Consider the following 72,089-nt stretch of genomic DNA (forward strand, 5'->3'; position numbering starts at 1 on the left):
TGGTTCAAAAACCCAGGCATCAAAACCACTGGTGGCATTGCTGGGTTGTGATGCTGGAATCTCATCTGCATGCACTTAACCCCCCTTGGAAGTGACTGTAACGTTGATGAAGGGTATTTATTTCAGATCAGGCTGTGAGGATGGCAAAATGCTTGCTGAGTAAGTCAATAAAATAAATAGTGGTCTCGAGAAGGAACCAGCAATTAGCCAGTAAGAATCCATGGATGACTGACCGAGTCATTTAAGCTCAGCACAGGGTCAGTTCGGATTCAAATATAAGGCAGTGGGTTCAGCAAATTCCTTTCATTATAGAAGCACTTAAAAATATTTAGTTCTGCCCATGCAGGCCAATAGAGGTTTTCCCCATTCAGATTGTCAAAGCATGTCTTCATGGTCCCTGCTTTGTGAACAGGAACAAGAAAGGGCCTTCCCCAAACTGTCCCAAAGTCAGAAGCTTAACATTTCTTTTATATAATTGATTTTATACAACAACAACAACAAAAATCTGACTCCATATTAATATCCATGGTTTTAGAAAAGGATATGGTGGCTCGGTGGATAGCACTTTCACTTCACAGCAAGAAGGTCCTGGGTTCGATCCCCAGGCAGGGTGGTCCGGGTCCTTTCTGTGTGGAGTTTGCATGTTCTCTCCGTGTCTGTGTGGGTTTCCTCCAGGAGCTCCGGTTTCCTCTCACAGTCCAAAAACAAGCAGTCAGGTTAATTGAAGACACTGAATTGCCCTATAGGTGAATAGGTGTGTGTATGTGCATGTGTGTTACTGTGTGCCTTGCACCCATTGAAAAGCTGGGATAGGTTTCAGCACTCCCCCGCGACCCTAATTGGATAAGCGGTTAAGACAGTGAGTGAGTGGTTTTAGAAAAGGATGTCCAACAAGCTCATGGTCAAGTGTCCACATGGCCATATAGTGGACATGTCATTTACATTTGCAGCATTTAGCAGACACTTTTATCCAAAGAGACTTACAATTCTGACTGAATACAGTTTGAGCAATTGAGGGTTAAGTGCCTTGCTCAGGGGTCCAACAGTAGTAACCTGGCAGTAGTAAGGCTTGAACCTGCAATCTTCTGATTACTAGTCCAGTACCTTAACCATTAAGCTATCACTGTCCCCATTTATATGTATATGTACTGTATATGTTTCCATGTTCTCCTCGTGTCCGTGTGGGTTTCCTCCGGGTGCTCCAAAGTGTAGAACATGACGTTAAAATCCTAATAAACAAACAAACAACGATTTTCTGACTGTTTTTCTGATGCTCAGACCTGTAGCTGTGTGTTTGTCGTCCACCTGGTGAAAACGATCATTTATATTTCAGCAGCTCATCCATAACACCTGCAGCAGGACGTTTCATCACCACACGTCAGGGAGGTCGGTTCAGTGTAACGGAATATTAACACTCTTCATCCAGGCTAATCCAGTCATGCTGGGGCGCCACAGGCAGGGGGGAATAATGCTTCAAATTGACTAGCTTTAATTCAGGCGCCGCTTTCTGGAGGTGTTTAGCCTCAAAGCACCCTGGGCGAAAGTTATGGCCATCACAGGGCTCAACTGAGAACACGACTGCTGAGATGGATGCTGAAAATCTATGAGCCATTATTCTGAGATTGTAGGAACACCCCTTCCTTAATAGAAAAACCCCACATGAATGTACAAGACAAAAAACAAGATTGAATGAATGAGGAACACAGTGCAATAATCCCTGTGCTATAATTTGTACAAGCTCAAAATGTGAACTGTGATTAGCGGCAGCTCTCACATGGTGATTAAAGTCCATCCAACAATCAGACGGGGTGGCCACTGAGATCTGGCTTAAATTTCATTCATTAATTACAGAGCGGATTGGATGATTATAGTCATATCTATTAAACTAACAGGATAATGAATAACTATAAAGTGCTAACCAACAAGTTATGCTATTTGGAGGCACTAAACAGCTCATAATAACCGCTACTGGGATTAATTTTGTGGAAACAACTGCAACTGTGAAAGATTAAAGGTTTCTAATAGCTGTAAGAATTGACTACTGATAAAAGGTGATAAATCCCAACAAGTTTCTGCTACGCTGCACAGTGCTGGCAGCTTATTTGCATGTTCAAAAAAGAGAATATCCTTATTAAACCTCAGCAGCTTTCTTACATTTTTACATACAGCTGTAGAAATGTATGTGGACACATAACCATGAGCTTGCTGTATATTTCATTCCAAACCCAGAGATTATGGTGTCCCCTCCCTTAAGTCAAAAGAGAATTTGTGAGGCACTGGTGATAAATGACTGAAAGGCCTGACTTACAATAACGCTACAATTCATCTCAAAGGTGTTTGATACAGTTGAATTGATGGTTTTGTTCTGGCAACTGAAGTTTCTCAACATCATACTTGTCTAACCATGACTTTGCTTAATGCACAGGGTCACAGACATGCTAAAACATAAAAAGGTCTTTCGTGAGTCGGTGAGTGAATAGGTGTGTGATAGATTTGTGTCCCTACCTGGGTATATTTCTGTCCCAGTGAAACCTTGATCAGGATGAAGAAATCAATCAAGCTGAATAAATAAAAAAAAATAATGAATGATGAATTTGCACTGTAACAGCAAGAAGGTCCTGGGTTTGATTCCCAGGTGGAGCCGTCCAGGTCCTTTCTGTGTGGAGTTTGCATGTTCTCCCTGTGTCTGCATTGGTTTCATCTGGGAGATCCAGCTTCCTCTCACAGTCTGTGTGAGTGTGTGTGTATGTGTGTGTTTGCCCTGTGATGGACTGCCGACCTGTCCGGGGTGTTTCCTATCTTTCGCCCAATTAATCAGAACCATGGCGTTCCTGAATAGGATAAAGTGGTAAAACAGACAATGAATGAATCAGTGAATCAATCAATGAACGGTCACTTTTGGTACCTAGGGCTGGATGGCTACAGCTGACCAGGAAAATCCCACCACTTAGCATAACGCTTCATCAATCAGCAATGCATCTATTCCATCTTCCAAAAACATTTCAGGTGCTGGAACTGTTGGTGTTAGAAAACAAGAACTGGAACTAAAACCAGAATGCTGTGTAGTGGAAAATCTGGTTAGCACTTAGGTGTGGGATTCAAACAAGATGAAGTTTAGAGAGAACTGACTGAGGACGTCTCACCATTTGATTAGAAAAGGGAGTTCACTCCATTCTGTCAGGAGCAATTGAACTAACCCGACAGGACACCTCTGTACCTCCTCCAGCAGCGCACCCACCGGTATAAACTACAACTACAGAACCTCTACCATGCTGCCACCTACAGACTGTGGACATAATAACGCCATAATCTTCCATCCTATTGATGCAAATGTTTAGGATAGACCACAACCTTGACAGTTGGAAGTTACAGTCGAAGTCACAATCTGCGCACACTTCTTAGAATCGTATATTTTTGTAGTCACAGTCTTGGTATTTTAATAAGATCTACAAATGTGGTTGATGGGATAGTGGTAGCCTAGTGGGTTGAGCTTTGAGATATTAACTAAAAAGCTGAATGTTTGAATCCCAGCTCTGCCATGCAGCCAGTGTTGGGCCCTTGAGCAAGGCCCTTAATCCTCTATGCTCCAGGGGTGCCGTACAATGACTGGCCCTGCACTTTGACCCCAGCTTCCAAACAAGCTGGGACATGCAAAAGAATTTCATTGTACTGTACATGTGTAGCTGTACAGCTACGTATGTCTCCCAATATAGAGATATGCTTGAAATGTCCCCCCCCCCCCCCCCCCCCCCCCATTATACTGATGTAAAAATACAAACATATTCCACTCAATAGCTTTGCATAGGATCCATCACTGTTCCCATCATTGGTTGATATGACAGGAATGTTCTAGAATGGCAGGAACTCAAGTGGTTAGAAGACACTGCTCCAATCCTTAAAGCTCGACTAAAGGTTATTGCTAAACACATAGAAATAAAATTCTGATGTTACTTTTGGTCACAGTAGCCTCTAATTCTATGGCATTGTAAAACTTGCTTGACTGTGGACAGTGCCACTCATGTTCTAGCAGCATCTAATTACAGAGTGCTGTTTTTCAACAGTTTATGGATAACATCTGATCATCCAGATACATTTCCTCTAATCAGACCACTGTTCCACATATTGATTGCAGTCAAACTATTTCTGTGTATATGCGCACAAACAAGTAACCAGCTTTTGTCAATCATAATCTCTAAGGAGGAATTAGGAGGCCGTGCCAAAAGCCGTCTGTTATTGTATTGATGAGTCAATTAAGCTAACTGAATGCAGCCAGGCTTGATTTTAACAACTTTGTAAATCTCATTTATCTTGCTGAATTGCTATGAATGTTTCTATAGACACACCGTGCCACGGCCCAAGTAAAGAGGAGTTTAGATAAAATGTTGTAGGAATATATCAGCCTAAAAATGTTTACAAAGCCATTTTAAAACGTAAGGACACTGGAAGTAATAGCTTTCACTGTGGTTTGGCAACCAGAGATACCAAGAGGTATCCAAATTTGTGGTACCCAGGAGAAGCCAGCTTGCTACAAGTTCTTCAAGATACTCATAAAGAAAGAAACCAGAAAATAGATGCCAGAAAAACAATTCAGAGACCATTTTGCTGGACTTTTAGCTAGTCTTGATCAGATGACTTGACTCGACTTGACAAATGACTCAATTTGAAAGTGACTCAGTAAAGATGGGATTTATAAAAAGCTATCAAATGGAAAACCACTAAATCAGTGCTTACCTGACATTAACAAAAAAAGTACCTTGATGATCCCAAACCTTTTGGGATCATGTACTATGGACAGGCCAAAAATTGAAATGCTTTAAATAACATGATCATTATTGTCTCTAGTGAAAAGCAAATACAGCACATCATAGTAAGGAACCTGGACCTGATATTTTTGAAGGGACAAATGTTATTCTTTATCAGAAAATTATAAGAATATAATGTAATCTGTTTGAGAGATGCAAAATACAAAAGTAAGTTCACATCTAAATGGATTAACACTCTAAGTGTTTGAGTTGCCTAGTCCAACTTCTCGCCTGGGGTGGCACGATGGCACAGTGGGTAGCACTGCCGCCTCACTGCAAGAAGGTCCTGGGTTCAATCCTTTCTTATCCTTTCTGTGTGGAGTTTGCATGTTCTCCCCATGTCTGCATGGGTTTTCTCTGGGAGCTCCAGTTTCCTCCCACAGTCCAAAGATGTGCAAGTGAGGTGAATTGGAGATACAAAATTGTCCATGACTGTGTTTGATATTAAACTTGTGAACGAATGAATCTTGTGTAATGAGTAACTACCGCTCCTGTCATGAATGTAACCAAAACATGATGTTAAAATCCTAATAAATAAATAAATAAATAAATAAATAAATAAACCTCTGAAAAGCAGCAGCGTATCTGATTTAAAAATCACTGAAATACTGTAGATTAGTTTGACAATAATGCAATAACAAAGGGAATCAAGGCGAGAACAAATACTTTTTCACAGCACAGTAAACAATAAATGCATGAACCTGATGGATGATGGAGCTTCAGGTTCATTCAATTCAGCCTTGCAGTGAGCTTACAAAATCCATTTTCCAAATTTAGTCATGAGAGTCCTTGATGTATCTGAGCTTCTCTGGAGGGGCTCTGGAGTGAATCACACTTTTGGAGAAGAGGTGCAGGTATGGACAGCAGTGATTCACACATCTGATGGGGATGTATGTGACTCACCATTCAGCAGCACAGCAGGAGGATCTCAGCCAATTACACACTTGATAGTACCATTTCAACCAATCAGCAAGTCTACAGAGTCCAGTCTTAATTCATTCATAATTCTGTCTGCTCTTATGTGTCAGGTGCATGTATGAAAAAACGGTGTTTCCAAACCCATGAACATGAATACTGAGTCAAGGGCCACTGACTGCTATTCTAGACTTCAGTCTTTCCTCTACTAAACATATTAGAACATAACTGCTGGGATTCCCTTCAGCTTCATCAACATTCAACATGCAAATTTGAGCACTAACTGTGAGTCAGATCTCATCGGCCAGTATTAGTGCCCGACCTCAATAATGGTTTTGAAGTCAGGGCTCTTTGGAGGACTGTCAACCTAACTACTACTAATCATTGCTCCCTTTGTGCCACCTTTGACTTAGAACATAAATTAGTTATTAATTAGTTCTGTGCTATACACTACTCTAAACAAAGCTTGTTATTGCGTGATTAACTTGGGCTTGTGTCCAGTAAAGCAATAAACAGTTCCTGTGTTGATGTTGCTTCTGGAGTCAGTTTGGAAATTGGTAGCAAGTTTTGTCACCAGGAAAAGATGTTTTGTGCTATACTATACATTCCTCAGCTGTTACTATTAATGGATGGTTTAAGAAGTGACCAAAGGAGCATTTCTGGTGAACTGACTTAAAAAAAGGTGGCATTTTAATAAATGTGCCACATCAAAAATAAACTGCCAATGTTTGTCAATGTAGAGATTAAATAGCTACTGTATATGCTTAATTATATGAACCTGTTGAAAAAACCTTAAATAAATCTCTAATTACTATTCCTATCTATTAATTAAAAGGGAAGGTCGTATACTTTTTACAGCAACATATGAACATATACCAAAAGAAGTGAAAGGACAAACATACTGTACATACACCACATGAAAGTAAAATCAGACAGAGCACCTCAGTGTTTTACATGAATTCTTTTACTCCTCACAGTAACTCCTGTTCCCAGAATTTTAATAGCTGGTGTGCATCACTGGCATGGGTCAATATTGTGGAGGCAGTGGCGCAGATAGCCTTCCACAGCCTGGTGAGTCAGAGATGGTATCAGCCGAACTGACCTGTCCTTTAAAATCTCTTAAACCTGAGCTGAAATTTTACATCACAAAACATTTATACTACAAATTATTGTGCATTTTATTTTTAAATTGATCAGTGTTGTCCTGGTTTAGCATTCTGAAGAATGAGGCAGACAAACAGACCTGGGTCTTTTACCCTTGGCCCCAAAAAATACCTGAATTTGTCTTTGTAGTTTGTAGAAATTGCAATTATGCAAATGTTTGGGCACTGCTGATCAAGTTTTATGTTGATTTAATTGAAGAAAATGTGTAAATACACAATATAGAAGAAACTAATTTTAAATACTGCAAAGCACAATTTTTATTCATTTGCTGAATTCACACTGAAAAGATAAAACACATTAAATGTGACATTTCAGGTTTTATTAAAATCAAACTTTTACATAAGACTGTTTAAATCTTTTTAATAAAAAAATTGAACCGTGTGCTGCAGGCTGGTTTTGTTTGCTCTTTCATGTTAAACATGAGAAGTTAACGATCCTCCTACACAGACCTGAGCTCCTTGTTCCTTGATTAAGACTCTTTGTTTCACTTGTTAAACACATTAACAGAGTTGCTCAATTCCTTCAACAACAAAATAAATAAATAAATAATTACAGGACAAGGTTGGCATAGAAACATGGGTCCTAAGGACATTGGTTAAATCCCTGCCTTTTTTGTCCCCTCAGTGTCCTTGTGCATTTCCTACAGCTACTCCGGTTTCCTCCTACACTCCGAAGCATGCAGTAGATAGGTTGGCAGCTCTAAATTACTTTTAGGTAAATGAACGAGTGAGTGAATGCTACTGTGATGGAACCACACCTTGCCCAGGATGTATTTGGTCTGTGCCAGACACACTGCGACCCTGACCAGGATAAACAGTTAAGAAAAACATGAATGAATACTGCTGCAAATTCGTTCGCAGCCTTTGTACATGTGGGTAATCTATATGATCTACAGTATAATCAATGAGCCACCGTGCCACCCTTTTGGCCTAGTGCCAGTCCTGACTTGATTGCAAACAGAAATTCATAATAGGCATTTAAGAAAATGTGCTGCTCCCTAGTGGCGACACCATGATCTAAGCTGGGCACCAACAACTGTAGCAACATGACAGAAAACTAAATAATGCAATGCATGGAATCACTGGGTACAAAGTCATTTATGCACAGTGGTTACTTTAACCTTTTTGGAAGAAAAAAAGGCACAGAAATGTGTGGTGAGGAAATTCCAAGATTTTCTTTATTGAGACATCCAGAACATTAGATCAAGTACATGGACACCTGCACACTTCCATATTAGTTCTCCTATTAGTTCAATAGCCTCATTCTAAAAACATTTAGAAAATATCATAATCGCATTGGTTTTGATGACCTGCTCTTCATTTTCTTGTTCTCAATTTAAAAAAAATAGTTTTTTACTGCAGGAAAGGTTGAAAAAAATAATCAGACCATGTAATCTCTGGAATGTTTGATGTTTTTCCTCTTAAGAACAATACACTAAAGTGGAAAAAAAATCTAGTAGAAGAGAAAGTGAGGAGACTCACTGCACATACAGAAGGTAAAAAAGGAGAAAACTCACGTTACTATACGGGAATAATAGTTCAGATACAAGGAGAACATGAACGCGGTGTGAAAATAAAAACAAAACAGGACAAAAAAAAAAGCATTTAAAACTAGAAGCAGTTCTGCTCAAACTAAACCAACAAACTAGAAACACTGAAGAAACTGCATTAAAAAAAACCACTGTGTTCATTGTTGAGCTTACAGATTCGACAAATTTGATGCTGCAGATGTGCGAGCTGCTCTGCTCAGCTTCAGTTTGTGCTAAAAATCTGTACTGATACTTATAAAATCACTGATAAAAATATTCTCCGTACCAACACGGAAGGGGGGTGTTTTGGGCAAGTCGACCATGTGAGACTGGAGCGCTTCTGAAGGGACAAGGTACAAGGGAGAGCTGGACAGGAAATATAGGGGCTGGTGAAAAGAAATGGTGCTACTCAGATTTGGCCCCCTCCTTGTCTGCAGAAGCATCATCCACCTAAAGAGGGGAAAACACCCAAACAAATGATTAGATTGGATATAAAGGCTACAGCTACCCGAAATCTTTTCGTTCAACAGTGTCCCCAGGCTCACAAATGCTCTTTTATGCTCAACAGGCACAAATTCTGACAAACACACTCCATAAAATTTGTAAACAAACATTCCCATTAAGTTCCTGGTGGGGTAATGTTGCCACTGAGACTTTAAATCGGTAAATCTGACTGTTTACCTTTTTAGATAAAAAAAAATCACTAAGCTATCACTTAGCTATCACTAAGCTAGTACTGTGTAACCTACCGCATTGCTCTTAGCCTCTCCGTTTTCCGAGTGGTTCTCCTCGTTAGCTTCAGCATCTGTGGACTCCTTGCCCTTTCCTTTGCTCTTTTTCTCCTCCTTCTTGTCTTTTACAGCTTTATCTTTCTGTTGGATGTTCACAGAGAAAAGAATGTTAACAGATCACTTTAAATGATGTGGTTACATAATTTAGGATATTAGGATAAAAGAACTGTTGACTGAAAAGCGTCTTAATGACCAAAGTAAGCCCTGGTACGTTTGCTTGCTATATTGATGCTATAACATTTATCTACTATTAGTCGATACCAACATTTCAATCAATTGAGCCACAACAGGCTGAACAGGGAGCCAGACCAGTCTTGTGGCCAGTGCACATACATGCATGTTGCAGGTCATGGGGTTAAGAACCCAGGGTCTGTTTTTAGAATAGCCAGAATAATGTGTTTTACATGACGAGTTATTTCAAATATGCATCTCTACAGTTTAACAGCAGAATAAAGAAGAGTAAAACTGCAGGGAAACGTCTCTCATTATTAGCAACCCATTATGAATTTACTAGTATCAATGGCAAAAACGTATATTTAAAACTGTACAAAGGTAGTGGTTGCTTGGGGCTTGAAGTACTGCACTAGCAATCAGAAGTTTGTCGGTTCAAACCCCACCTTTGCCATTTTCCGCTGATAATGAACTGCCAGTTGTAATTAGTAACAATTGTAAGATGTTTGGGTTCGACATGGCTGCCTTTTGTTTACAGTAAGTTAAACTTATATAACTAATGTTTTTCACATACTGAACCCTGACTGGAAAAATAATAGCACATCATGCAATTCAGTTAGACACTAGAGCTATTTCCTTTATTTATGCACAATGTGTGTTAATATTCCTCTAGTCTTTTATCAGTGGACACTTTTTGATCACAGGACACTGTTGGGTTATATTTTAGCACTGTTTTCTTCTCAGGATTGACATTGTCATGGCAGGGCTGAGAATGGACCACCACCCAAATAAAAATCTGGTCAATTGATTAATGGTGTACAAAAAGGTGGGCTACAGTCAGTAACTGCTGCACTAAACTATCCTCAGGTGCTTGTGAGTAAGCATGTCGCCCTGTGATGGACTGGCATCTGCCCTGCCTTGCATCCAGTGTTTCTGAATGGTGTCTGACCAGGCTAAAGTGGTTAGAGAAAATAAATGAGTGAATATTTATATTTTATATGCGTGTGTATTTACCTTCGCTGTCTTTTTTGGCTTGGGTTCAGGTTTGGGAGGAGCCGGTCTCTGTAAATCAAACATCATTTAATATAAAAAAACAAAAAAATCTACATAGATTTAATACATCCATAGCAACATACATCTAGATTATATTCAAAAGTAACAAAACATCACATAGAAATCACTTACTGCAGATAACCGTGCAGATCTCCTCTGAGGCTGGGGGGAAAAACAAGAAAATACAAATATAAATGTTATATGAAAACAGAAATAATGCGTTTAAAATGTACATAAGATTTGAGTGTAAATTAGACAAATGAGAAGCAAAAAGGAATAATTACTTCCTCTTTTGCATCACCCTCAGCACTGTGTTGCTGTAAGAGAAAAAAAATAAGTTAATAATCAATAAAAAAGACTTTTCCTTGCTCCTAAAACATCTATTTATAAATTACATGGTTTTACATTACTGTTTTGTTGTTCTTAGTCTGTATTACTTCCAATGCAAATATCCACTTGTCCTTTAATTATAGAAATGATAGACTGTAAACACAATAGCTAGTTTTAGCTAACTTTAGCACAAAGTTGGTTATGTTGTAAAAGTTTGTGTGTGGCACCAGTCTGGAGACGAATAGTGGTTGCATCAACTTTTTGCTTGTAGTTGTTTTACAGGGAACAAATGCTTGCATATTTAATAAGCACGATTATTGCTTATTTGCTGAATATAACATACATGCATGTGCATAAGTTGTGGCACATTTAATATTCTATTTTACTGAGCTATTATTATTTTAGAGTGTGTTTACTTAAGTCTGCATATGCATGAGATTGTAACTGAATGCTTTTTTAAGGTTTTAAGATAAGTTGTATACAAAAGTGTGCAGAGCATCAACAGAACCACTGAAGTGACAAGCAAAAAACACTCAAGTGGCTCCATGTCTGAAAGTCTTCATGGGCCCCCAGTCTGCTTAGGGTCCCTAAGACACCCCGCCCCCCCGACCCCCCCATGTTGATCCTACATCATCAGAAGGAAAAGCTGGGTAAAAGGGGGAGGGGCAGAAAGAACCGAAGCGCCATCTACCGAGCGTTAAGTGTAACTGCAGCCATCTGGCGGTACGAACAAAGAAGAAAAAATAACAATGTTTTTTTTCGGCGCCATTAAAGCAAACACAAGATACTGTACCACAAACTACAGTTCCTCTGGCATTTTTTCGAGGCCAGTTTCGCCCTTACTAGCGCCAAGATTCGATATAATCAGCGTTTGTTTCTGCTCGTTTTTTCCAGTTGAACTAGTTGGAGGTGTAAAAGCATGGCTGCTGTGCTACACAGCATGGAGACCAAACCGAGCAAAGCTGCAGCACAACACACTGAGCAACACCTTCAACACCGAATACCATCAAATCTGAGTTGTTTTGTAATGCATAAAATTCATAAACGCACCAAAAGTATCTAGAAAGGATTTAGGAACAGAAATTGTACAGAAAGCTCAAAGTCTGGTGCAGATAATCAGCTTTACATATAAGACATTTCAGAGTCTTGTCTGATTTTTGTGCTATATTACCAAAACAAACATGTTAAATGACATACCTTTCTCTTGGGCATGTTGGATTGCTGCAGGAGGTCTTTCAGCTGTAACTAAAAAGCAGAGTTTTTGTTTGGGACAGAGCTTTATGTGCTCTTCTCTTTCTCCTGTAAAGACTCAGTAGTAAACACACAGTAACATTACAGCCAGTGGTTCAATGAGGGGGAGGGGAGCAGATACGACGTGATTGATGGCTCGTTCAGCCAATCAGCGTTCAGAATGACGAGTCGCCAACTAAGACCATAAAGAACCGAGTCGGTGTTGTCTTACGCCGTTTGATTCCAGAAATTTGAATCAAATTCGCCTCAGATTGATCATGTTGGAGTCGATTCATTTTTGTTAATTACTTTTCTCAGATCCAAAACTAAAACTAAATATAATAAAGTAAATCTATGTAATCTGTGGATTTGTGCAATATTGTACACATGCGAAAAAGTAATTGCCCCCCACTGATGTTATTGCATCTTTGCCACACAGAAAATCAATAAAAATGAACAAAATAACAATTTAACAAAACATCAATAAATAATATAGTTTAAGTAAAACATTTTGCAAAACTCCATTTGTGTGTTGTATTGTATATTGATGGAGATGAAGAACTAAACTAATAAAGAACTAAACTAATAAAGAGAAACTAAAAAACAACTGTCCAGTTTATCTTAATTGTAGTTTATAATTTATACTTTACAGCTGTTACTTACAATCTATACCAGCCTTACGATGTTGACCGAAATAACACCTCCATATGTGTTGTTGTGATTATACAGATACTTATTAGATTAGATTAGATTAGATTCAACTTTATTGTCATTACACATGTACAAGTACAAGGCAACGAAATGCAGTTTAGCATCTAACGGTATCTACGATATACATTATTTACAGGATATGGGCAGTGGTATGAACAAGATATACAGGTGAATATATTATTGAATGTACCATAAACAAGATATATAGCTTAAGACATAATATACAGATTAAGGTGCAGATTAAGATTAAGGTGCTATGCAGATTAAAGTGATACAGATTAAGGTGCTATGAACATATAGAGGAATGTATATATAAAACATAGTAAACAGATGTATACGGTATAAATGGAAATTATGAACAAGTGAGATATGTACAAATGAGGTATGACAGAGTTAACGGGGGACAGAGTTCAGTATGGAGACAGCTCTGGGGAAAAAGCTGTTCCTCAGTCTGCTGGTCTTGGTCCGGAGGCTCCTGAAGTGCCTTCCAGAGGGCAAAAGGGCAAACAATTTTTAACAAAATGTATTAATTTTTTATTTGTAAACAAAATTAATTTCTTATTTGTATAATGTGAATCTTTGTAGTGTGTATTATTACTTTTGATTTATGTAACTTGCTACTAAGGCCTTAATTTCCTTCAGGATTAATAAAGTCTAATCTACAGTATCTATCTATCTATCTATCTATCTATCTATCTATCTATCTATCTATCTATCTATCTATCTATCTATCTATCTATCTATCTATCTATCTATCTATCTATCTATCTATCTATCTATCTATCTATCTATCTATCTATCTATCTATCTATCTATCCATCCATCCATCCATCCATCCATCCATCCATCCATCCATCCATCCATCCATCCATCCATCCATCCATCCATCCATCCATCCATCCATCCATCCATCCATCCATCCATCCATCCATCCATCTAACATTATTTAACCTCCAAACTTGTTCCATGTATTTTCCTTCTTAATTTAGCAGCAATTATCCTAACTAATTAATTTCAGTAATTTAGTATTCATATTTTACATCACTGTGGAGAGGTGAACTTTACAGAATTTTTTTGGGACTTTGTCTAGACCACAACTTCGCGCCACAAGTCTTGCTCGTCTTAATCCTCCTCCAGAGCTCGAGGGAGACAGGCATTAAGACTATTCTCTGAACAAACTTCCCCTGGCTTTTTTAAATCAATAAAGAAAAACTAAAAAATTCATTCATTTAGTTTTAGATTTCTATATTTACAGCATTGAGCAGAAACTCTTATCCAAGTGTTTCCCTTAGTAAGGAGACATTAATAAGTGTGGGGTTAGTTTCCATTTACGTACCCACTACAGAGGTTGTAATTACTCATCTTTTGCAAGATGAAGATTGCAAGAGGCTCAGCTGTTTAAACATAAATAGTAAGTTCATTTAAACACCTGGTTACTAATACAGAGAAGAAACTTGATGCTGGTCTTTCTTGAGTCCTAAGGGGTGGATCAAGATTAGCCAGTCTTAAGCCTTTAATGGTAAAATGTACAGAACGATTTTTGATTAGTGCTTTAATGTAGACTTTGTTGACTTTGTAGGCAAGCATCATTGTTTTGAATAAAATGTATGCAGCTACAGAGTTCATAACCGTGGCATTGTGGGTCAAAACCAACAAGGGTGCAGAGGAAAGACACATGGCTCCAAACTAACCCGATTCTGCACATGGTCTAAGAGGCGCACATGGTAATTGTACTTCATTTATTGTTGTTTTTGTACTTAATTCTGTGATTGTGTCTTTACATGGACAATGATGTACCTTGTAAGCAACTTTATTTGATTTTCTCACATTTGGTTATGCTAACTAACATGTTGAGAAAGCGTATCAATGGACGCTAATTTAAGAGACTTTAAAGGACTGACAAATGCATGTAGACCTTTTAAGTATTTTATTTATTGTAGTTTTCACAGTGTTTGCTAAAGAAAGAGAGAGAGAGAGTAATAAATCTTCAAAAAACATCTGTACGAAGCGTGGCCATTAGTTCATTAGACCGGTGCAGCTACAGGTTGTCAGGTTGTCATATTGATCTAATATTGGTCATGGATTCGATAGTTATCTGTGCTCACTGTCAGTAAGAAATTCTGAATGTCTGCCTGTGGATTGCCTCCCAAAATACAGGTGGTTTGTCTGCTTGAAATACCCCCTAGGTGTAAGTGAGTGAATGTGTATTGCCCTGTAATGAACTGGTGTTTGGAGTTATTGTTTCTTCTGTCTTGTGCCCAGTGTTTTGTGTGGCAGCAGTGTCTTGTATTTAGTGTTTTTGTAGTATTAATGTAGTATTAATGTTTGTTAATTTTTAAACTTGAACACTTTATGGACTGAACTTCCCATCGTTTGAGTCGACTCTAACTTGTAAATCCCTAGATTCAAAGAATCGACTCGCTTTACGAATCGATTCCCAGCCCTTCTTATACCCTCCAATTGATTGTTGAAGCTAAATGTATCGAATTATGTATTGAATTGGTTTCTGTCTTTCTATATAATAATAAGTAAAGTCTAATTGAATTATTTCCTTGTTTCTATTTTGTACTCAACAGATATTTAAATAAAAATGCACAGTTTCGACAGCAGGGCTTCCGAGAGGTTTATATTTAACTCCAAAATGGCGCCCTGCTCAGCCGGTGTCTTCATGCCGGTGTTTTTATTTAACCACATTCACAGAGCTGAGCCACTCAGTGAAGTGTAGGAGCTGCTGGAGCCTGTAGGTGGCGCTATACACCCTCTTTCTCTCACAAAACACACATCAGTACATGTTGTCTAACAAAAGTTTGGTTTAATACAGTACTTTGTTAGGAGTTCAATAAAAGGTGAGACGTACAAAATGTATGGCGCAGTTAATATTCTTCTTTTACTTCTTTGTCTTTTCCCCAAGCTGTAAATTCAGCAAATTCAGTCTCAACATTCTCATTCATTAACATTCTCATGAAAATGTCATATTTGAGTTCTTATTTAGTTTTTAGTTTATTATTTAGTTTCTTATGAAGAATTCTTGAACCTTAAAAAATCAACACAGCATGAGCTTTGACCAAGGGTGTTTTTATCGTCTTTAAAGAAACACACCAGATAAAAATATTTAAAAAAAAAAATTTATTTAAGAAACAGTTATCTAACACCTATATAACCCCCATCCCACCAAAAAACATTCTGCTTTTACCTTAAAGGGTTATTTGGAAGAACACTATGCCATAGATGATGGTGAGGGGTGCTTTGCTGTTAGGACCTGGACAACTTCTCCTCTCTACCACAAGATTCTTGAGGAAAATACAAGGTCATTTGTCCATTAGGTGAAACTATTGGGTCCATAATCTGCTGCTATATTTTCAAGATTAACTTTATTGTCATTTCACTGTCCACCAAGGTGTATAGAAGAACGAGATTACATGCATTGGGTTCATCCTAAAACACAGCAGATTTAAAGCAGAGAGCATTTATAAAATATGTGAAATAGGACTGAAATAGGTACATCAGTAGTTACATATATTAATATTCACATGCTGAAAAAGTGGCTGAAAGCACACAGTGCTTATTACAGCTATGAGTATTGCACATGCCGAAAAGTTCACATAGTGATTATTACACATAATGATTATTGCACGTTATGCAGCCAACTAAAATACCAAGGCGTTACCTGATGTTTTTCATGGCTAACATCAGGCAAACATATTGACTCTTTAATAGCCACATGAAGGTCAGAATTACCATGATTGGAAGTATTTATTGCATAAAGTCATGCCAATAACCATTTACTATATATGAGAGAATGTATAAGTAGAGTAAAATAGGGTGAGAAAGCAGGGAAAAATGTGGGAGTAAAGCAGTCAGTGTAAAAGGGGTCTGGATGGTGAGGGAATAAGTAGAAAGGTGTAGAAAGGGTAATAAGAGGGCAGGATTGGTGGGTAGGAAGGGTATGAGAATGCACAAGAATCTAAGGCCATCTGTTTATTATGTGAAACCACTGGCTCTATAAACTGCTGCTATATTTTAGAGTTATCCAGCCAACTAAAATACCACAGAGTTACCTGATGTTTTCCATGGCTAACATCAGGCAAACATATTGACTCTTTAATAGCCACATGAAGGTCAGAATGACCATGATTGGAAGTATTTCTTATATAAAGTCATGCCAATAAACATTTGATGTATATGGGAGAAGGTGTAAGTTGGGTAAAATAGGGTGAGAAAGTAGGGAAAAGTGTGGGAGTAAAGCAGTCAGTGTAAAAGGGGTCTGAATGGTGAGGGAATAAGTAGAAAGGGTATTAAGAGGGCAGGATTGGTGGGTAGGAGGGGGATGAGAATGCAAAAAAACGGTAAAAGGAGAGATAGGAGAAAACATAAGTGGGTGAGAGAGTAAAGAAAAGTTTGGGAGTAAGGCAGCCAAGGTAAAACGGGCCCGGATGGTCAGGGAAAGGGTTGAAAGGTGTATAAAGGGTAATAAGAGGGCAGGATTGGTGGGTAGGAAGGGGATGAGAATGCGTAAGAACAATAAAAAAAGAGATGGGAAAATGCATAAGTAGGGTGAGAAGGTAGGGAAAAGTGTCAGTGTAAAGGGGGTCTGGATGGTGAGGGAAGGGTTGAAAGGTGTAGAAAGGGTAATAAGAGGACAGGATTGATGGGTAGGAAGGGGATGAGAATGCATAAGAATGGCAACAGGAGAGACTGGAGAAAGCATAGAGAGGGTAAGAAGGGGTATGAGAGTTGAGAGGATGGGTGGGAAGGAATATGGAGGTTTAGAAGAGGGGTAGAAAGGGTTAAAGAGGGCGGGGAATCCAGACTTGCGCACTTCTCTCTTCGCGAGCGCACTACTTTACTGTTGAAGGGGGGAAGTGCGCACTCCGTCACATTTTCAGCTCAGCAGCCTCCAAATTTTGTCTCTCCTCGCCTCGCCTCTCCTCGGCTCGATTTTCTTCCTCTCGGGAGGAAATTAGGACAACAATGGTGATTAAAGTTTACATCGCGTCTTCATCCGGATCCACGTCGGTGAGTTTGAACACAATAGCGCCTGATTTCCATTGGTGATGTTAATGATTGATGTAGGATCTGATTTCGTTCTGATTTAAATCGAACCGCCTGAATCAAAATGTATTAAATTAAGACACACAGTATGCAGATATTTTCAGATATGCAGTGTCAGTGATGTGCAGTTTGGAACCCTGTGTGCACGGTAACAGGCTGCAGGATTGATTTCTTCATAGGATTGCATTGTGTTTTATGCGTGCACTTGTATGTTTGAAGCGAATGCATGAGGGGATTGCTCCAAAAATAAATGAAATACATTGTTTTTGATTGACTAACCTTTTCTAAGTTGTTGCAGTTCAAACACAGGAAGTAGAGAGAGAGAGAGAGAGAGAGAGAGAGAGAGAGGTCTGAGTAAAAAACTCTAAATATGGCATTGAAGTGGTTGCTGGTTTGCACAAACTGATGTAGCCACTTCCTCTGCTGACTGAGGATCAACTGAAATGTGTAAGAATGCTAGTTCCATGTGTAAAAACGTAAGAGTGTTTTGTGTTACAATGTTTCCATCAAAATAGACATAATGCCATGTGTCATTATGGCAAAAATATTAAAATATTAGATCTACAACATTCAGAATAGGCATAGTTTAGCATCCTAATAGTTTTGTGATTGTGAATAATGATGTTATGTCTACGCCTTACATTCAGATGATATTCAACATTCATTTACCAGTAATCATCTTAATTTGATCAGGGCCACAGTTGTTCTGGTGTCATTCAGAAGCACTGGGCACTAGGCAGGACTCTGGGCATGGTGACAAATCATCACAGGGCACCACACACTCCACACTATACTTATACCTAGGGGCACTTAAGAACAGTCATTCCTCAATTTGGCTTTCCAGAAAAGGATTTCCAAATCTTTTTTTTTTTTTTTAAACAACAGGAGGTTCTTTGCTGTCCCATCAAACAAGAGCGGGAAACCACATCTAAACATGGCTCTATGTGCCAAAGCCAAACACTGTTCTTGGCAAATGAGTATTGCATCAGTTGTAGGAACAGAAGTGATTGCAGTGCAGTTTATTGTTCTCTGTGGAACTGTTGTTCCTGCTGCTTTTGGGTTGCCCTGCAACTGATGACTTTCTCATCTTTCTTATAATCAGTCTGAGAGTGTGCTGTGAACCTTGTGTGGTTTACCTGTCTGGGGAAGATTTGTGGTTCCATGAACATTTCTTTGGTGGATTGTGGAACCAGGGAACTAGCTCTGCCAATGGAGTTCATGTTCATGTTACTGACACGTTCATTGTAATAAACATTTATATTAATTTAATAAAGAGCTGCATGTAACTGCCTCAGTCATAAAGAACTGGTGATATGATATGTGGTATAACTGAACCTGTAATATGACCCCGGTAATCTAGGTTTTTAGATCATATTCAAATCATTTTTTTGTGGTTATGTTTTTGAAAAGCATGTCTGTTTCTCTTTTGTGAGAACACACTATTCTTGTTCTAGGCATTATGCTACATTTCTGAGCCTGAAGTGATAGCAAAATTCCATTGTATTATTTCTATACATTAAGCCAGTGGGTTGGTTGTTAGATGCATATATCCCGTTTTCTTCAGCTTATTATATGCTTTTGATTCCTTGAGCTTCTTAAAAGAACTGTGGTTGGGTTTTTGACCATTCTACTGCACTGTGAAGTATTAAGTAGTAGGTTAAGTAATTTGAACCCTTATTTCTCAGTAAAATATTTAGGGGTTTCACCATTTAACATATATAATGTTGTAAAAAGATTCTGTTTAATCTGGAAAGAATTCAGTCCCTATAGGGAAAAGTCAGAAACCACTGCCAAATTTGTGTGACTTTCGAGCCCACTGGCAGCATTGTAGTAGAAATTGTCATGATACCTTGATAGGTCTAGCCAAATGGGCATAATGGGTGTTTTTTGGAAGGCTGATGTCACATAATGCAGTCTGCTCTGCATTGACAAATGCTAGCTGAACCTCACATAGATCAAAAGACACACTTTAGCTTAAGAAAGCCAACTTCTGTCATGGTATAGTGGTGCATAGGCACCATTAAAGCAAGGGTGTATGTGCAATGTCTTGCCCCGGGATGTCAATGGTTGTTTCAGCAAGACAATCCCAGGCCTCATTCTGCTTGTGCTACAAAAATATTCATAGATCTGTCTTGTATTGGAAATGCTGCACCATAAAGAGGAGAATCAGACAAGGGAAGGGGATGAAACATGTTTATGGTTAACATAAATATAAAATGGGCATTAATACGGAGTTGCATGTCATTGAACTGACTTTATGCACCTGTTAGCAATAATTATGACTGAAACAGCTGAATGCAGTAATTAGCAGAGGTGTCTACATATTTATGGCCCTGTAGTGTATTTCAAAATGTCAAGCTGTTGTGGTTTTGTTATCTTGTTGTACCTGCTTTGGAGTATTTGTTTAATGACTGTTGGTGGAAATTTAACAGTTTATTTGCAACAGATTTGGATACAAACGGTCATGTAGTCACATGATGACAAACACTTCCTGTGTAATAATAAATAAATAATGAGTAAATTCAGAGGAAAATCTGCTCACATTCAGTAAACGTGAGCTTCAGAGCGTGTGTAGAAACCGCTGCATGTTTTGCAGAGAGGAACTAGAACGAGGAACATGAACAGAAAGCAGTGACTTCACACTGAGTCAACAAAATGAGGTGTGTCACTGGGTTGATGTCCAAACCCTTTAGGCTGTGTGTTTTGGCCTCTGCTTTAAAGTAAAACACCCATATTAACTCTGATCTCTCTATAAAGCCCAGACAATAATAGTTTATCTTTTATTTACAATCCCGTATGCAACAAATGAGTTTACATGTGCTCGACATGTATCCTGAGTTTTTTTGTATTTTTGTATATGGATTATTCACACAATGTAGGTTAAATACACCTAAGAAGAATATCGAACAGATCAATATGGGGTCACAGCAAGATTTCTGCATATTTAAATACATTCTTCAAATCTCATATTACAACCCAAGCCCATTTTAATACTTCCATCATTTCAAACCTTAAATCTATCTTTAAAACTTACTAAACAGAATTTGCTTTGCACAGTTTTCTATTTTTCCAACCTTTTCCCCCCAATTTTCTCCCCTAATCTAGTCGTGTCCAATTACCCTGACTGCATCCTCCACTGATTCAACCCTCCTTCTCAACAGTGTCAGTTGAGAAGGATGCTTCTCAACTGACACACGCACCCTCCGACAAGTGCTCAGTACAGACTGCATTTTTCACCTACACGAGTCGAGTTCATATATACCAATCAGCACTGTGCACGGAGGGCCACACCCTGATCAGCATTATTCCTCAGCCCTGTGCAGGAACCATCAATCAGCCAGCAGGGGTCGTAATCGCACCAGTTATGAGGACCCGTGACCCGGCTTATCTAACCCTATGAACGACAGCCAATCGTTGTTCATGCAGTCGACCAGCCGTGTGGCAGAGCTGAGATTCGATATGATGTATTCGAAAACCCAGCTCTGGTGTGCTAGCGTATTTTACCGCTGCGCCACCTGAGCTGCCTGCCTTGCACAGTATTACAAATAATGTAAAGACATTCAGGCTGTCACACATCATCCATACACACACAACCTGACCTTCTCAGAACATGTTGTACATAAAATATCCCAAATCAGATCTCTATAAAATATAAAAGTTCAGTTTACATTTCTTTATCTGACTTAAAAGCCCTGGTGGCTCAGCGGTAAATGACTCAAGCCCACTACCACTTTGAATGGTCCATCTACTTTACAGACAGGCTGTGTCTGAGGGTGTATGGCTGAGGACCCACAATGGATTGGCGTATTTTTATATAGTGTGTTTGAAATGTCTAATGTTCTAATTTATTATTTATTTCACTATTATTGAACTTTATTTAGGATTGATTTTTAGAGTGTATTTAATAGTCAGAAGTCTTAAGTCTTGATCGTATTTGGGTGTTCCAGTGGAACAACGGCCCAAAACAAACATCAAAACTGGTTTTAGAATGGCCTTGCCAAAACCCTGACCTAAAAAAAATATTAAAAGTCATGTCTGTACCAAAAGGAAATCAATGACAGTGGTTGGAAAAGTGGATAAAGCTCTAACTGTGGTACAAGTAGATTGTTGGTGGTAATTGAAAAACAATTGTGGTAAAAACCAAATATTAATTTTAATAAATTAATAAATTAAAAGTTAAAAACAGTTGCATAAATCAATTTAAAATTCTGTATTTTCATACATTTTCTCTGTATGTAAAATTTAGACCACATCTCAACATTTATTGACTCAGATTATTCACTGGGTTTAATTATAAACTGCTATTATTAAACGTTAATGATTTAGTCTTGCGTTTCTAACTCTGACATTGAGACACAGTACTGGAGAGGATCAATACTGAAACCATTAGAGCTGAAGCTCTAACATCTGATCAAGATCCAGCACATGAACCTAAATCACATTATAGCAAAATGTTTCCTGTCATATTACATTTCACAGTTATAGGAAATAAAGGTTCAACCCCTTTAGTTCTTATCATTTAATGATTTCTACTGTGATGTATTGTATTTCAGCTTTGTACTTACACAAAGAAAATATTATTTTAAATATTAAAAATGGATTAAATAATTTGAATGTCTTTTCCTCATATACATTTTTGTTAACACTAACCATCTTCAGGTCCCTGAACTTCCGAGGGTTGTTCTGACTTGCAGTTTCAAGGAATCATTTGGTTTAATATTTTGGGCTCGTTGTCTTGCTGAAACATTAGGATTTAATTTCTTTGTCTGTGACATGAAAGTGGTGCAAGTCTTCTTGCATCACTGTGGGTTTGGTGTTCTCTGGATTTTACATTTACATTTTCAGCATTCAGCAGAGGCTTTTATCCAAAGCGACTTACAGTACTGTGACAGTATACTCTATGTCTAAGCAATTAAGGTTTAAGGGCCTTGCTCAAGGGCCCAACAGTGACAACCTGGCAGTGGAGGTGCTTAAACCAGTGACTTTTTGATTACTAGTCCAGTACCTTAACCACTAGGCTACAACTGCCCATGTTGTCCCATGTTGGGATCAAACACACATGTCTGTTGAGTTTTGTGATGCATGTCACCACTTATTGTTTACAGTGTAACTGTTGTTCCTGCTGCTTTTAGGTCATCCTGTAACTCCTGGCATCTCTCAAATGACTTATTATTAGTCTGTGATGTGCATGTTGTAAAATCTTGTGGTGCATCTCTTCAGTGATGAGCTGGGTTCCCTGAAAATGTTCATTTTTTAATTATACAGGGATGATTGTACTTGCAGGCTTTGTAGTTTTTTCATCTGAAGTTTAAGTGTTTTGTTACTGAGAACTTGAGGATTCTTCCTTATCTTCACCATAATAGGTACTCGTTGTGTAAAAAGATTTGTGTGTATATGTAAAGTGGATATTTCCATTGGAAGTTGATTAAATAAGACTAAAGTGGTTCAACAAACCTCAGTGTAGATAATCACTACAGTGATAATACAATAAACAATGAGGTGCAGTGGCAGTTAGCCATTAAAATGTATTAATTATTAACACACAGGTACAGTATAAAGCTTGTCTTTGTTTATGGATGTTTGGGTATTGCTGCTTATCAAGATTATAAACCTTTAACATCTGGGAACATAATTTTATGTTTTGCATGGATTGTTTCCTGGTTGTATTTTCATATCATATAAAACTTCTGTATGTTGTACTTCCTGCTCTAAAAATGAAGGAGAAGTTATCAACACTGTTTGCTGGAGGAAATAAAAACAAAGAATAACTGTATGGCCGAGTTCAGGTGTTTCAGCCACACCCGTTGCTAACAGTAAGATTATGTCAGTTCTCTAAACTAAATGATATGCTTCCAGCTTTGTTGCCGCAGTGTGGACAACATTTGCTGTTTCAGCATGACTGTGCTTCTGAGTACAAAGCTAAGTCCATAAAGAAAAGGTTTGGGGAATTTGATGTGGAGGAACTTTAGAGGCCTCATAAAACCCTGACCTCATTTAGGATACATAGGAAAGTCGATCGCCATCCAGGACTAAAAGTGCAAAGCCTTTTCTAGAAGAGGCTGTTATTTATTTATGTTTATAAAACGGATAGTTCCGGTCCTAAAATCTGATTGGCTGAGCCGCGTTCGAAGCCGTTGTAAAATCCTCGATAAACGCACACCTATGACCACCTCACGTCATTCCATATTAATACGCCACTGAAAAGAAAAAGTTAATGTTATGTTCGCCCTCATGTTGCCTAGCAACACTTAATCGAACTACCTTGCGTCGCGGAAGAATGCTTTATTGTAAGTTTATACACAATAAATACATTTATGAATTAAACATTGTTGTATTTATTGTTTTTTATGTTGACCGGCGTTTTATAAAAGCAATAAGCCACTCAAGACCGTGCGTTACTGCTATGATTTTAGCACGGGAAAGAAGTTTTAGGCACTCCGCTTCGTGTCGTGCCAAAAACGTCATCCCCGTGCTAAAATCACAGTAACGCAGGGTCTCTCGTGGCTTATTGCTTTAATTACGATTTTAACATCATGTTTTACACATTTTGGTTACAGTTATGACAGGACAGGTAGTTTACTGGTTACACAAGATTCATCAGTTCACAAGTTTAATGTGAAACACAGTCATGGACAATTTTGTATCTCCAATTCACCTCACTTGCACGTCTTTGGACTGTGGGAGGAAACCCACGCAGACACAGGAGATTATGCAAACTCCTCACAGGAAGGACCCAGACCATTCCACATGGGGATCAAACCCGGGACCTTCTTGCTGTGAGGTGACATTGCTACCCACCGAGAGGCTGTTACAGGTGTAAAGCAATGCCAGCTTCATATTAGTGCTTGTAGTTTGTAAGTGGGATGTCCAGCCGGATCAGATAAAGTGTCCATAAACTGACGGTTATAAAACGTACAAGCCTAAAATCGTTTTGCAGCTAATTACTTTATGCCTCCTCCTGCTGTGTTGATAATCACTGGCATGTGTGAAATGAGGAGTTTAGTAAGCTGCCCCGTATTTGAAGAGCGCCAAGATCATGTTACGCTCCTAAAAAGTTTGAAATTACGCAACAACTGTTTAGTTCATGCTGTAACCCATATCCATGCATTCCATCTCCAGCAGAGCGTAACACTGCTGAGCTTAACGCTGCCATCGTGCTGTTTTACATGCATGCTTTCCTCTCCTGACAGGATGTATTTAAACCAGGCGGCTTTGCATAAGCAAATAGACTTTGCATGGATTCAGTGGGACGTGACTGATATTTCGTAAACGTACCTCCTGAACTCTCGGTGACTGTCACAGACTTGTATGCCAGACTTAAACAGTGTTGACGTAGTTCAGTGGGACTCTGTTTTATCCACAAATATCCACAGTGGCTGCAGGTTTTCATGTCATGCAGCAGCTTCACATCATTCCTCTAATGAGCAGTTTAAAATAAAGACTGGGTGATGAAGCCAGTGGAATTAGGCGTGGCTCGTCTGGTTTGTACGACGTGCAGCCACTGAGGGAGTTTTTGGATAGGAGTGAGCACAACTGCTTTGAATCGCCAGTTTACAAACTTGTTCCAGGCACAGACACTACATGGTCAAAAGTATTCGGACACCTAGTGATCTCTCTACATAGACGCATTTTTATCCTATGCACGCTCCCGAGAAGAAGGCATGTCTGAATTCTTAGGTACCTTAAAATACTCCCACTGAGGTGTTTTATTTAATAGCGATAATCTGACTGAATAATGAAGGAGCACTTGATGCTTTCTTAGCGGTGAAGGCGAGCAACCAGTGGAGTTCTTTTCAAATGTAAATAAATTCTCGTTCATTTTTAATTTGCATAAAGGTGAATAAGTGTCATTTATTTGTAAATTTGGGCTCATCTGTGACAAGTTACCCATTTTCAGTACACAGAGAGAGATGTTACCTGCCATGGTAGCGGGTTGTGTTACCTAAGCCCATTGGTTTGAATGGCCTGAAGCTAACTGTGTTAGCTTAGTAAGCTAAAACTGCGGTGACGTAATCGCCGTAATCTCTAAATTGTGCGTCTAAGTAACCTGGCTTAAGAGTTTGATGTCTTATCACAATCTTCTCTACTTCGGCAGTCACCCATGTAGGCAGTAGGCAGCGAGACAGCTCATTAGCTTTTCAGACAGACCCAATGTGCTTGTTGGACACACACATGATGGCACCAGTATTCTCCTTTTAAGGCAATGGCAGCCTTTACTCTTTTGGCCAGGCTTTCCACAAGATTGTGGTGTGTGTCTGTGGGAATTTATGCCTACTCAGTCTGAAGGTCAGGCACCCACGTTGAACTAGAAGAGCTTTGCTTGCAGTCAGCGTTTCCAGTCCTCCCAGTGCTTTTCAACAGGCTGAAGGTCTGGGCTGATCTAGTCTTTTGTCTGTAGGGTACACAGACTTGTTCATCAACATAGGATTAATGTAGCACAGGGGTTTTTAAACCCTGGGTGAGTCGTGAGCCAAAATAGGGGTCCCAGACAAAATAATAACAGGCACATAAAAAATTAACTTGTACATGAATGCCCCCTTGTAGAGGTTTACGTTACATCTTGTAAACCACAGTGGGACCAGATTGCCACCGTTTTGTTGTTGTGATAAATTTGATGTGTTTTACATTTACATTTTCAGCATTTAGCGGACACTGTAATCCAAAGCGACTTACAGTAGTGTGACAGTATATTGTCTAAGCAGTTGAGGGTTAAGGGCCTTGCTTGAGGGCCCAACAGTGGCAACCTGGCAGTGGTGGGGCTTGAACCAGCAACCTTTGGGTTACTAGTCCAGTACCTTAACCGCTAGGCCACAACGGTCCCACACATGTGTTTTCATGTGTTGCGGTAAAAATCATGGACAAAATGTGGGCTGTTTAAATAACCATGATCAAACATGCACAACCTATGCTTTGTGACCCTTTTATTATTTTGTCCCACACCCACCTCATCTCCCAAATTAGTCATATCCAATTCCCAGTGCCTATTGCACCACCCCTCGCAGAATGGCCAGAGACTGTTGAGCACCCCCTCTTGCACATGTGCTGTTATACCCAGCCGAGTCTTATTTACCGGCCACCAGCGAGAGCCCACGCATGGCTTTATTATGTCTCAGCCAGTGAGATGGCAGTACACTGCAGCAGAGAGGAGATGTCCTCATCTGACCTCCCACCCACAGACACGGTCAGTTGTGTCTGCTGGATAAAAATGTGGGATTCCATTTGCAGGCCACTGTAGTTCTTTCATCCAAACTGGTTAAACTGTTTTTTATAAACCTCGGTTTGTACACAGTCAGGCTAGAACAGGGACGTTTCCCAAACATGGATGCACAGAATACATTTATATAATACATTTTAGTGTACATTTTGAGGCATTATTAATGGAGGATTTATAAGAATCCGTTGACTTCAGTGAATCATGTGGTTCATCCCTCCCATCACATCTATCTCTCTGCACACGTTTAGAAGCAGAACTTCCCCAGAGAAGGCCTTATATGGTTTTGGGTGAGATGGAATCCCCCTCCTCCCTTAAGTAAGTCGTAGCAGATCTGCAGGTTTCAGTCTTTCCTTCTAGGGTCAGTCTTCTTCCACTGAGACACCCAGCTCAATCAGATCAGTGGTGGTGTCTTCTGACCTGACTCATTATACCAGTGCTGGTTACTGTGTGTTTGCTGTGTTTTATATCAAAGTTACTTTTGCACTGGTTATTATGCATGGTTCAGGTGGCATTACACCTATTAACAATTATTGTAGCTGAAACACATGAATTCTAAAATTAGAAGGGGTGTTCCAGTACTAGTGTTTGTGTGTTTGGATATTATGACCAAAAATTAATGTTTCAAATCTTTTGTAATTGTTGGACTGTATTTAAATTAGGACTAAAATAAACTAAAAATAGGATCTATTTAACAATGCAGATTAAAAAATGACTAAAATAGTGTTACAAAAGTTCTGGTTTGTTCTTGATGCTTTTAAATAAATTGCTGAGAATTTCATGAAACTGGATTAAGAAAGTGTTCAGACTTTGTGACTTCTTGTTTTTTGTTCAGTTTATTGTGTTGTGGATTTGATTTTGAGTGGATTGTGGAGGAATTTGAGATAAAGGTTTAAGCAATATGAATGCATAAAGTTGGAATTAAAACATATCTAGTAATGTAACAGGCATCACAGGATATAATGACTATTTTTATCTTCAGTCTACACTTAATGTCTCATAATAATACAATTGAAAGATGTTTTTTAGTTTATTACATTTTTGCTATCATCAGATCTTTTAGTCATAAAGGAACAGCATGTTCTTAATATCATGCCACTCAGGTCATTGATTCTTTATTTTAAGGGCATCCATGAATTTCACCACCAAATGTTCTCGTCTTTCTGTAGATAAAGAAGCAGCAGCAGGATGTGATGGGCTTCCTAGCAGCCAATAAAATTGAATTTGAAGAGTGCGACATCGCAGCCGACGAAGAGAACAGGAAATGGATGAGGGAAAATGTACCAGAAGAGTCACGGCCGTCTACAGGTCACCCACTTCCACCTCAGATCTTCAATGAGGAGAAATACTGTGGGGTCAGTCCTGATCTTCTTTCACTTGCACTAATACCGCTTGATATGTTGTTCATTAATTGTTTTATTTTACATGATGAAGGATGGCCTGATTTAAATGCTTAATATTGATTAGTACAGCATGTTTTCACTTATCACCACCTCCTCTGTTTGGATTCTAAAACATTACAAATTACAAAACCGTAACCTCCAAATGTTACAGAAGACCCTGCTCGTTCAAAACCACCTAAATGCTTTCAATCCAGGTTTTTAAATGACCCCCCCTCGCAATTTTCCTCCCAATCTAGTATCTACTTACTCAATTTTGTATGACCGCCTCTACTGCTGATCTCCACTTTTGACCAAGGGGAGCCCTTACAGACGCCCTCTTGAGCAGGTTTGCTGTAGCTGACCGCTTCTTTTCACCTGCATGAGGCGGATTCATATGGAGATCTGTATCACGCATGGAGAGTCACACACCGATCTTTATAATCCCCGTCTCATTGTGCAGGCACCATCGAGCAGCCAGCAGAGGTCGTAATTGCATCAGTTACGAGTAATCCCTATTGCCTTCTTCTCTTGGACAAACTAATCACTGTCCATGTAGGCACTGGTTGGCCATTAGCAGAGCTGAGATGTCAAACCGTTTTTTCAACAACAGTCAGTATAAACTGTGATTATGAGCCAAGACTTCTCTTTAAACAGCACTGCCTGACCTCACTGACTCTTATTGACTGAATGGGCACAAATTTCCACAGACACAATCCAAAGATTGGTAGAAAGGCTTTCCAGAAGAGTGGATGATAATAAAGCAAAATAGGAAAGAGCAATTTAATATAAATGCCAATAGGTTTGAAATAGGATGTTCAACCTCATGGTCCGATGTCCCAATACTTCTGTCCATATAGTCTAGCCGTGCCACAGCAGAGCCTGGGCTGCCATAAAATTTGAGACTTTCAGTTTCTAGTTTTCGTGACAAGTATCAGGTTTTGTTTTTTAATAGATTATACATGACAAATGCTTGGGTTTTTCTTATTTTGTCCACCACCTGCATCAATAAAGCTTGTATTATATTACTTTATCATAAATTGAAGATAATTATGCCTGGCTCCATGCTTTTGCTTGTTTCTTTACTTTATTCTGTTACTGTTGATGTTGATACTTTTATATGCAGAATTTAAACTCCTGTTCTTTTCTCTGTGCAGAACTACGAGGCATTTTTCGATGCCAGAGAAGAGAATGCCGTGTACGCTTTCCTCGGTTTGACGGCTCCCCCAGGTTCTAAGGTATGCGTTTCAATCCAAACACGAATTTCACCAACAGAACGGCTCTTTATCCTCCCCTGGCTTGTTATTACGGTCCCCGCTCGCTGGAATGTGACCGGAGCAAATAACAATAACTCCACACAGTCTGGCTGTGCTGCTGGGTTTGGCAGATTAGCCGTAACCCTGCGGAGTAACGGGCATGTCTTCAGAGTAACGACCCTGCAGAGTAACGAGGCCTGTCTGCGTCTCAGCAGCCCCAGCGCTAATTAAGATAAAGGCCAGCAGCATGCCCTAGTGACTCTCCGATTCTCAACCTTGTTTCAAATGAGCTGTGATACATTCAGAAGTGATTAGCCTTACAGAGGGACCTTCATGTGGGATCGGTCCAGACTAAAGTGAGGAAAAGTGTTCACTCTATAGGGCCCTTCGAAATGGTTTTCATACTGAATAAATCATGCTGGCATCATTCTTTAATGCTAAACCCTGCAATTATGACATACTGTGTGGCTAAAAGTATGTGGATACCCCTTCTAAGTATTGAGTTCCGATGTTTTAGCCAAATCTATTGCCTACCGATGTATAAAATCAATGAAAAATCCAATTTACTGGCAACACTTTGGGGAAGGGCTTTACTCCACCCCTGTGCTCAAAGCAAAGTCAGTAAAATCATGGTGTACCAGGTTTATTATAAAACTAATCCACTGGCCTGCACAGAGCCCTGACTTCAACCCTACTAAACACTTCAGGCATGATTTGGAACGTCGACTGTGAGGTAAGCCTTCTCGTCCAACACCAGTGCCAAACCTCACAAATGCTTTTTTTGACTAAACGGGCCCAAATTTCCACAGACACTCCAGAATCTTGTAAAAAGCTCCTCTAGAGAAGAGTGGAGGCTGTTAAAGCCATGTTTTTGAAATAGGGTATACTACAAGATTTTTACCCTGACTAATGGTATGTGTCTGCATTTTTCTTGGTGCATGCCAACCCACCGCCTCTCTGTTCGCTGCTGGTGGGCATGTTTACTGTTTGTTTTAGCTTGTTAATTTGCAGAACTCAAGTCTTTCACTTTTATAAGCCTCTGCCTGTTTGGTCACCCACTCACTGCACAGTCGGGTGGGTGGTAGAACTGGACTAAAAAGGTAAAGTATCTCTGGTTAGTGCTCGCTTTAGAAAATACCTCAACTGACTGATTTGCATTCGCCCCCTACACATGGAGTCTAATCGTTACTGGACTCTTATCAGATTTTCCCTTTGATTCTACCTCCACGTAGTGGTGCCATGAGGAACTGCAGCGAGCACATGCAGTACAGTTCGTAAAAAAATAAGAACAATTGTTATTACTCTTAATATTAAAACAAGTATTACTTTTTATGTTTTGATTTAAAGATTAATTTCCGATTTGTATTTATTATTTATCACAGCTTGACATTACTGTCAGACCTTAAGCATGATCCTCTTAAACATAGACATGATAATAAGGATCATAATACATCCATTTATTGTTTTTTTTTTTGCACATTTATGTTATTTGCAGATAGCTAATGTTTAAAGTAATTATTCTGTAGTGATGAATAACAGACTTGAATAAAAAATAATTCACAAACCCTATTTGTAGACAAATTGAGACATTTTGTAAAATGCAGTGAGAACCAGAATCTGTATTTATTTATTATTAATATATTTATTCTTTTCTACCTTTATTTAACCGACATTGTTTTGGCTGACAAACTTGGCTGTGTTTTGTAAATTGAAACGCATTTGAGTTTTATTCCTGCAACATTCAGGCATTCAAGAAGTTTGGTACAGTGACAAGTTAATATTCTATAAACTTCACATTTATTTTATGTCTTTGTGCACTGGAGAATAATGTGTCTCATTAATACTACTGAGATATAAAGTATCAAACCACTTTAGTTTTTGTTATTAAATATGATTTCTCAAGGTTTTAAGATCTCGCTTCCCTGTAACAGAGATATGAAATTAGTACAGTTTCACTTTTACTTATCAGTAACGAGGCTGCGATGAATAAGCAAGTATTACTAGTCTCTGTACACCCTGTAGCCCATAAATAATCACTTCATGTGTGATAAATACTAATAAATTAATGCCAGGGTCCAAATTTTTTTTAATACATTAAAATGCAACAAAACTGAGGTTCTGCTCATAAACTCAACTCTGCTATACTACAAGTTTTCTGATATACTACAATCCAGTAGCAGTGCTGTAGCAAAAATTGTAAATACAGCGTAAAATAAACAACCGCGATCAACTTAATGATATCATGGGGGCATGGATAGGGAGTAGGTGTCATCATTCTCAAGTATTGATGGATATGAGAAGTCGACTCCAGGTTATGCAGGATAAAAACAGACCACTTAGCCACCGTGCCGCCCAATGTTCATGCACTTACCTTCTGATAATTAAATGTTACCTTTCTAATCAAACATGAGTACTCATAAAGCTTGTGTTTTAATTTCAGGAGGCCGAAGCTCTAGCTAAAAAGGAGCAGCAGTAATCCGCGTCTTCCTAAAGCATCTTCTAACTTCAACTGAATCTCTGCAACAATCCCTGATACAAGACCAATCTGAGATGCTCTTTTGGTTCAATCAGCATTCTTCTGCCACCGTTTTGCTCTTGGATGCTTTAGTTTATCGAGCCTGCTTCGTTATGTCATGTAGACTTTAAAACCAGCTTACAGCAGTGGGTTACTTACACGATAGCTCAGTCCTCCAGTCTGTGATTTGCAAACACATGTGATTATAATTAGTGCCTGCATTTTAACAAAGAGTAAAAAATGCACTTGTGACCCGTGAACACACACCTGAGCAGATAGACCCCCTGTTTAAAGGGCTTTAACACCTTTTATTTAGTGCAGCAACTTTCATTTTTCATTTCACCAGATTAAGTCTTAAACGAACATAATTTAAAGGGATGTGTTTCATTTCTCATTAGTACGTTTTAATCACCATCTAGTATTTTTGAGCGTCATTGCTATCTTTTCAAACTAGGTAACTTGGAAAAGGAAAATCAGTGTGTGAAATCGTCTGTGTGAAATCTAGAAATACTTCCTGTGCATTAGTAAATCAGCCAATAAAAATGTTATTTGACAGCAAAAGTATTACTTAGTGTACCTTTGTCTTAAGTGTATTAATATTGTACATTTTTTTATTTTATGGGCAATTAGATACAATCATGCCAAAAAATGTTAGATTTATATGCTTTGTTATAAAGGGAGGAGGAAAAATAAAACAATAAAGCATTGTTTCAGTAAAATCTTTTCCCTATATTCTTTTTTTTGTATTTGAGGAGCTTGGTTTGAACTATAAAAATATGTACTTGCAGAAGATGATGGTGCTTGTAGCTACTTGTCTAAACAACTGAAGTATCTAACATTGCAGAGTCACCTGTTTTAATTCCAAATGTTTTATTTTACCACAAATAATATGCATCCACTATATGAAATTGCAATCTGATAACAGTGGTAGCTCAGTGGTTAAGGTTCTGGACTGGTAATCATATGGTTGCCGGTTCAAACCCCACCCTTGCCTTGAATTGTATTCAGCCATAATTGTAAGACAACTTGGGATAAAAAAGTCAAATGCTGTTAAATGTAATACTGCAATGCTGCAAATGTAATACTATAAACATTATTGTGGGCCAGTGGTAGTGCAGTTAAGGTACTGGATTAGTAATTCGAAGGTTGCTGGTTCAAGCCCCACTGCCACCAAGTTGCCACTGTTGGGCCCCTGAGCAACAGTGGCACCTTGGCAAACTTAACCCTCAGTTGCTCAAATGGGTTACCAGTCTGGGAAAACCCAATCACTGCCAATTCTTCTATTGCTCTTCTGTTGTTGCTGGTAACACTCATACGCTGGCCAAGGGCGCCTGTTCCAACACGGGTCTCACATAGAGCCGTACCACACACAAGCCACAAACTCAAATAGCTTACCACTGGTGCAGGACACAGTTATACAGCAGTAATGAAGCTTGTTGACTGTCCTCCCTCAGGCACAGCCAGTTGTGACTGTTTGTTCCCTTTTTTCCAGGTTAACACCACCATTTGAAATTCGATCTCACAAGCTCAAGATCTTGGCAATGGTGGGCTTCTATATTAGACTGCTGTGCTACTAAACACCCAGTGTTTTGAGGTTTTGAAATAGAATGTCCAATAAGTTCATGGTCAGGTGTCCACATACACTGTATGGTCAAAAGTATTGGACACCCCATTTATTTTTTTAATTCGTGTGTTTTAGCCACATCATTTGCTAACAGGTGTAATAAATCAATAATATAAAATAAATGTCATGTTTCCAACTTTGCAGCAACAGTTTAGGGAAGGTCGGTACCTGTTTGAGCATGACTGTGCCTCTGTGCACAAATCAAGCTCTATAAAGACATGAAGAAAATTGTAGTAGACATCAGCCCCAATTAACAGATTTGAAATGAGCTGGAACATCAATTAAGGCTTTCTTGACCAACACCAGTGCCCAGCAACACAAATGCTGTTTTGACTGAATGGGCACAAATTCCAACATATATATTTGCCAGAAAACAAAGTCGTGTGAGAAGCATTCTAACAAGAGTGGGTGTTGTTATAGCTGATCACATACGTTTTTGGAATGGATTGTTTAACAAGCTCATGGTCAGGTGTCCAAATTTCATAGTAAGAACATCATAGCAACTGTGAAACATGGTGGAAGTATGATGATGTAGAGCTGCTTTGTTGCATCAAAACCTCAAAGGAAATTCTTGAGAAGAAGGTCATCTTTACATAATCTAAAACTGAGGTGTAATTGTGTTACAGCAAAAAAAACAATCCAGTCGGTTGGAAAAACCAGAATGAACGTTTCGGAGTGGTTCAGCTACTGTTAGCACAACTGCCAGCATCTACGACTAGATTCTCTCTAAAATCCCACCAGTGCTCACCTTCACCTCAGGATCTATTCATGATTTAATGCTGTGAGAAAAAAATAAAAGAAATCCTGCACTGCTAATTTTGTACACTGTTACCACATAAGTTTCCTTTTAAGCTAAAAGCATGACCAGCATTCTGGAAATGGGGTTTATTGAATATCACTTCCTGTTTTAGAGATTAGAAAGTAAAAGAGTGAAATTGTGTGGAAGATTTCTTCGTTTCTCTGTCTCTGTGTGAGCTCGTGCTCAGGACAGTATTTCAGCTTTATTTTACACTGCAGGAACTCAAATTATCACAAAATCCTTCATATTCTGGTAAGTGAGGGACTTTTTGTTTGTCATTATTTTTAGATTTTGAATTTTTGTAAATAAAAATTGAGCTATTTAACTGAATTAAGCCAGTGTTATGGGGTGGAGGATACAATTTAATACTTTTTTTAACCTCTTTCATACTGACAAACCTACACTAACCAAAACATTACTTTATTAATTTTATGATACTTTATTTTTATTAAACTACACTGTAAAACATTTGGGTGGCTCAGTGGGTAGCACTGTTACCTCACAGCAAGAAGGTCCTGGGTTCGATCCCCAGGCGAGGCGGTCCGTGTCCTTTCTGTGCGGAGTTTGCATGTTCTTCCCAGTCAAAAAACATGCAGTCAGGTTAATTGGAGAAACTGAATTGCCCTATAGGTAAATGGGTGTGTGTGTGTGTGTCTGCCCTGCTATGCTATGGACTGGCGCCCTGTTCAGGGTGTTACTGTGTGCCTTGCGCCCATTGAAAAGCTGGGATAGGCTCCAGCACCCCCCGCGACCCAAATTGGATAAGCCGTTAAGATAGTAAGTGCCTGAGAGTGAGTGTAAAACATTTTGTCTGTATTTTATTTATAATAATGTAATAAAGATATAAGATGGTATTTATATTATTCTACAATGCCTAATATAAGTAAAAAACTAAAAAAAAATTAAATTCCAAACTCTGAAAAATGTCAGCAAGTAACTCACAAGTAAACAAAATAAACTCACAAGTAAACAAATATAAAATGTTTATTTAATTAAAACAATTAAAGTGAATAATGATTTCACATCTAAAACCTAAATGGTTTAGATGTTAAAATTAAATCATTTATTTATTCATTTTTTTTAAAAAACTGCTTTGTCCTGGTTGGGGTCTTTGTGGGTACACACCTTTAAATGTATAATATATATATACATTTACATTTAAGCATTTGCAGATAATTAAGACAATTGAGGCTGAATACAATTAATTAAAGACTTTGTTTACGCCATCTATAAGTAGTGGTGAGTAGAGGTTTTAGAGGGGCTTTAAACAACCTTCTGATCAGCAGTCCAATAACTCAGTGCAATGAGCTAAACCATTTAAGTCTCTGAGGGTAGTGTGATTAATGTATGTTATACACTGAGCTATTAGCACCCTGATGTTTCAGGTCAGGTTCATTAGTTTGTACCCACAGATTTATTTGGTGTACTTGTTATTGTGGTACAGTGTATGTGTTGTTTGTAAATGTTTCAGGCTGAAGATGCTGGCCGAAAGCTTCATCCACATGTTGAACTACAGAGAGGAGAACATACGCCCACCGGTGTCCAAGCCATTCACAACCACTCCTGATGGACGACATGGGTCCTTACCCTCACAGGTGGAAGGTGAGTATAAAAGCCACGTTTAGATTGGGATTGAGGCCAGGGCTCTGTGTAGGCCAATTAGTGCATTTTTACATGATAATTTGTGAGCAGTGAATGTGGCTAGAATGCCTATACCTAACGATTAGGAATGGTGTCCACATACTTTTGGCCATGTATATATGGACACATATGTGTTCCCACCAAAAAGGAAGATTTCCAAAATCATTTAGCATTTGCCTGCCATACTAGAAAATATACCTGGATACAAAATCTCAGATTTGACATTGAGAACATTTTAAATTCTTATACATTTTTATTGCAGGTGTACCAGAATCCATCAAACCCATGGCTTCAGTTCTACCAGAGTCAAGGGTTTCTCGCTCCATGACATTTCCTAACCACATGCCATATATAAGCCTGAATAGGACTGAGAAGCCAGTCTCAGATGTTTCCTCCTCAAAACTGGACCTGAGGAGCATCACAGATAACCAGCCCACTCCAGAACCTCACACATCAGACCTGGATCACTCTGGTCCTCAGTATCTCCGGGTGTTCTCAGCACATCGGCCCCAGCAGGTCCATTTCCCAGACGACGGCTACCTGGTCATGGACAGCAGCATCACACTCAATGGAGAACCAGCAACCAACTCGATGCTTAACTTCTACCTGGACCAGAAGCTGCAGGAGGTTTACAGTCAGTACCTGCAGGAGAGGCTGGCGTGTCCCGAGTCTTCTCTCGGTCCAAGTCTGCTACCTCAGTTCCACCAAGCCAGCCTGAATTCGATCAGCCGACTGCGGAGCACAGATTCAAGTCTGGAACCGGAGACCAGACGAAGTCAGAGGAGCATCAGTCAACGTTTCAGCTCACACTTCAGTTCCCCGGTGCTGCGAATTTCTAATCCAGAGCTGAATATAAAGCCGCAGAACAATGACTGACTGTGAGAGGTTCCATTACATACTGAAACACCACAATGCACAACAACAAGTAACTTGTTGTGGAACTACATTTCTAGCAGAAGAAGTTTTTCATATTAAACATTAATATTTTAGCAATAGTTGTTTAGTGTTTTTTTGGTTCTTTGTTTTTTCAGTTGTAGAATAGCAACAAAACACACAAGCATATCTGCAGTGGTGAATCAGCAGTTAAAGTACAGGACTAGAAACTGGACGGTTACTGGTTCAAACCTCACATCTGCCAGGTTGCCACTGTTGGGCCCTTGAGCAAGGCCCCTAACCCTAATTAGCTTGCAGTGTGTACAGTCTCAATTGTAAGGCGCTTTGGATAAAGGCGTCTACTAAATGCTGAAAATGTAAATATGTGTTGTTTAAAGTAACACACTGGCTGTGACGTTATATACACATTATTTACGATATTATCGTCTCTTTTGTTCTCTGAATAAACAACATCTCTCTGGATTCTGGAGCCTATCCCAGTTTTTCAATGGGTGCAAGGCACACAGTAACACCCTGGACGGGGTGCCAGTCCATTGCAGGGCAGACACACACACACACATTCACCTATAGTGCAATTCAGTGTCTCCAGTTAACTTGACTGCATGTTTTCGACTGTGGGAGGAAACCGGAGCTCCCGGAGGAAACCCACACAGACACGGGGAGAACATGCAAACTCCACACAGAAAGGACTGGACCGCCCTGCCTGGGGATCGAACCCAGGATCTGCTTGCTGTGAGGCGACAGTGCTACCCACTGAGCCACTGTGCCGCCTTCTCTCTGGATTAAATGACCTAAATATAATCAGTGATTGAAAATATTTTCTGTTATTTCTATAACAGATGAAGTCACAAGATCTATTCCACTTCTTCAAAACTGGAAAACCAAAATATGTTGCACAGATGGTGGTTATTCTGTAGAGGAAGTGTGAATAAAATGAGCAAACACTTAACAAACATCCAAAATTCCTCCTCTTGCATCATGCACTTGTTAATTCTAACACTGAGTCCACAGATGCTTTTATCCAAAGAGACTTACAATTGTGACTGAATCCTGTACAAGCAATTGAAGGGCCTTGATCGGGGGCCTAGTAGTGGCAACTTGACTTGACTGTGGTGGGGCTGAACAAGTTATCTTCTGGTCTAGCCTATCAGAATCAGAATCTTTATTTCGCCAAGTACCAGGTGTACAAGGAATTTCTCTTGGTGCAGGTGTCAACATATAAACATCTAATTAAATAATAGAAAGGTACACTATATATAAACATAGAATGAAACAACATAGCAGCGACGTGAAACAGATCAGCATCAGACAAGGTGTCTGATAAAGATGTACAGTACAGTAGAGAATTGAAAAGTTATACTATATGTAAACAAAGAATAAACGACACAGCAGCAATAACAACAGTATAGCATCTGATAAAGTGTGCAATACAGATGTATAGTACAGTACACTGCCAGACTAAGTATAAAAAATTGTGCAGTAGATGTTCCTAAGTAAAGCGAGGGAATGTGGGAATAGTCCTTGTGGGAATAGTCCTTGTTAAGTATGGTGATGGCCTGCGGAAAGAAGCTGTGGAGGTGACGGTTGGTCCGAGTCATTAAGGCCCTCACTCTCGGTCTCCACTGGGTTGTAAACCGCTGGAAAAACGAGTGACCAGGGTGTGAAGAGTCTGCCATGATCTTGCCTGCCCTCTTTTATGACCTTAAACATTGAGCTACCTTTGCTCCAGTTTAAATTATTAAGAACTCAGAACATTATAGATCTGCATGGATGCTTGTTTTTACGTTGAATTGTTATTCATCTTTGCAAACTAAACATTGTTTCTAAATTCTTAAACTGAAAGGCTTGTGATAATTTGCTCACTGGTGAATCGCAGACATCTCAGGGTTGGCATCTTAAAAACAATCTCCCTTAACTCTGGGCTGCCTGGTAATGCCCTCCAAAATACCTAAACACTCTGGCATTGACGTGTGGAGCTCTGACCATAGTGAGCCCAATGAGGGCTAACATATTGTGGCACCAGCGAGTAGGAAGGATAGCGTCAGGGCCGCAAGTGAACTGCCTTTGGCAGATCATTCAGTGGTTTAGGAACAGACACCCATTCATACACACATACAATCATACAACAGACAAACATATAAGCTACTTACCCAGCCCTCACCGCAGCCACCCCACTCCCAACACCAGGATACACGGCTACGGTGAGCCTAGACACCACTGCCGCAAGGCTTTCTGGGTAAAGCCCGTGCCAGGCCCCCAGTGGCGACGCTACAATATATATCCATCATGTGCATTTTGAATGGCATTTCTCAACTCCAAACTGCCCACAGTTGGGCCATAGTGGACCACTGGGACGTGTTTGCTGTTGTTACGTTTAGTTTGTCTGTAAGTGATGACACGGTTGCTTGTAGGTGCACAAACTATCCACTAGAGGGAAGTAAAGTCCTTCACCCTTACATACACTCATCCCAAAATATACAAATCTCTTTGAATTTTATTAATATATGAAGGATTGTGTTTTATTATAGCTGCAGTCAAGACTAGCTTGAATAACAGAGAACAAGTGAAGTTCGAGTCCTCAAGGGGGAGAGGGCTGAGTCAAAACCAATATCACATGAGGTTGAGAGATTGAAAATAAAGGTGAGGTTAAAAGTTTATATGCATCTGTAAGGATCATATATACCAGGAAACAGACAGATAAGGAATTTCAGTTACTTCTACAACTTTGTGTATGTGTGTGTTTGTGTGTGGAGGTGATGTTTTCAGTTCATAGTGGAGCTTCCTAAAAAATGACAGCATGTGACTAGGTCAAAATTATACAGACAGCACATTTACTATTTGGTTATACACCCATACACTCTTTTTACCTTGATCAACAAGCTTCTTACACATATGCGATTAAATCTGTGACCATCATTCACACTTCTGGCATGCACAGACTTGACCTTTCAGTACAGAACACTAATTGGCCAAAATTATTTGGACACCTGATCATTAGCTTGTTGAACATCCCATTTCAAAAACAAATGGTATTAAAATAGAGTGACCACTATGTGATCTTTTTAGCTATAACAATAGCCACTTTTCTGAAGAGGATTCTCACCAGACTTTGGAGTATGTTTGTGGGAATTTGTGTCTATTCAGAAAAAAAATAATTTGTATAGCTGGACACTGATGTTATGACAATGAGTGTTAGCCTGGCCCCTAAACTGGCTGTTTTTAACCCCCGACTTAAAACACATTTTTACTCTCCGACATTTGACTCAGTATGAGAGCTGTGTACTGTTTGTGTAAACTGTTTTCTGTGTTTTATTCTCTGTTTTATAGGTTGTTACTGAGATGATTGTAAAGCACTTTGGTGAACAGCTGTTGTTGTTAAATGTGCTCTATAAATAAATTTGACATGGACATCGTTAGCATTATTGTGGCTGAAACACATGAATTTAAAAATAAGAACGAGCACCCCAGTACTTTTGTCCATATAGTGTATTTTCAATAGGGTTATATTTTAAAAGCTTTAATTTAGCCTGATTGTGTTTTGGGTCAATGTCTTGCTAGGACTCCCAGTTGTGTTTAAGATTCAATAATGCACCAGTTAATACACCAGTTCCAGTAGCAGACAAACTGAGCCTGAGCAAGATACCTCCAGCACTGTGCTTGACTCTTAATCTTTTAGGCTTTTAATTTTTCCTTTTCTAAACTTCTTGCGGATCATTTAGACCAAAAACTCAGTTTGACCACAACACTCCTTCAGATGTGTTTGCTTTGTTTATGTGATTAGCAGTAAACTTTACTCAGTCTTTGGAGCTGTTTTTGCAAGCTTCAAGTCCATGTTGATGTAAAGCTTGACTGACTGGTCTATTTTAATTAGACTTTTTCCTTCTGTGCTCCTTTTTATGGAACTGAATTGACTGAAAATACCCCCAAATCAGTCTCTGATACTTTGTTTAGGCAGTTGTAGCCTAGAGGTTAAGGTACTGGACTAGATCAGAAGGACGCTGGTTCTTTGCTGCTGTTGGGCCCCTGAGCAAGGCTCTTAACCCTCAGTGCTTAGACTGTACAGTATATTATCCCAGTACTGTAAGTTGCTTTGGATAAAGGTGTCTGCTAAATGCCAAAAATGTAAATGTTTACTGACTGTGGCGGACCAATATTTTGGTGGTTCCTGGATTTTATTTGGCAATTTGGACAGAATTAATGCATAAGGAGTTTATAAAAGTTCATAAAATCATTGTCACAACAAAAAGGAAAAAAGAATGGCATCCTTTATAAGTGGAAACATGGACTAGCATCATATACAGTATGTCTACATTTAAAAAAGTTAATAAAATCAAGTCACAAAAAAAGAAACTGAATGATAGGTTTAAATGGGGTGTGAACACATGCTGTACTTACATAAAAGCGCAATATGCACTGCGCCTCTTACCTTTTTACATCTAGCACTCATTAACTTTATGTCTATATTAGATTTCATGTGTAGGAATTTAAATAAAAGTATCTGCTAAATGCCATAAAATAAATATGAACAGTTCACTCAACCCTGTTAAAGTTACCCAGACCAGTGTGTTCACAGAGGCCATATAAAGTACCTAAAAACAGCCGTGTGTCCCCCTCTCTTCTCCCTCCAGTGCCCAGAGTTACTCTCATGTGAAACACACTCCGACCTGCTTCTGCTACCCTTTCCCTCCTCAGTAATTCTGGCTGGTTGAAGCATGAAGATCAGCGTGGCTGCTCTGATCGGGGGTCTGCTGGGGGTCACTGGGGTTCTCTGCTTTTTGTTGGCATTTGCTACAGATTACTGGTTACTAGTGAGTGAAAACTGTGGGGGTCTGGAGAAGCCGACGACCACAGAGTACAACGTTACACAAGAACAGATCAACAGTACAGAGGTAACACACACACACACACACACACACTTAATAACTAAGAGAAAGTTACTTCAACGTTTGAGAGAGTTCTTTCTTAATAGACATTTAAGCTGTCCAAAAAGTATTTGCCCCCTCATATATATATATATATATATATATATATATATATATATATATATATATATATATATATATATATATATTGTATATAGTTTTTGTTTTGGTAACAGTGCTGTGTTGTTTTGTTTGGGAGAAGCTGCAATTCCTTTACTTATTTACTTTTACACTACTTATTTATTGCATAAATACAATGTAAACTGATTTTTGTCTGATTTTTTGTGAATAAACATTGAACATTGGTTTGCTGATTTAAAGCAGTTACTTAACCACATCTAAATATATATTACTAATGTTTGTCTTTTTGACTTAAAGATATATGTGTGATATTTATACAAAGATTACTTTTCAGTTTGTTGGATGTTAATCAGTAAAACACTGCTGATCTGCTTTAAGCTAATAATCATCCATCAAGCATTTCTGTAAGAATTGAAGTAGCAGTATGAAGAAGCAGCAAATTTATACTAGAATCTCATACGAAGTGTTGCATGAAATATTGTTTAAACTTCCTAAAATAATCTACAATAATTAAGTTCATGACCCATGTAGCTGCTCTAAAATAATTTCGCAGGATTTAAAGCTAAATCCTTGAACCCATCTGAAATTAATGTAACAATTAATGTACCACATTACTTACTCCTGCCCTCCCACTCACCAACACTTCTTAACATAATCAATTGTACAAATCCATTAAAGAACTGGACACTTGGTAAAATGCTAATAAAACACAAAGTATTGATTTGCAAATTTGCTAAATTGTATTGAAACTGCACGTAGAGGGAATATTCTGGAATATACTGGAACAATTTGTATCCTCAGTTCTTACATGAATACAGAATGATGTTAAAGGAAATGTGATGTAAGACACCAGGAAACACACCCTGTACCAACTTTTTGGGATTATTATATATATTTTTAAATAAATTCACATCAAAAAACATTTAAAAATCATTGCTATCTATTATATGAATACAGTGGTACCTTGCAACTCAATGTCCCCTAAACTCAGAATCTTTGAAACTCATCGCCCTTCGTATGTACACTTAAACTCAACGTGTTCATTTTTTTTGTCTTATTTATTTAATGTTAAATTAACAATAAATAGTCACTTTGTTCAGCGCTCGGCTTGAACCGTGCAGTAATACAACATCAAAGTGTGCATATGAGACAAATCTGCATTTGTGTGGAATAACCATCATGTTCACTCTGAAAGCTCCACATGTATCTGTGTTTATCTGGATTTTTCCCCTGTTTCACTTTTAAACTTGTGTTACAGCTCGAGGTTCTGAGAAATTGTGAGAATCAGCTTTTTATTTTGGTGTTTTTATATTATATTTGTGTTATTTTCAGTGTAGCAGTGTCAAAAACAACCTCATTATTTTACATTAGACTAAAATATATGCAGTCCCATGAAACCATGGACGCATTAACAGGTTTCCCAAACATCCTTATGGGAAAAAGTACCTTGAAACTCAACGCCACTCCCAAAACGAATTGATGTTGAGTTCCAAGGTACCACTGTATTTACTACTGTGGGCGGCATGGTGGCTTAGTGGGTAGCACTGTCGCCTCACAGCAAGAAGGTCCTGGGTTCGATCCCCAGGTGGGGCGGTCCGGGTCCTTTCTGTGCGGAGTTTGCATGTTCTCCCTGTGCCCACATGGGTTTCCTCCGGGTGCTCCGATTTCCTCCCACAGTCCAAAAACATGCAGCCAGGCTAATTGGAAACACTGAATTGTCCTATACAGTAGTGTTAAAAAAAATAGCAGTGATTTTAAAAAAGTGAATAAAGCACAAAATCATTATAATAACTTTTATTTCCATAAATGCAAATGCACTGAAAATACTACACTTTCAATTCTAAATCAAAACATTAACAAAATTTTGCCAGTTTGTGTTCATCCTTTACAGAAAGTTAAGAAAAATGAATATTAGGCTGTTCAAAAAAATAGCAGTGCCAGCATTTTTCATTAAAAACTAAAAAAAATTTATCTATAACATGAAAAAATGTTTGAGGTTTTACTTTACTTTAAATTACTGAACTAATATTTAGTGTCATTACAATTGTTTCTGAGATCTGTGTTGCATGGAGTCGACCAACTTCTGGCACCTCTGAACAGGTATTCCAGTCCAGCATGATTAGACTACATTCCACAGTTCTTCTGCAATTTTGGGTTTTACCTCAAAAAAACGTGCTTCAGATTTCAGCCCACCAGTTCTCTATGGGATTGAGGTCAGGGGATTGGGCTGGTCACTCTATTACCTCAGTCTTGTTTGTCTGTAACCAAGATGTTTTGGGTCATTGTCATGTTGAAACACCTATTTTAAGGACATTTCTTCTTCGACATAGGGCAACATGATCTCCTCAAGTATTCTGATATATTTAAAATGATCCATGATCCCTCGTATGTGATAAATAGGTGTAACACCATGATATGAGAAACATCCCATATCATCATTTTGTACCACCATGCTTTACTGTCTTCACAGTGAACTTTGGCTTGAATTCAGTGCTCGATGGTCGTCTGACATACTGTCTACAGCCACTAGACCCAAAAAGAACAATTTTGCTTTCACCAGTCCACAAAATGTTGAGCCGTTTCTCTTTGGACCAGTCAATGTGTTCTTGGCAAATGTTAACCCATTCAGGACTTGTCTTTTTCTTAACAACGGGACTTTGCAAGGAGTTCCTGCTGGTAAATTGGCTTCACTTAATCATCTTCTGTACTCACGGGTAACTTCAGATGTTCCTAATTCTTTCTGGAGGTGATCATTGGCTGAGTATTTGCCATTTTGGCTATTCTTCGATCCATTTGAACAGTAGTTCCACGCTTCCTTCTGCGTCTTTCAGGTTTTGGTTGTCACTTCAAGGCATTTGAGATCATTTTAGCTGAGCAGCCAATAATTTGCTGCACTTCTCTGTATGTTTTTCCCTCTACTATCAACTTTTTAATCAAAGTATGCTGTTCATCAGAACAATGTCTGGAACAACCCATTTTACCCAGTATTTCAGAAGGAAACGCGCTATGACCAAGCTGTGCAACATTTGCCACCCTCCTAAATTAAATAAGGGCCAAATTTGACACACGTTCTTCTGCAGAATGAATGACTTCACCAATTGAACTCCTCACTGCTATTATTATGAACAACCCCCTTTCAATCAATGCTTCAATTACTCAGAATGAACGGCATGCATGTCCTAATTGTTGGGTTTGTTTTGTTTTCATTACTCTACTACACTTTCAAGTAAATTATTTGCTATGTAGAAATAGCATTTCTACTAAAAACAGTGATTTATCAGGTTAATGGTGTTGGACTGCTATTTTTTTGAACACCACTGTAGATATCTAGCTGCTAGATGCACAAACCAGAGCATTGTAGTGCCGGTCCCAAGCCTGGATAAAATAGGGAGGGTTGTGTCAGGAAGGGCATCCGGCATAAAAATTGTGCCAAATTAATGCGGATCACGATCCGCCGAGAGCCGACCCCGCAACTGAATGGGACAAAGACCGAGAAAGAAGAAGAAGACTGTATTTCCTGTGCTCCTTTTTATGGAACTGGATTTACTTGAATACTTCCAAATCAGTCTCTGATACTCCCAAGTCACTTTAACTGCTAGGGCAACTTGTTTGTTTACATACCACCATCTTTTTATCATGAATATTTCTCTGCATCACATGTAGACTGACGTTGTTGGAAAGCTTAGACCCTCAGTTTCTAATTTCTGTTATTAAACCTCTGGTTTTATAGTAAATTAATACATGAGTGGAACAAATTTGGGGTTTTTAAGGTTGTTGTGTTTTATTTTAAATAACCTTAAAATGACTTTGACACTCGACCGATGAATTATTAATGAATATAGTGAATATAAATTAAAATATCAGATTGTGGCTGCTTTTGAAGTAAACTACTTTAGCAAGCATCACTACAAATCCTAAATTCTGTTTTGGTGAAATTTAAATATGTGCTGTTTTTAATTTTTATTTATTTGACATGTATGAATTGTTAATTGCCTTTAACTAAAGAAGTTACATGCCCTTATTATTTTTTAATCTTGTGGTCCTAAATTCAGCATCAGTGATTTTAGTGCCAACCCTAATAAATCGCCATACATTCCTATCCCTAAGTACCTTTCTACCTTATGTGGTCAGCACACCAATTCTATACGTCAGTCATGAAGTCATGCCATTTCTGCAAATCTTTCCTCTCTTAAAACTAGAAGAAATAATAAAAAAGCACATGTTGCTCCTGCTCCATCAATCATATATATGACAGCATCGTGGAATAATCACATATTCATGCTTCAGAAACCACAAATTCTCACCAGGTTTTGCTGGCAGAGACCAGAGCACACCAACGCACTGCACCTCTCCAAAACGCACCAATTTATTCACAACCATCGGCTTACATCAAACGGCCTGAGAAACGCTCTCACCGTGGACCACGACTCAAATCATTCCAACCGGTCACATGGGCTCCTCCGCAGGGTTCATCCAGAGTCAACATGAAGAAAAGTACACACACCAAAAAATGGATTTTTAACATTTCCATCATCTCATGCACTGGATTCATGTGGATCAAATAGAAAGATGTAAAATGATTATTTATAAGTGTGGCCCTGGTTCTAATGCAGCACTTTTCTTTCTCTCTCCAGGTTTCAGTCGTCGATGTGGCCAAATCAAACATTTCGTTTTACACTCTGCATCATGAGGGATTTTTTTGGCACTGTTTGTTTCACGTTGACCCCTCACAGCATGAACTATGGGCTGTTCTGTTCAGTGAGTAGTACCCAAAACCATCAGAATTTATTGTAAAGGATTTTTAAGCCTAATTTCTCATTCTGCTTATCAAACTGTCTTATTTTAATGATGAAAAAGTGATATTTTACTAACATTAAATTATTATTTCATTTGTAGTTTGTATTGGTTTTGTATGCTGTTCCTGTTTAATCTCAGTTTATTCATACAACCATCTTTGTACCTCGACTCACAGCAAACCAGCCGGAGTTAAAACAGTGTACTCATGGATATCTCTTCCCACTTCCTGTTGTGACCGGACCTGTTCCCTACCCTCTTTACGATACTACTGCAGGTGAGAAATTTTCTTCAGCAATTACTTACTGTTGTTAAGTCTGAAATATGTGGCTTTGTAACTGTTTAAACAAAAAAAATGATTGTAAATGGACATATACTGTATGTTACAAAAGTTTATATACACATATCAGTGATGTATGTCATTGTTTATATATCTTATATATATGTTTGTTTATTAGGATTTTAACGTCATGTTTTACACTTTGGTTACATTCATGACAGGAACGGTAGTTACTCGTTACACAAGATTCATCAGTTCACAAGGTTATATCAAACACAGTCATGGACAATTTTGTATCTCCAATTCATCTCACTTGCATGTCTTTGAACTGTGGGAAGAAACCAGAGTACCCGGAGGAAACCCACACGGACACGGGGAGAACATGCAAACTCCACACAGAAAGGACCAGGACCGCCCCACCTGGGGATTGAACCCAGGACTTTCTTGCTGTGAGGCGACAGTGCTACCCACTTAGCCACCGTGCTGCCCTTTATATATGTGTCCATATTCTTAAGTGACATTTTTATATCTTATAGTACAAGATGCTTGATGATCACTACATTATGTTAATGAACAATATTATTCATACAGTATGTGTATGTATATCTATGTATATCTTTGTGTTTGTTTGTGTGTATTTAGTGTTTCGGGGATACTGGACCATAATTATAATCCTGGGTATTGCAGCAGGATGGATAGGTGGATTCCTGTTGGTGTGTGCTGTTCCCTTTATTAGCCACAAACTGTATCGAGTGGGGGGAGCCTTTCTCATCACTTCAGGTACAAAGTGCATATAGAAATATGAAAAAATGCTGCATTTATTGTAACATTATGCCTCTAGATCAGGGGTTTAACACACTGCAACCCTACAGTGCGGTACATTCATTCATTCATATAATCATTCAATCATTAATCCATTGTCTGTTTTACCACCGATTTATCCTGGTCAGGGTTGTGGGGGGTAGTTGTGTATCCAGATATTCTGATCTATAAGAAAGTTCTACAAGATTAATTACATAAAACAAGATTTATTTTAAATTTACATTTACATTTACATTTCATTTTATCCAAAGCGACTTACACAATGAGCGGAACACGATGAGCAATTGAGGGTTAAGGGCCTTGCTCAGGGACCCAACAGTGGCAAAATAAATATGATGACATTAATTCTAGGAAAATAATAACATCAGATAACCAGTACTAAACCATTTAGCTGGGTATTTACATATTACTGGTACTTTAGTATATGTCTAAAACAATATAAAATAATAAAACATTGCTTTGTTTGTTTGTTTTTGTCTCCAGCGTGTCTTTTCCTGGTTCTGGTGTCTCTATTTGTTCTGTGGTACGAGTTGGTGGATGTAAGACAATATATTCTACAGGAGAGAGGACACTTCTGCCCTGATGCTGAGCTAGAAGTGCATTATGGCTGGTCCTTCATGGTGGCAGCAGCTGGAATCCCACTGGTCCTTGTTTCTGGTCTCCTTTTCTTCCTTGTAGGAAAAACCCTGCAGGAACACACAACATAAAAGCCTGAAAATAAAGATCCCATGAGAACAAAGAACATGGTGTGCAGATCTGATGAAGAGTGATTTAAGCTTGAGTATGTATTTATACTTTCAGGTTATATAATTATATATTATATAATATATATATATATATATAATATTATATAATGTGCCTTGTGTTTGGTTTTGGACTTGGTTGTGTGATTACTTGGGTTTGATTCTGTGGTTTTGAATTTGGTTCAGGTTGCGACTTTGTGATTTTGGACTTGATCCTGGAGTTTTAGATCTGGTTCAGTGATCTTGTATATATAATTTCAGATTTGCTTTTGTATTCTCTGGTTTGATCTTGTGGTCCAGTTTGGTATCGTAATTTTGCAGGCTTGTACATCTCTCAGCGCGTGTAGCATGAAGCTGATAAAGCGTATAATCAGTTCTGGTTTGTCGGTGCAATGCATGGGGTCATTTGGCACAGCAGGTGTGTGTATGAGCTGATCTGTCCCCTGTATACTCCTCCTTTTACTCTGTTCCAAACTAACGCTCATGCATAGAAACCTTAATATAGAAAGGGAACCTCCCAACCCCCTACACACCCTGATACAGAAAGACAGCTGCACATGAATAAAGCTCAAGTTAGCACTGGGAGGAATTACTGAAGCCACATTAGATTCAGATTTAGTTTTTACTCTCGTCTATAATTAGTTTATTTTTTAAGAATGAAAGTACACTACATGACAACAGTCAAACCCATTGGCAAAAGTCAGGCTGAAGTCATTTGAAATGAAGATACTGATATCAGAACAAGGAAACAATGTGGGTAGCATTAATACTTGAATATATGACTATATGTCAGAAACATGACCACATGTACTGAACTCATGGTGTAAAATATAACATTTGTACTTGTGCTTGTGGTTTTGTGGCTTGTTTCAGAAAAACTGACAATATCTAGTCTTTAACTTCTCATCTTCTAAGCCTGTGAGTGCCACTAGGTTTAAATCAACTCCACTATAGGTTAAATAGAAAAGCGACTTAGATACCACAGCTTTTCGGTTGTTCTCTGCATTATTATGGCTATTCATATGCTTTAACATCTATAACAATGAGGAAATTAATTCACTGATATGAATATAATAATGCAAGTTAATTCCGCCTGTAAATCTGGGACCAGACAACCGCTCCCAGCAACATGGCTGCACATAACTTACACCTGGTTGTAGTTTTGGGAGTCAGAAGAAAATAGGACCACCTGACTGAGACATGGACTCTACTAGACATCTAAAGGAGCCCTGTGGTATCTGGTACTAGGACATTACCACCAGTTTCTTCAACTTCTGTATGTGAAGTGTATCGGACAGCCATGTAATGTTGAAGAAAACAGGATTTGTCAGAGCAGTTAACTTTCTTCCATTGCTTTAATGTCCAGGGCGTCCCTTGCTCCAGTGGAGGGTTTGTATATTTCCAATGGCAATTGGAAGCTTCTAGCGGGTTTGAGCTGCTGTGGTTAAGAACAACTGATGAAGTACACTGCCATTAGACTCTGGGGTATTGGAAACCGTTCAGCATCTAGCAGACCAGACAGACAAAGCTGTAAATTGTAATAAATTTATTATAATAAATAATAAAATAATAACTGTAAGTTGTAACCTAGCGGTTAAGGGACTGGACTAGTAATCAAAAGTTCGCTGGTTCAAGCCCCACCACTGCCAGGTTGTCACTGTTGCCCTTGAGCAAGGCCCTTAAACCTCAATTGCTTAGACAATATACTGTCACACTACTGTAAGTCGCTTTGGATAAAAAGTGTCTGCTAAATGACGAAAATGTAAATGTAAAACTAAAATTGTATTAACTTTTTGGGCCCATTAGTACCAGTAAAGGTAAACCCCAATCCTATAGCATACCTTCCATTTTTGAGATTTTAGTGCCCCTCAATTCTGTAGCAATTGTTTAAGAAATGCCCTTTCATGTTTCAGGCAGTGGCTGGTTTGTGCTGGACGGGTGCACTATTTTCCATGGTGTGATCAGCCAATTGATGTACAACGTTGGTTAGTTACTGGACTGAATAATGGGTTCATGAACTGAAGATGCTAATGCATAGAACGTACTCTTTGAAGCGTAAAGCACCTGTGACCATACTGAAATAAGCTGGAGCCAATGCAATGATAACCACACTCTCCAGTTGTTACAGCTCCTAATTTTAGCATGGCAACCCGGCATTCAGGATAAATTTGAACGCTAACTGCTTTCGAATTATCTTTTTATGGTGCTTTGCTTAGTAGTGGACAATTGCTCTTGTGGTTAAGTGGAAAAAAGTGCAGTCTTATTCTGAGATCTTGTGGAAAGCCTTCACAGAGGAGTAAATAAAGTAACAAACTCTATTAATGTCTAAAGTGCAGGAAGTGGGTGACAGGGTGGTGCAGCTGGTAGAGTGTGTGACCCACAGCAACATGGGCCTCTTCCCTATCAAAAAAATGTTAAAGAAGTGCTGTCTGCTCTATATGGATCGATGCCTTATCCAGGGTGTATTTCTGACTCAGTGTTTCCTCGTAGCACTGGAGCCACCACAGCTGTGACCAGGAGAAAACGGTCAGTTAGTAAAAAAATTTAAAAATGAACGGTGCATGAAGTGATGTTTGTTGGTCCAGCAGAGCATCAAGCGAACGCTCATCCTTGATTCACACAACACGCTGGTTTAAAGGATCTACGAGTGCCTGTGATCATTCCTGTTACACATTAAATCAAGACTCTTCATTCAAAAACACAAAGAGAGGCATTAAATCCAAGTGTCTCCTCTCAAATGAAAACCCATTGTCTTTAAAACATTGTTAAAAACAGAGGATAAAAGACGTCTGGTCTTCTTCAAACAGCCGAGCCATCAAACTTGCTGAGAGAGGATGAAAGGCATGCTAATGGCTAACTGAAGAGCAGCCTTTAATGTGCTCTCATATTTACCGTCTGATGTTTTGTCTAAACGAATGGTTCATGAGCTGCTCGCTATCCGACAGAGTCACCAGAACGTCTCAGTGCGCTGTGTAATTGTTAATGGCACCTTTGTAATTATTATAATTATGTTGTGTTCATTAATTGGTGCAGGAATAGACTTTCAAGTCCATGAGAGCATGAGAGGAATTATTAAACGAGTTTGTGTTCCAATGAGATCCAGTAACCAAGCACACTGAACCACAATACATAGATTTATACATACAGATTTCATAAATACAGCTTCATTCATTTAAACTCAGGTTTTTCACAATTTCTGACATTTAATCCTAGTGCACATTTTATTTCTTTTTTATTACATTTCCCCAGGCTCAGAACCTTACATACATGTGGTTAATATTCGGTAGCATTGCCTTTAAATTGTTTAATTTGAGTCAAACATTTCAGGTAGCTTCCCACAAGCTTCTCACAATAAGCAGCTGGAATGTTGGACCATTTCTCCTAACAGAACTGGTGTAACTGAGGCAGGTTTATGTATATAATAAGAGACAAATCTGAACAGTTGTTCCATTCCATCCTTTGTTAGCCCCCTTTCATGCTGTTCTTCAATGGTTAGGACTCTCCCAGGACCACCACAGAGTAGGTATAGTTTGGGTGGTGGATCATTCTGGTGGTGGTGTGTTAGTGTGTGTTGTGCTGGTATGAGTAGATCAGACACAGCAATGCTGATGGAGTTTTTAAACACCTCATTGTCCCTGCTGGACTGAGAATAGTCCACCAACCAAAAATATTCAGCCAACAGTGCCCCGTGGGCAGTGTCCTGTGACCACTGATGAAGGTCTAGAAGATGACCAACTCAAACAGCAGCAATAGATAAGCGATCGTCTCTGACTTTACATCTACAAGGTGGACCAACTAGGTAGGAGTGTCTAATAGAGTGGACAGTGAGTGGGCACGGTATTTAAAAACTCCAGCAGCGCTGCTGTGTCTGATCCACTCATACCAGCACAACACACACTAACACACCACCACCATGCACGTAATGGTTCCTGTGATTACAGTAAATCCATCATGATTTATCATATTTCAATCAGACGATGCCACAAATTTAATCCAAGCTTTTTCTTTTTCTCTGTGATTGTTTTAATCAGCCCTGAATTTTGACTTTGCTCGTCTTTTTAACGTGCACTGGGATAAAGCTATAGTACTGTATAGATACAGAAGAGAATTAAAAGAACATGGTCACACAGTTTAAGCAGCCAGCAGGAGGCGTAATAACACCACAGGCCTGGTATAAACCAGTTCAGCCCCCACAGGAGCAGATCATGGGGAGCATTTACAGCTGAACAGTGTGATTTCAGATCACTTACACGTCAATCTCCCAAATTCGGTTTTTGTAAATTCCCAGCCATGCAGTTATACCACACATATACTCAGCATGGTCGAAAGTCTGTGGACGCCTGACAAAAAGCGTGTTGGATATGCCATTTTTAAACCATCTGTATTATGATGGAGTTGCCCCGCTCTAACAGCCTCAACTTTATTAATTCATGGTGCCTGTTCAGTCAAAAGAGCGTTTGTGAGATTAGACGCTTATATTGAATAAGAAAGGCCTGGCTTGCATTAGGCGTTCCAATTCAGCCCACTGGTGTTCACAGGGGTTAACTTCAGGGCTCTGACTTTTATTTACACACCTTTAAAGACATCAGAACATCTCCTTATGGAGCTCGCTTTGTGCACAGGAGCACAGTCATGCTAAAACAAGAAAGGACCTTCCTCAAACTGTTGCCACAATGTTTTAAGCATATAATTAATTCTATACCATTGCTTTTATGCACCTGTTAGCAATAGGTGTGGTTAAAATACATGTTCATAACCATACCAGTCCAGTTTCTGGTAGCATTACCATCACCCAACACCATTGTGAGCCACCAGTGAAGCTCTTCTGGAACATTAATTAACCTCTAATGTACCCAAGTTGTCAGTGACCACAAAAGGAATATCACTTCATTTGTTAGTGCATCACAAAAGCCTTCAGTGTGCCGGCACCCGATAAAAAATGGTCAAAAATTATATGGCAGCGCAGGAATAATATGACTTAATGATTCACAAATTAACCCTGTCTGACTTTAAATGACTCTTCGGAGGCATTAGAGAAAACCGTTGTTGCTGGTCGATAATAAGTCCGGCTTGGGAACCTGTAAACAAATGGAGGGCATTATGGGGCTCGACAGTGATTATGCCAAGGGGCCTTATTTCAAACGTCTCTAGGTCTGCGGTGGAGCTCCACACAGGACAAATGAACAGAGAGGGGAAATTACATTATGGAACCAAAATAGCTCCATTAGTGCCCGAGATGTGCAGGAATGGTGAGGGGAACAAAATGAAAAGTGCACACAATCAGACCCTGAGTAAATTATAGAAATAGGTAAATAGTTACAAAACCACTAGTTACCCACCCCCACAAAAACAAAGCCTTTATACTGCATTTTTTTAATAGTTTAAAATCTATGTAGCCTGCAGATGATGGTTTAGTATAATGGTAATGCTCAAGAAATCATTAAAAAATGGTTTAGGAACAAATCAGGTTCTTTATGAACTTTAATATATGGATATTCAGAATTATGTATTACAGAAACAACTAAACATAAACTAAATCAGGACCTCTATCTTTAAAACTAAAATCTCTAAAACATAAACAGTAAAAAATTAAAATCATTAATTTTTACTGACTGCTTCAGCCTGATCAGGGACAGGGTGGGAAGGTGAGAACAGACTCTAAACAGGTCACTGTTCACTATCACAAGTCCAATCACTCAGACTTTGAGGTAATTTAAAGCAGTCAATACACCATCTAGATTTTGAAAGGATGGAGAAACCCAAAGTACCTGGAGAAAAACCCACACATATGTGTGGCACCAACACTACCAACTGTGCCAACATGTCAGTTTTAGGTGATTTAATATTGAACGTGTCTCATGGCTGTTAATAGGATTTTAAAAGAATAATGATTTCTGTAATTGTACTTTTTTTGTGACTAAGTGATTTAAACATGCACCTCTATTCACAAATATTCATTTCTTCACACGTTTTGTGGGTTTTTCCGAAAATCTTCTGGTTCAAAAACATGCACAGAGCAGCATGAACGATTCATTTTGTGGTGCATGAAGTTTTATGTCATTAAACATTATAAAATGGCTTCCCAATTCCTTATAAATTATTATAACCGACTACAGCTGGAGATTTCTCTGTTCCCGTATGAAAAGGTGTATGGAACAGTGGTGTCTGTCCCCTAATCCTGAGAGAAAACTTGTCTGGATTTTCAGATGCTATTCTAGAACCAAACAAAAACAGCTTAGCCTTTGATGAGGAGCTGCTGAAACATGACTGGCACTGTACACAGACAAGTGAGCTTTACGTTGCTATGAGCTTAGAAGCTGCCATGTGGGGAAAACGTTGAAAGCGACGCCTTAAAGCTGGATGGAAGCCTTTAAGTGGAGCAGTTGTAGCCTAGCGGTTAAGGTACTGGACTAGTAATCAAAAGGTTGCTGCTTCAAGCCTCACAATCTGGCAGTGGTGAGGCTTGAACCAGCAACCTTAACCCTCATTTGCTAGCAATATACTGTCACAGTACTGTAAGGTGCTTTGGATAAAAGTGTCTACTAAATGCCGAAAATGAAAATGTAAGTATATATTATTACAGGGATTTTGTTCACTGATCAGCATCTTTATGCATTGGTTGGTCACAGACCCAAATATGTTGTGTTTTGAACATGTTTATATACTTTCTGTTGGTCACCAACCAGCATTTAACCCTAGGTCACCAACCACCTTAACTGTTATTTGTAAATACATGTGTGCGTATATATATATATATATATATATATATATATATTATTTATATAAATTCATTTATTCTATTGTAATCTATATTTTATTCTTTTTTATCCTATTTATGTGTTTTGATCATGTTAATGCTGGTTTTGTTGGTTAGCAGCCTGAATCCTTTGTTTTTTTGAATGCTGGTTCTGCTTGCCACTGTACAGAGTGTTGTGTTCTGGATGGTGGTTCCCAATCAGTTTCTTTGGGTGGTTAGTTAGAAATGAGGGTTCGGGCATGATGCACCTCCTCCCGTCATGTTTCTTTTTAATCAAGTTTGAAGTGATTAGACAAGATAGCACCCATCACATCACCCTTCACTGATACCCCTCTTTTTCCTTCAGTCCCGCCCACCTCACCCACTCGCACTGATTCCTCCACAATCACTGTCATCACTGGCAGCATTACATTACAGGTCGATTATAGTGAAGTGATTAGACTGGAAATATATTTTGGAATAATCACTGAAGTAAATGCAAACTAAGGACATTTTTGGATGCCAGTGATGTTCATTTGCACTGTTGGAGACTGGATCAGTTAAGATTTGGGGGGAAAATCAATTTAATATACAAATTTTTGTTGTTGCATTATTTTAAAATACCAATTTCATTTTTTCCCCTAAAGTAAACATATAAATAATCAGAATATACTGATAGGCATTTTTAATATAAGAAGCAGAATCTGATTCTGCCCAAGTACATTTTCACATACAAGGAATTTGACTTGGTAAACTGGTACATGGTAATAGACATAGACCAGAGAAGAAAATACAACATATAAGAAAATACACAATTTATATAAAATAAGAAAGAATTGCCCACATAAAAGAGCTCACAGGAGTGCAATAAAAACTGCATTAAATTAATAGTTTAAAGCATTAAGTCCAGCACCACAATCTGATGTGGTCTACAATGATCTACAATATTTTTATGTGGAAGTCATCATTAGTCCAAAGTTCTTCTGGTTCAAACCCTACCACTGCCAGGTTGCCACTGTTGGACCCTTGAGCAAGGCCCTTAACCCTCAATTGCTTAGACTGTATACTGTAAGTCGCTTTGGATAAAAGCGTCTGCTAAATGCTGAAAAATGTAGATGTAGGTAAATGTCTTGGAACTGTGGGAGGAAACCGGAGCTTCCGGAGACCCAGGAAACCCATGTAGACACTGGGGAGAACATGCAAACTCCTCACAGAAAGGACCCAGACCTATCACCTGGGAATCAAAACCAGGACCTTATTGCTGTCTTGCTTTGAGGCAATAGTGCTACCCACCGAGCCACCGTGTCATTCTATTTTACTTAGGCTTTTTGCACAATTTTTTAATTGTCTCTGTATCACATAAACCTTCTTTTTGATGTTTTATATTTACACCTGACCTTAAAATGATGTAAAATAATTGAAATATCTGATAGCTAAACTTTTTACAGCATAAATCAAACTTTTAATGTTTTCAGCCCACAAAGCTGTTTAGAATTACTGTTGATCTAAATCTTTCCCTCATGGGGTATTAATTCTGCTGCACTACGTAGAATTATATTAAAACCTAAATGTAAATCATAAATAGCTACCATAATTAGTTTTATATATACAGACTCATCTGTATTTATTTTAACATTTTAAAAAATTTGACATTTTAATTGTATGTGGACAGTTGATCATGAACTTGTTGGACATTGCATCCCAAAATCATGGGTATTAGTAATATGGAGTTGCCTTCTACCTTGCAGCTATTAAAGCATCCATGTTTCCTGAAAGGCTACAACATGATTTTGGAGTGTGTCTCTGAGAATTTGTGCACATTCAGTCAAAAGTGCATGCTCCATTTTATTCCAAAGGTGATCAGTGGGGTTATGTTCAGAGCCCTGTGCAGGCCAGTGGAAGGGACCTTGCACAAACCATTTCCACAAAGCTGGCAGCATAACATTTTTTTAAACAACTTATTGGGGCTGAAACACTAAGCACATCACCTGACAGGTGTTTGTCTTTAAACACTTGAAATATGTTTTGCTGCTGAAGCTGGTACAGCAGAATTTGGTGCTGCTACACACCAAAAAAATGAGCTGTTGTTTTTTATGAGTGCTTGGGGGGTTCCAGAGAGACACATCACCCATCTCACTCACACTGGGGAGTAATTACCAAGCCAAGGGGGTCTGGTAAAAAAAAAGTGAATTACCTTAAATTCAGACATTTATTGTGGTGTGCTTACTAAAAGCCTAATATCATTTGCACTTAAATAGTACCAACATCTCTGCTTAGAAAAGAAAAAAATAATGCAGAGCCCAAATGTAACCCTTAAATATCATGAATCAAGTCATTTTCCCGTTGGCTCTATGCTGCCCTGCTAATAATACCATAATTCTCCAATTCACACAGATCTACTTCTGTATGGAAATTACCTTTACCTCCACCAACCCCATCTCCTCCTCCCTCGCCCACCAGCTGATAAAGTTACCCTCTCACGGCTCTAATACTTTACACCCAGCCTTTATTCACCACAAACCAGGTACAAAGGAACACGGTTAGATAAATTCGGAGGAAAAACAGTAATAAGGAATGTGTTTTCTCTCTCTCGATGCATTGCAGGCAGGGCAGAGCGAGGACTAAAGCTCATTTACATTGCAGCTCAACACTGGTTCCACTTCATTAATCCACAAAAAGCTATTTCCACTGCAGAAGTGACTGCACCACACCAGTTCTGGAGAAGAAGCAGCTTGGAGTTTGGAGTTGATTAAAAAGCACTGATCAGATGCTAAACGCTCAGGATGCAGCAACTATAGCTCTACCACCAGTGATCATCTGATTGCAGATGCTAAACGTGATTTATGAAGTCCAATCTTCTCAATTTACCAGTTCAACACCTTAAAAATGACCTGGATGTCCTGCTCGGGTGGCACAAAAGTCTAATGATAACTGATAACTGGAATCACAGTGGTGCCACAAGCCTGGTGAAAGTCTTAACAGACAGCTGTTTGTCTATAAAGAGTCACAGTGAAATTCCCAATCTAGTCGTATCCAATTATCTGATAGCATTTCACTTCTACTGCTCCCGTGACTAACACACCCCTCTTCGACAGGTGTGCAGTAGCCAACCACTTCTTTTCATCTGCATCAGGTGAGTTTATATGGAGAGTCACAATCTCTATAGTGCAGGCAGCACTGACCAGCCAGCAGAGGTCATAACTGCAGCAGTAATAAGGAATCCAGCCCTCTATCCCCCAGATAAGCCCATTATGTCTGTGTAGGTGCCCGGTCGGCCAAACTTTAACACTATGCCACCTGAGCACCCGAACAATTACTAGTGAGCTAGTGTGTTTTCACCTCTGCGCCACCCAATCGCTTGTATAATTATTTTTCACATTAAGCTATTGAATGAACCTAATTCATAAACCCTACAGCATTTCATTATCTTAAAGTGCACAATTTCTTTGTCTTTATTTATGTCGTCAGTCTCAGTTTGTTTACGTGTAAACTGAATAGAATGCCCGGGAGTTGGCCACAAGAAGAATCGATTCCCTGATTCATGGCACTAAAGATTTGGGGTTAATTTTGAGCACAGAATAAAACAGCTTGATCCAAAACTGCAAATCTATGTTTATTAAGCAAGTGCTAGCTCTATAAATCAGCGACTTTTTGCCTAACTACCAATTAAAACTAAATATAAATTATTTGTTGTGTTCATTCAGTTTACAGCCAACACCTTGCCCTGACAGGTAAACAATACCTAACAGTTGTGTGATAATCATACCTGATACAGTAGTTTGCATTGTGGTTACAAGTTTTAATTCTTTAAAAATCTGTTATAAATATATAGTGTTATAAAAATACACACAGCAGAGAACAAAGAATTAACAGTTTTATGATTAACTACAGCTACAGACTTCTCTGTGCTCATATAAATAGGACTAGTTTGATTGCACCTTATGAAATGTACATAAAAACGGAGATCTCTGCTAGAATTCAGATGATACTGTCCAAAGTCAAGCTCTACCTCATCTTGGGCTTAGAGATTACCATGAAAAAGGAGCTTTTGCTGGAAAACATGCAGCTTAAAGCATAACTGGAGTTTGTTGCTGATCACTTGCACAAAGAAAAAATCAGAAGCATTTACTTTTTGTTAGGTGGCAGGTATTTAGGTGAGTCCATTAGCCTCCTCATTAGCCTCTCCTAAAACCTCATAACCTGGAAAGATGCATTTCTTTTCTTTCCTGGTTAGGCATAGCCAACTCTCAAATGCACTCTGGCCCTCTGCCACATGTTCCTTCTTATTTAAAACAGCTTAAAATAACAAAACAATTTACCATTAAAAACACACCTGGTGCAAAGTGTCCACTGATTCTTTATATTGGATTTAGTTCTTTCCTTTATTTTTAACTGGTTTCTTTTCAAACGTGGCACCACCCTGAATAACTGACAGACAGATATCTAATAAAAACAAATTTCAGCCCGGAGGAAGGAATATATAAATTAATTTAGCTTCACACACAAAGATAAAAGTGTGAAAGACGTTTCAATCAAAAAGTGTCAGAAATAATCAACAAAATGGAAATTCCTTATAAACGGAGGTAAAGCAGGTCGGTTGGCGTGCAGAGCAGCGGAGAGGAAATGGGCATCTGTGCATAAATTACCATATTCCGGCAAAAAAGAAATGTTTAAACATTTATCATCCTCGCTCGGTAAACATTTCTTTATTCATCCTTAATTATTTCTTAATTACCGACGCTACATCGTTCACAACAAACATTACACACACTAATTAAAAACATATTAATACCTTCTAATAGTTCATAAATTATACACCTCTCCATCACTTCCTGTCTGAAAAAGAGCTACATTATACATCGATCAGCCATAACATTAAAACCACCTCCTTGTTTCTATACTCACTGTCCATTTTATCAGCTCCACTTACCATATAGAAGCACTTTGAAGTTCTACAATTACTGACTGTAGTCCATCTGTTTCTCTGCATGCTTTGTTAGCCCCCATTCATATTTGGGTGGTGGATCATTCTCAGCACTGCAGTGACACTGACATGGTGGTGGTGTGTTAGTGTGTGTTGTGTTGCTGCTGGAGTTTTTAAACACCTCACTGTCACGGCTGAACTAAGAATAGTCCACCAACCAAAAATATCCAGCCAACAGCGCCCCGTGGGCAGCGTCCTGTGACCACTGGTGAAGGTCTAGAAGATGACCAACTCAAACAGCAGCAATAGATAAGCGATCGTCTCTGACTTTACATCTACAAGGTGGACCAACTAGGTAGGAGTGTCTAATAGAGTGGACAGTGAGTGGACACGGTATTTAAAAACTCCAGCAGCGCTGCTGTGTCTGATCCACTCATACCAGCACAACACACACTAACACACCACCACCATGTCAGTGTCACTGCAGTGCTGAGAATGATCCACCACCTAAATAATACCTACTCTGTGGGGGTCCTGTGGGGGTCCTGACCATTGAAGAACAGGGTAAAAGCAGGTTAAAAAGGTATGTAGAGAAACAGATGGACTACAGTCAGTAATTGTAGAACTACGAAGTGCTTCTATATGGTAAGTGGAGCTGATAAAATGGACAGTGAGTGTAGAAATAAGGAGGTGGTTTTAATGTTATGGCTGATCGATGTATAGCAAAAGTATTTGGACATTCCTACTAAATACTGAATACTAAAGTGTTTCAGCACAGTCATTACTAATTGGTGTATGAAATTATGTATAAAAATCAATTATATGCTTTGAACTTTGTAGCAAAATTCATTCCAAAACTCTTATAATGAATTACTCATTACCTTTGAGCCACTAACCATCTAAACTCTTCTTATATTCTTTTCTTATAAATAAACTCTTCTTTCCTTGTGCACAAAGCATGGCAAGTTTGATGTGGAGCAAGTTCAGAGGAATAACGCCTGGCACAAATTCCCACAGGTACACCTGAAAATCTTGTGGAAAGCCTTCTCAGAAAATTAAAAACTGTTGCATGACAATGGAGAGCAGTTCCATATCAACACCAATGATTTTTACAAGGTTTACTGAATTGACCCTTGGAATAAAGAGAATACAGAAATACTTAAAAAAATAATAATAATAAGAGTAATAATAATAATAAGAGTAATAATAATAATAATAATAGTAATAATAATAATAATAGCAATAATAATAATAATAATAATAGTAATAATAATAATAATAATAATAATAGTAAAAATAATAATAAGAGTAATAATAATAATAATAATAATAATAATAATAATAATAAACCTGCTAGATTTTGCACCAGAAATAAAGCCATTGTTTTTTCAAAAAGCAAAAGAAAGCGAAGTCATCAGTATAAAATCCAAAACATCTTTTGTTTTCCTTCACAAAAAGCACATTTGAGTTGAAAATTATCAGTCATTTGTGCTGAAACGTCTCAAGTTCACAGAAGAGCCTTATTTCCATATTCCTGATTAAGGAAGGTGACCGAGCAGCATTGTTTTTGCTTATTTTCAGAGCTCGTGATTATCGCCTCCTTTCTTCTGAAATAGAGAAGCCCTTCTTCTTCTATTCTTATGCTAATGCTGCCAGCTGTTTAGCCCGGACGGTTTCTGGACGCTCAAGGCAAAAGAGAAGGATCTGCATGAAAATAGAGCCGGGCCACCGATACGATGGCACCCACAATGCCAGCTTAGAGACGCAGAGAGTGGAGCGAAAGAGCTCATTTTCATCAAAAAGAATTAGCTGACAAAACAAAATAACATCATTGTGAAGAGAAACAACGATCACGTCCCCAGTTGGTGAGACGGGTTCTGGAGAGTTGCAGCAGGGTGTTTGGTGCTTGGCATTGCTTTTGAGATGTGTACAAAGCTGGATGATGAGAAAGGAAACGGTAATACAGTTGTTGGAGGGTTTTCTGTAAATATCTCAATTACTGGCACCTTGTTTCCACTGGCAGCATCACACACTTCATTCCAGCTTCCAAAAATTCTGCTCTTTAGAGAACTGTTGTAGCTCTGTCACAGCCTAGTTTACCCTAAACACACTTCATACTCCAGTGACAGTGGCAAATATGTAAAATAATAAAAAGATTAAACTTCTAAGGTTACAACCAGGCCAGAAATTTGCCACCACAGTGCAATGGTCCACCATTGTGGTTTAGTTCTCAATTTAACTGTGATTTAGCATTTTAATTTTGTAATTTGGGTATCCTGGTTCTACAAGCTTAATAAAACTTAAAGTAGAGCAAACAAAAAATTTGCTTCCAACTTTAAGGCAACAGTTTGTTGGTCATTTCCTGTCCCAGCAACATTATGCCACTGTGCACAAAGAGATGCCCACAAAGACAAGGTTTCATGTGTTTGGCTTTAGCAACTCCACTTGTTGCACCCTGAACACCTTTAGGATGAATTGGAACATCAATTGTGTGCCAGGCCTTCTTCCTGACCTCACAACTTAATGGGCACACATTTCCAAATACACATTTAAGTTTTGTGATATGAGTGGAAACTGTATTACTTTATTGGAATATTCAATCAGCTCATGGTTAGGTGTCCACATACTTTTGGCCATATGGTGTACTACTTTGTTCAAAAAAGTTTAATTTGGGTGCTTTCATAGGTTTTATTGGGCGCCATCTAGGGGGCACAACTGGCAGTGCCTGCAGCAGACAAAAGTTGGCCACCACGTCTGCTGGGTCGGAAAAAAACAGACTAAGTGGGTGGGTTAGCAGACCAAGGTGCCTGTTGCAGAAGTATAGAAGTGGAGGCCTCATGTGCAAATCCACCGAGGCATATGCGAAAAAGAAAGACTGTGCACGCATCAGAAGGGGCGTGGAGCAGGCAAAAGTACAGTCTTTGAATGCAATCAGGATTCCCAGCACCGGAAGACCAATTGGCTACTCTAAATCGGAAGAAAAAGGGAGAAAATGCATAAAAATAAATAGAATTAAAAATTTGCTAGGTAAATAGTACAGTATGGACAGCACGCCTCATATGTCAACCTAACTTCTTTCACCTGGACGAATGCCAGTCCATTGCAGGGCATCACACACTCTCACATTCACTGACTTGCACGCCTAATCTCTTACGCATTCTTAGAGCCAATTTAGAGCAGCCAATCCACCTTTTGCATGCATTAGGAAGGTAAATTATAACCAAATTGTTGTTCCAACTTACACAGACTCCTTACAAACAATGACCAGAAGTGAGAAACAAACTCAGATCTTCAGGATCCATGCTGCTATGATGCATTTAAACAGCAAAACGTTGGTGAGTGAGCAGAAATATGTTTGTTTGTTTGTTTATTAGGATTTTAACATCATGTTTTACACTGTCGTTACACTCATGACAGGAACGGTAGTTACTCATTACACAAGATTCATCACTTCACAAGGTTATATCAAACACAGTCTTGGACAATTTTGTATCTCCAGTTCACCTCCCTTGCACGTCTTTGGACTGTGGGAGGAAACCGGAGCACCCGGAGGAAACCCACGCGGACACGGGGAGAACATGCAAACTCTACACAGAAAGGACCCAGACCCAGGATCTAACCCAGGATCTTCTTGCTGTGAGGTGACAGTGCTACCCACTTAGCCACCGTAACACGTTATATGCACAAAGTAGGAAGCATATAATTTATTTTATACTATTGATTTTATACACCTGGGTGCTTGGGTGGTAAAGTATGTTACCCAACTACTCCTGAGCCCTGGGGATTCAGGGTTCGAATCTCAACAGTGCTATCAGCCTGGTTGGTATGGCGCCTGCATGGATTGGCACGATTGGCTAATGTCCAAGAAGGGAAGGAAGAGGGGCTGAAACAGCCTAGCCATTGGGAGGTGCACTTGTCATTGTGCTCTCAATGCAGGTCCCAAGCCTGACTAGAAATAGGAGGATTGTGTCAGGAAGAGCATCCGACATAAAAACCGTGCCAGGTCTGGTATGTGGACCTGCCAGTACGGAATAAATGGCTTTTCAGTTTCGAAAACATGAACGATCAGAGGAATAATAAATGCTTCCAGATTTCTGTTCATCCACTGTGTAGTGTTGATTTTTCCAAAATGAATCACAATGTTCAGACGTTCTTTTAAACTGTCCCACAGAACACAGACTGTTCTTTAAATATTTAAGCCCTTATAGGTACTGACCGGTTGCCAAATAATCCACATGTGTGACCACATACAAACCAACCAGCTAGCTTATTTGGTAACAATTCTGTTTACTTGTTTACAAAACTAAAAGCTAAAAATAAATGCACCAGATACACTGATCAGCCATAACATTAAAACCACCTCCTTGTTTTTACACTCACTGTCCACTGGCAGCTCCACTTACCATATAGAAGGACTTTGTAGTTCTACAATTACTGACTGTAGTCCATCTGTTTCTCTACATACCTTTTTAACCTGCTTTCACCTGGTTCTTCTGTGGTCAGGACCCCCACAGGACCACCACAGAGCAGGTATTATTTGGGTGGTGGATGATTCTCAGCACTGCAGTGACACTGACATGGTGGTGGTGTGTTAGTGTGTGTTGTGCTGGTATGAGTGGATCAGACACAGCAACACTGCTGGAGTTTAAATACCGTGTCCACTCACTGTCCACTCTATTAGACACTCCTACCTAGTTGGTCCACCTTGTAGATGTAAAGTCAGAGACGATCGCTCATCTGTTGCTGCTGTTTGGGTTTGTCATCTACTAGACCTTCATCAGTGGTCACAGGACGCTGCCCACGGGCGGTAATGGCTGGATTTTTTTTTGGTTGGTGGACTATTCTTAGTCCAGCAGTGACAGTGAGGTGTTTTAAAAACTCCATTAGCATTTCTGTGTCTGATCCACTCATACCAGCACAACACACACTAACACACCACCACCATGTCAGTGTCACTGCAGTGCTGAGAATGATCCACCACCCAAATAATACCTGCTCTGTGGTGGTTCTGTGGGGGTCCTGACCATTGAAGAACAGCATGAAAGGGGGCTAACAAAGCATGTGGAGAAACAGATGGACTACAGTCAGTAATTGTAGAACTACAAAGTGCTTCTATATGGTAAGTGGAGCTGATAAAATGAACAAGGAGGTGGTCATAATGTTATGCCTGATTGGTGTATATACACAGTCACCACAAGTAATAGGCCATCTGATTTTTCGATATGGTGATGAGGACTGAGTCTTTCTCTTTACCCTAGGGACGTTAAGGTGGCGCAGCGATCTATTACGCTAGTCCATCACCGCTTAAATCTCAGTGGTGCTGACATGATTGACTGTGTCTGAAGGGAAGGGAGATGGCCGCCAATGGGTTGGCACCCTGTCCAGGGTATTTTTTAGTGTTTCCTGGTAGAAACGGTCCTGCCGTGACCCTGACCAGAATAAAACAGTTGACGAAATGAACATAAAAAATTCTAGTCATTCTTTCTAACCTTAAACTCACCCCAGACTGTCGTGATTATGAATCTAAAGACATCAGCTTTAGTTTAAATGTAAATTAAAAAAATTAAACCAGGATTTGAAATGGAATTTTCCAAAGAAAAGGTTCATATAAAAATGATTCCTGCACCCCCCCCTTCTTACACGCTCTATGGTGAACAGTGGGCAGTCTTTACCCTTGACTGGAGGGCACGTCAGCCACTTTGGCTGGTGCTGACAGCCGTGACAGATGTGCACTTTGGCATTCATTTACACCCTCTTTCTCCACTTCCTCCAAAATTGTGTGTGTGGGGGGTGAGGGGGAAGGTGTGACTGACTCATTTTTGATTTAGATTTGCCATATTTGGTAAAGAGAATAATAATAAGTGGAAAGAACTCAGATGCACGAGTGTCGTATCCACTCATCATTATTCTCTTCCAGGGTTTTTAGCCTGTTTAATCTTTGCAAACTGGTCTGATCAAAACTGAAATGCCCCTCCTCAAATATGTTTGTGTGTGCACTGAAGTGGACAATGAATGCACAGTGATTAATTAATTTATTTATTTTCTCCATATCAGGTCCGTGCCGGCATCAAAGTCATTGTGCCAAGGAATCAGTGGAATTACAAAACACACCAACAGATAAATATTTGAATGATTATTTCTCCTCATCGTTGCTACATATTACCATTCTTTGTGGTTGGTGTAGTAAACAAAACTCATCTGGATTTATAATTCTGGAAGCTTTAATGACTCTTTTCTTCCACATCATTTTATACTGTTCACTTCAGACTGATTCCTTTAGATTCAGATATTTATTTCCTTGGTTAATTTTTTCATCACGTTTGTCTGGAATGTAAACAAACAAGCTGCTCCAGAAGTTAGATGAGTTCAAGTAAAACTCTCAGCTGAGATAAAGAAATCCTTAACACAAATACAGTATATAACAGTATATACACCGATTAGGCATAACATTATGACCACCTTCCTAATATTGTGTTGGTCCCCCTTTTGCTGCCCCATACGCAACAAACTGTGATGCTCTGTGTATTCTGACACCTTTCTATCAGAACCAGCATTTACTTCCTCAGCAATTTGAGCTACAGTAGCCCTTGCTGCCCACGCGCATCAGTGAGCCTTGGCCGCCCATGACCCTGTCGCCGGTTTACTACTGTTCCTTCCTTGGACCACTTTTAATACATACTGACCACTGCAGACTGGGAACACTCCACAAGAGCTGCAGTTTTGGAGATGCTCAGACCAGACCTAGCTGTCTAGTCATCACACTCAGATCCTCACGCTCGCCCATTTTTCCTGCTTCTAACATCAACTTTAAAGATAAAATGTTCACGTGCTGCCTAATATATCCCACCCACTAACAGGTGCCGTGATGAAGAGATACCTGTCAGTGGTCATAATGTTATGCCTTGTCGCTGTATCTATGCCATGCACTGTATCTATACAATAAAAACATTGTATTAAATTAAAAAGAAAAGCTTGAGAGAATTTAAATTTCACTTCATTTCTTAGAAGTTATCACAGTGTTCAATTAATAAATTAAATATAAATAAATGAATACATTTGAGAGGATTCTGTTTTCTACAGGGTTAAACAGAATCGGTAAAGAAAATTTAATTCCTGTATAAACACATGATTAATTCAGGATCTTTACAGAATATTCACATGTTTATTATATGGCATCATTTTTCAGTTTATTAAAAAGCAAGTACAGTAAAAGTGTCAGACACATGAATGTATGAAGTCTATAAAAATGTAAACAAAAAATTTACTCCAGTAATATTTACATTACAACACACCGCCATGTATAAATATTCCCATCTGGGTGGCTTTAATGCCCTTGTGTTATCCACACACCCACATTTTCTGAAGTATTTTACCTTTGACAGTCTACTTTCCCATGCTGAACTAGTTACTCCTGATGTCTGGCAGTCTAAATTTAGGGCAGTAAGTCATGTGACTGTCATTAGGGCATATTCAGCCATTCTGGCCTGCTGTCTCCCTCTGAAACTGCACCACACTTTATTTGCCAACTGTGGGCACCTTTCCCGTGTTGGTACGATGCCTGGGTCACACGTTCCACACCCGGTCCATTGGGTAGGCCAGAAGGGGTCCAACCCATAAATTAGACACAGCGGAGGCCAAAGGCAAAATAATTATTTATCCAGCCTTCAGCGGCTCAACCCAAAGAGCCATTTATCACTGCCCAATTATTTACCAGTTACGCCGGGGTAACAGCTCTGCTTTTATTGAGAGGTTACAGTCTAATTAAGTTGGCAGAATCATTTTCATTCATCAAAAGCTCAACACATGGCCTTTATTTCTCTCCAGCCTTCAGCTTTGCTATCGGTCCAGGGAAAAGAAATGAGTCGGGGCAGGTGGGGATGCTGATATATTTCTAAATATTATGGTAGAGATGCTGACTCTTATTGGAACATAATTATTCCCAATTATTTAATACTCTAATATAACACTGAGCTCCTGATTTACTAACATCACTAACATCACAATAGACTGGGCTTATTTGTATGTGTAACCTAAAATATTGTGTCTTTATAGTTGCATTTTGTGGATTTAAAAAAAATAAAATAATTATCTTATAAACAACAAAGAAAACAATAAAAAAGCTTTTTGCTTGAGCTGTTAGTTTTTGATACCCTCGTGATTTACTTTAGGTTTGCTTTATGTGGCCAGAAGGGGGGAGTGGACTTGGAAAGACCTGCTAGTTGAAGTAGATCAGTCCTGCAGATGACACGGGACAGGACCAGCACTTGATTGAAGGTGTTGAAAACACAGTTTTAAAGTCCTTAACTGTTGCTAGTCTAGGAATATATCTCTTTTTTGCGTGAGCTTGTAGGAATTCTGCGTGCATCCCTGCTGTGAGTCCAAGTGTGAGTGAGATTGAGACAGTGATTGATAGAGATGATGGGGATAATGATGGTAATGATGGAGGTGATGGCGATAAGAGAAAAATACACAACTTGTTCATTGGGTAATTCTGTGGAGGGAAATTACACACCAGTGACAACTGATTGGATAGGAAAGACATTAATGGGTGGACGGGCTGAGGCGAGTAAATCCCAGAGCCAGAGTGGAGGGAGATCAGACCTGTCAGGGAACATACCCACCATCAATCTCATCACTGTAGAGAACAATCAGGCAAATATACAACAAACTGAACACATCAGATAAATACTGTATTATAAATAACTATAGAGACAAAAGTATTTGGACACCTGACTACAAGCTTGTTGGACATCCAATTTAAAAAACAAATGCTCTATGTGATCTTTTCAGATATAACAACACTGTCACTTTTTTAGAAGGCTTCTCACGAGACTTTGAAGTCTGTGGGAATTCATGCCCATTCAGTCAAAAGAGCATTTATATGACTGGGCACTGATGTTGGTCAAGAAATCCTCAGTTGATGTTCCAATTCATCCCAGAGCTGTTTCTTTAAAACGAGATTTTCTTCATAGAAAAATCTTTACAGACACAGTCATGCTGGAACAAGAAAGGACCCTCCCTAAACTGTTGTGACAAACTTAGAAGCATAACATTTTCTTTAATCTGATTGATTGATTAGAACATTGTTAGCAATTTAATTAATACTTTAATTAATTAATTAAATAAAAGGGGTGTCCCAATACTTTTGTTCATTTAGGATAAAATAAGACTTTATTAAAACATATAATGTATTTTGTATAATTAAAAATATCCCAAAATATAATGTAGTGTCAGAAAGCCGCTCAGATGGCGCAGTGGTAAAACACGCTAACACACCAGAACTCATCGATTCAAAATTCAGCTCTGCCATCCGGCTAGGCTTGGCGGCTACATAAACACAGATTGGCTGTTGTTCATATAGGGTGGGAAGCCAAATAGGAGCCTCATAACTGGTGCAATTGCGACCTCTGCTGGCTGATTGATGGTGTTTATTGAGGAATAATGCATTGATCAGGGTGTGGCTCTCCGTACACAAAGCTGATCCACATATGAACTTGCCTCGTGAACATATACACGGCACACCTCAATCAGCAGTGGAGATCAGCATCAGTAGAGAAGAAGCGTAATGCAATCTGGTAATTGAATAAGACTAGATTGGTAGGAAAGTCGCAGGAAAAATGCAACAAAAAAAATCCTACATTCAGATTTGCTTTTTTTATGATCAGGGTTGTGATGAGGTGATGTAATGCCAGTTCATCACAGCACATCTCACACAACTGTGCAAACACACACACACAAACACACACATTTACTGATTTAGGAGTCATTTATTGAAGTCATTTTTCACTCTAGCAAGTTTTTTGGATGTGAAAAGAAACCAAATTACCAAAAGTAAACTCTCTCAAATGCTAGAAGAATTGATTTGTGTATAATTATTTTCTGATTACTGGGGTTGGGGCGTGTTTTGAACTATTATTTAGCACCTAAAGTTACTATACAATAAGCTTAGCCCTCTTCTTTGGTGCACCACTAAACAAGACATTGGAGAATGAAAAGGTGGGTACCTGCTTAGTGTGGTCAATTTCTGACCATTTATTGATGCAACATTTGTGTAAAAATGCCCATGTGGACTATGATATAAAAATGGTATCCTAGTCTGAGCCCAAAATGGATTGATTGAGTGTGGATGAAGCTAATTGCAGGAAACAGGGAGGTCAAAAGACAACCCAACAACAACATGTCTTTGTGCCAGGTTTTTGGTATGAGCATAGAGGCTGAGTAGAGCTCAGTGGCCGCCAGCTTCTCTGGTTTCCTTTTTATCAAACAAAGCAAAACAGAGTTCGAGAGGGACTGGCAACACCCCAGCCAAGCGGATTTAATATCCCTGAGTCAGGAAAGTCCACAGCGTATCCCTCACCATCCTCACACCCCCTTCATTTAGACCCCCTTCCTTTTCCAAAGCTGACTCAAGTCCGGTCTCAAACTCAGGGATGAAACGTCTTAAACATTAAAACTTCTGTTCCTCGACAGGAACCTGAGCCGACAGGAACCGGCATAAAGAAGAAAAATCCGGATCAAACACTAACCGAACAAATGTAATAAAAGAGGACTGCAAAGGTTAAGTAAACAGAGAGCATCTACACAATATGGCCATATGTATGTGAACACATGACCATCCCTTTTTAAAATAAAATAGACTTGCCAATGCTTACTTCCTGTAACAGTCTACCCGTTTCTGAAGAGGCTTTCCACAAGATTTAGACCACTTATGTGGGATATACAGTCAAAAGAGCATTTGTGAGGTCAGGCACCGATGTTGGACGAGACGGACTGAACTTTATTGATCTTTCAGTCCATCCCAAAAAAGTTCACTGGGGTTCAGGTCAGGGTTCTGTGCAGGCCACTTGAGTTTCTCCACATTATACAACAGTAGCCACTATGAAATGGCAAATTGAGGCCATAAATGTATGCACATATTCAGCAAACTGTTCAGTCGATACTACGGGGTATCCTTACGGGGCAGTATTTCTGTGCATTGATACGGGGCATTCCTTACACCGTCAAACCACCAGAACCAGCCTGAACCATCAAAACACAGCAGGTTAAGTCCATGGATTCATGCAGACATTAAGATTTAGTTGACCGGGTGATGTTTTTTAATCTTCAGCCTCATTGTTGGGTGACAAAGTAGAATGCTGATGTGGTTTTCTGCTGTTGTAGCCCATTTCTCTCAAGGTTTGATTGGTTTCACATTCTGAGATGCTTTTCTCCTCATCCCAGTTCTAAACTGTGTTGATCTGAGTTACCTTAGCCTTATGCTGGCTCAACTAGCCATTCTTTTTCAATGTCACTTTAATCAACAAATCATTTCTGACAACAGAATTGTAGCTCACTGGATGCTTTTTGCACCATTTTGTGTAAACTCAAAGCACTGATACCAACAACTATGCTACTAGTGAAGTGACTCATATTTTATCTATATAAAATATGAGTGGGGGGGGGGGGGGGGGTGCAAGGCACACAGTAACACCCTGGACAGGACACCAGTCCATCGCAGGGCAGACACACATACACACACACACACACATCCATTCACCTATCGGGCAATTCAGTGTCTCCAATTAACCCGACTGCATGTTTTTGGACTGTGGGAGGAAACCAGAGCTCCCGGAGGAAACCCACGCAGACACAGGGAGAACATGCAAACTCTGCACAGAAAGGACCCAGGACCTTCTTGCTGTGAGGCGACAGTGCTACCCATCGAGCCACCATGCCGCCCTT

General features: G+C 39.1%; 4 protein-coding genes across 4 annotated transcripts; 3 read left to right on the forward strand and 1 right to left on the reverse strand.

Moving 5' to 3' along the window:
* Positions 1–8,036: 8,036 nt before the first annotated feature.
* On the reverse strand, positions 8,037–12,080 carry hmgn6 (high mobility group nucleosome binding domain 6). Its single transcript, XM_062999716.1, has 6 exons — positions 11,952–12,080; positions 10,709–10,741; positions 10,557–10,586; positions 10,386–10,433; positions 9,159–9,281; positions 8,037–8,859 (listed from the first exon to the last, which is right to left on the reverse strand). The coding sequence occupies exons 1-6, from the start codon at positions 11,964–11,966 to the stop codon at positions 8,815–8,817; spliced, it is 294 nt and encodes a 97-aa protein (XP_062855786.1). The 5' UTR covers positions 11,967–12,080; the 3' UTR covers positions 8,037–8,814.
* Positions 12,081–17,521: 5,441 nt separating this feature from the next.
* Positions 17,522–32,827, forward strand: sh3bgrl (SH3 domain binding glutamate-rich protein like). The gene is made up of 4 exons (XM_062999717.1): positions 17,522–17,711; positions 28,128–28,313; positions 29,495–29,575; positions 32,034–32,827. The coding sequence occupies exons 1-4, from the start codon at positions 17,667–17,669 to the stop codon at positions 32,067–32,069; spliced, it is 348 nt and encodes a 115-aa protein (XP_062855787.1). The 5' UTR covers positions 17,522–17,666; the 3' UTR covers positions 32,070–32,827.
* A 1,888-nt stretch (positions 32,828–34,715) lies between these two features.
* Positions 34,716–37,123, forward strand: LOC134318790 (uncharacterized). Its single transcript, XM_062999718.1, has 3 exons — positions 34,716–34,783; positions 36,003–36,133; positions 36,435–37,123. The coding sequence occupies exons 2-3, from the start codon at positions 36,010–36,012 to the stop codon at positions 37,046–37,048; spliced, it is 738 nt and encodes a 245-aa protein (XP_062855788.1). The 5' UTR covers positions 34,716–34,783; positions 36,003–36,009; the 3' UTR covers positions 37,049–37,123.
* Positions 37,124–39,581: 2,458 nt separating this feature from the next.
* On the forward strand, positions 39,582–48,695 carry LOC134318791 (transmembrane protein 182-like). The gene is made up of 6 exons (XM_062999719.1): positions 39,582–39,706; positions 41,759–41,955; positions 46,704–46,827; positions 47,042–47,140; positions 47,786–47,923; positions 48,449–48,695. The coding sequence occupies exons 2-6, from the start codon at positions 41,779–41,781 to the stop codon at positions 48,670–48,672; spliced, it is 762 nt and encodes a 253-aa protein (XP_062855789.1). The 5' UTR covers positions 39,582–39,706; positions 41,759–41,778; the 3' UTR covers positions 48,673–48,695.
* Positions 48,696–72,089: the final 23,394 nt, after the last annotated feature.

This window comes from Trichomycterus rosablanca, chromosome 8, assembly GCF_030014385.1.
Source record: "Trichomycterus rosablanca isolate fTriRos1 chromosome 8, fTriRos1.hap1, whole genome shotgun sequence".
NCBI lineage: Eukaryota > Metazoa > Chordata > Actinopteri > Siluriformes > Trichomycteridae > Trichomycterus > Trichomycterus rosablanca.

Coding starts and splice junctions, on each gene's coding strand:
- hmgn6 (XM_062999716.1), bottom strand. Junction 9,282..10,385: donor AGCCAAAAAAGACAGCGAAG/GTAAATACACAC, acceptor AACATCCAACAG/AAAGATAAAGCTGTAAAAGA. Junction 8,860..9,158: donor GAGAGGCTAAGAGCAATGCG/GTAGGTTACACA, acceptor TCCCCTCTTTAG/GTGGATGATGCTTCTGCAGA.
- sh3bgrl (XM_062999717.1), top strand. CDS start 17,667: ATGGTGATTAAAGTTTACATCGCGTCTTCATCCGGATCCACGTCG. Junction 17,712..28,127: donor CTTCATCCGGATCCACGTCG/GTGAGTTTGAAC, acceptor GTCTTTCTGTAG/ATAAAGAAGCAGCAGCAGGA. Junction 29,576..32,033: donor CGGCTCCCCCAGGTTCTAAG/GTATGCGTTTCA, acceptor TTTTAATTTCAG/GAGGCCGAAGCTCTAGCTAA.
- LOC134318790 (XM_062999718.1), top strand. CDS start 36,010: ATGCTGGCCGAAAGCTTCATCCACATGTTGAACTACAGAGAGGAGAAC. Junction 36,134..36,434: donor CTTACCCTCACAGGTGGAAG/GTGAGTATAAAA, acceptor TTTTTATTGCAG/GTGTACCAGAATCCATCAAA.
- LOC134318791 (XM_062999719.1), top strand. CDS start 41,779: ATGAAGATCAGCGTGGCTGCTCTGATCGGGGGTCTGCTGGGGGTCACT. Junction 41,956..46,703: donor AACAGATCAACAGTACAGAG/GTAACACACACA, acceptor TTCTCTCTCCAG/GTTTCAGTCGTCGATGTGGC. Junction 47,924..48,448: donor AGCCTTTCTCATCACTTCAG/GTACAAAGTGCA, acceptor TTTTGTCTCCAG/CGTGTCTTTTCCTGGTTCTG.